The sequence below is a fragment of the Halichoerus grypus genome, chromosome 13, assembly GCF_964656455.1.
Source record: "Halichoerus grypus chromosome 13, mHalGry1.hap1.1, whole genome shotgun sequence".
Classification (NCBI taxonomy): domain Eukaryota; kingdom Metazoa; phylum Chordata; class Mammalia; order Carnivora; family Phocidae; genus Halichoerus; species Halichoerus grypus.
Window position 1 is genome coordinate 5,390,498 of NC_135724.1, and position 72,089 is coordinate 5,462,586.

The following is a 72,089-nucleotide window of genomic DNA, read 5'->3' on the forward strand; positions in this document are numbered from 1 at the left end:
CATATCCTCACTGTTAAAAAAGTATCTGAATTATTTCTACCGTAAGACTGCGTCTAACTGGATGCAAGAGCACCTTAGGGCAGTGTTTTGTACATATGCTCATGCTGTTTATGCTATCTCTAGCAATAATGATTGTTGGGATTTAGAAAAGGGAAGTCCTCGATAGTCTTCATGTACATGGAGTCATGCTTGTGTGTGCGTGTGTGTGTGTGTGTGTTTGTGTGTGTGTGTGTGTTGGTGGTGGGAGCAGGGGTTACTTCACCATGATTTTTAAATACCTACTTTCCCACACTCATGCCCATATTATGGGGAGATTAGTACTTAGCACAGTGCCTGACATATAATAAACAGTGGGTAAATATTAGCTATAATACAATTTTCTTTAAGTAGACAAATTTTAGTGTTTTGGAAAAAGACTGATATCCACAAACGTGTCTTGCTTTTGGTTTTTGTTTTTGTCTTTGTTTTGTTTTGTGATTTATCCCTTAATTGTGGTGGACTAAATACAAAGTGCATTATTTAGATAATTAGAATCTTTGTTATAGGTGAGGCTGCATTTAAAATCAGTTTTTTAAAGATTTATACTTCCTAGATGATTTCAAACTTGACACACTACAGATAATTCCTACCTAATAAGGTAGAAAAAAAACACTTTTGGTTTTTTTTTTTAAAAGATTATTTCTTATGGATCATTTATAAAAGGATGTGTTATTTCAAACTTGTATTACTTCTTTGAAATGATTTGTGGATATTTTCATATGAAGGAATAAAATACTTAATAAATTCTATGAAGTCCTGATACATATTTTTAAAATATTAGCCAATAATATTTTTTGTAGAACAATTTCTCTTTGAATTTTGTATATCATGAGTTTTCATTTTTCTTGGATAAATGCCAAGGAGTATAGTTCCTGGGTTGTATGATAGTTGCATGTTTTTTATTTGTTTGTTTGTTATTAGAAACTACCAAGGCTGGGGGCACCTGGGTGGCTCAGTCATTAAGCATTTGCCTTTGGCTCAGGTCATGATCCTAGGGTCCTGGGATTGAGCCCTGCATCAGGGTCCCTGCTTAGCGGGGATTCTGCTTCTCCCTCTCCCACTCCCCCTGGCTGTATTCCCTTTCTTGCTGTGTCTCTCTCTGTCAAATAAATAAATAAAACCTTAAGAAAAAAAGAAAGAAAAAAGAAAGAAAGAAAGAAAGAGAAAGAAAAAGAAAGAAAGAAAGAAGAAAGAAAGAAAGGAAGAAAGGAAGAAAAGAAACTGCTGAGGAGTTTTCCATTGTGGCTATACCATTTTACACTCGAGAAAGCAATGTAGGAGTGAGCTAGATGCCCCACATCAGTATTTGGTATTACCAATATTTTTCATGTTAGCCATTCTGGTAGATGTGTAGTGATATCTCATTGTGGTCTTAATTTGTGTTTTCTTACCAGGTAATGATTTTTAGTATTTTTCACGTGTAACTCTGCCATCTGTATCTTCTATGAAATGCCTATTTATGACTTTGGCCCATATTCTAATTGGATTTTTTTTTTTTTACTGTTGATTTGGAAGTGTTTTTCCTCCTATATTCCAGATACTAGCACTTTGTCACATATGTGGTTTGCAAATCATTTCTCCTAGTCTGTAGGTTGTCATTTTATCCTCTTAACATGAGCTCCCACAGAATAGTAGTGATTAACTTTGCTAAAATCCAGCTTATCAATTATTCATTTTATGAATTGTGTTTTTGCTTTTCCTCCATCTTTCAGAGTCTTCTTATGTTTGTTTTATAGTTGACGTTCAGGCTTTTTAGTTGACGTAGTGGGAGGAATAGGGAGAGGCATGTCTACTCCATGTTCCCATTTTAACATTTTGTTATTATATCATATTATTATAACAAAGTGAAAGCCCATTTTCATACTATTTCAAAAGAATTTATTTAGGGAATGTTTTATTGATTTTAGATAATCTTCATTTATTTTCATGTGACAAAGTCTTTTGATTCTTCTGCATGCTTGATATTCATCATTTTATGTGTGTTCTCTCTACTTCCATGTGTTAGGTTATTTCCCAAATTGGTGTTTTGATTTTAGCAATGGTATAATCAACTTAGAGACATGGTAGGAGAGATCTTTCTGTTCTTCTCACAGGAGATCTTTCTCTGGCATGATAGAAAGATCAGGAGGTAAGAAGGCCTTTGTTTGGAAGTGATTCCGCTGCTTACTCTGGTCTTCTGAATGTTGCATTAACAGTTTGAGCCTCTGGTTCTGCATCTACTAAATGGAATAATAATGCTTAGTATAGGGAGAAGGGACATTTCTACCCATTTTACTAATAGATCCTTTATTACTTTATCCTGGTTTCCTTCTCATAGAGAATAAGATAAAATCTAACTTGATTATTTACTGCTCAAGACAGTGTTTTGGTGGCAATTACAGTCATTCTGTCTTAAAAAGCCCAAACTCATCTTCCTTACTCTTTCTCTATTTTGAGAGTAGTCAGACCCAGGCAGAGTCTAGAACCTTGGGGAAGAACAAATATGTGAACCATACTTCTGATAGGTTCTCTGTAGCTGGGTGGATCTGTGGACTTTAGGTCCTTTTTGGAGTTTGTTCATCTCTCTTCTTCTCTCTGTCTCTGTCTCTCTATCTCTGTATCTTTCTCTCTCAGTGTAAGGGGTAAGGCTTCCTGCTTACTGCGGGAGAGAAGGATGTTTAGAAGAATGGTCTACTTACACAGTGATCGCTCACTGTAATGAAAAGATCTAAGTCAACATTGCTGATGTTCAGAGGTATTTGTTATTTCCTGGAGCATCGTGTAAATTCTGATACCATCAGAAATGGGGTTATTTCCTATTTAATTCTGATAAATCACCAATTTTCTCTCTGCTTCATGCAGACATCTAGAGCAGAGATTAGAAAATGAACAAAATTAGATTTGGTTGCAATTTAGAAATTTTATCATCCATGGAAAGTCATGTCTTAATTATCTCATTTGTGATGTTTTGTGTCATTTTGTTTCTGATTATGGCTAGTGAATGGTGAAGCATTTAGGTTGTTTTATTTCATTCTAGTATTGCTTCTATATTTTGGCAGTCTGAATTCCTTTGAACTTAATTTTTAACTGTTAAAATGATGCCAAGATAGTTCCAAAAACTTTCTTTTAATAGCCATCTTGTATATATTAAAATATTTCTCCGTCACAAGGCAAGTCAGTTACTTGATTCTGCAAATGCCAGATATGAATTTCAAGTGAAATCTCATGCCTAATTCATATAGGATTTAAAACGTTTTAAAATGGTGAAGAGTTGAATGTTTATTCTAATCACTTTCATTTTTATTAGCCATTCTGTAGCTTGTAATTCCATACTGCATACTCTGTGACTAGTCAGAGGGGCAGCACGTAAAGTAACCCAAGGGTTAAGTGTAACCCACTCTAGATATTCTTACTGACATTGTGCCTCCGATTTTGAATGCAAACATTAAAAACACAGGTGTTGGGCTGTCAACAGTTACGCATTTTTGATTGATTACTGCATTACAATGCTATTGTATAAGAAATATCTCCAGACAGGCAATTGCCTTGTGAGATGGATCTAGACTCACAGGTGAACACAACTTTTTAAAAGGTGGCATGGCTGTCACTCTTTACATTCCACAACCGTCATTCCAACAATTTCTTCAAGGATTATTGCCTACTCCATAGTCTGTGGCTTGTGCCCTGAAAAGTATATCGATGTCCAATTACAACTCCCTCCCATGTTAAAATACAGTAGCTGCATCCTTGAAAATTGCACATTGATTACCTAATTTTCCTTCTCCCCCTGAAGCATTCTGTCCTTGTGCTTCATCTGTAGTGCTGTTTTCCTTGCTCAGAAGCATGGGCTTCATTCTGTGCATTTCCTAAAACCAATGGATGGATGGGTGATGTGTTGAGGTGTCTAAGTGTTAGGTCTCATTCACCCAGGAGCTGTGCAGGCCTCTTCCTTCCAGTTCAATAATATTCTCACCATATACAACTTGACTCTGACAAGGAATAAGCACTCAGGCCTCACCTAATTCTTGATGACTCTTCAGCTATTTTCTGAGTTCTCCACTCTTGTTAACATCTCCTTTCAATGTTATCCTTCCCTACACCCCTTCTTTAATGACGACCTCTCCCCAGGTGTTTAGAAAATCCACATTATAAGATTAATGTCTTACCTTTTCTCAAGTTCTGCATTGCCAGAGAAAATCACCCCAGTGTCTCTCTGACACATAATTCTTAGCAGGATAAAAATCCAAATCATTTTTTTTCTTTTTTAAAATTTAAATTCAATTAATTGACGTCTAGTGTATTATTAGTTTCAGAGGTAGAGTTCAGTGATTCATCAGTTGCATATAAAACCCGATGCTCATTACATCATATGCCCTCCTTAATGTCCATCACCCAGTTACCTCATCCCCCCACCCACCTCCCCTCCAGCAACCCTCAGTGTGTTTCCTATGATTAAGAGTCTCTTATGCTAAGCAAAATAAGTCAATTGGAGAAAGGCAATTATCGTATGCTCTCACTCATATGTGGAATTTAAGAAACAAAACAGAGGATCATAGGGGACGAGAGGAAAAAATAAAACGATAAAAATCCAAATCGGTTTTATTCAGATTTCCTATCTCTTACAGGCTTTGTATGGGGTCTCTGTTCCTTTTAACCTCACATCTTTGGGGTTTTGCAAACTTTCACATTCTCTCTAGTGCTCTCTGTTTAATGCTTCAAAACACTGATGATTTTTAATGACTTTGTTTCATATATTTATATTACCTTTAACCCCCTAAAATTCCAAACTTACCTAGGCCCTTGAAACCCAAACCAGGATTCTTTTTTCTTTCTTTCTTTTTTTTTTTTTTTTTTCCAAATTAGGATTATTTCAGCCATAGATACATGATACTATGATGGGTTAGTTTTTATTGTGGCTTTAAAAAGTCTGAAATCTCAACCCTTATAACAAGAGCTTATTTCTTGCTGAAACTGCAAATCCATAGTAGGTGGGCTGTGGTTCTCCTTTATCTTCTTCATCATGGGCCATCATTATCTTTGTTTTTTCTCATTAATACACTTTTCTAAAATCTTCCATATAAAAAAGGACTCTTTCTTTCTTTCTTTCTTCTTTCTTTCTTTCTTTCTTTCTTTCTTTCTTTCTTTCTTTCTTTCTCTCTTTCTTTCTCATCTCTGTCGTCTATCTATTCTCTCCTCTCTCTCTGCCCCTCCTCCCTTACTTTCTGTTTTCCTCCCTCCCCTCTCTCTCCTCCCTCTTTAGACTTCCCTGTCCTAAGGATTGGCTTTACAGTGTTGTAAAAAAATGGCCACTGGCAATTCCCCCCTTACCTCCTTCCCACTTAGCAAGGCAGGATCAATAAAGCATCTTTTTCTAAATAGCAGTGGCAAAATCCTCCGGTAAAATTCTCTTCAACTGATGATGTGCCACATACCAACTGCTGATTCAATCTCTGAAGTGACTGGGCTCACAGGTGCGACCATGGGAGTGAGAACGGCCCTATCTAAACAATGATTCAGAATGGGAGATAAGTGGTTTCCAAAGTGGTTGCTAAGGAAGCACACTTATGTTGCTGCCATAGATACAGTAAGGCTGGTGAGAGGTGGGGTCACTTCTGCTCTGAGTCGTTTCACTCCGGGTCCTAAAGTGTGGCCCACCAACGTGCCTTTCATATGCTCAGTGGGGAAAATGCCTGACAGAATGACTCTTTTTACTTTTGTCACTCTTTTGGAATGTTTTTATTTTAAAATATCTTTGTTTCTCTCTTTGCAGCAGAACTAAGATTCAGCTATACTTTTTACTTAAAATTCTCTGAATCCAAATGTCAGGATTTGGAGAGTAGTTTTCTATTAAGCATACGACTGATTTATAACGTTGACCCCTGTTTTCTAGCACATTTCCCTGAAGTGGTGGTGTACCTGCGCAACCTTTTCTTACCCGGAGTCAACATCCACTGAAACCACTGATGAGCTCAAACAACCAAACGTGCGGGGCGCCTGGTGGCTCAGTTGGTTAAGCATCTGCCTTTGGCTCAGATCATGATCTCCAGGTCTTGGGATTAAGCCCTGCATCGGGCTCTCTGCTCCGCGGGAAGCCTGCTTCTCCCTCTCCCTCTCTGCGCTCTCTTTCTCTCTCTCTCAAATAAATAAATAAAATCTTTAAAAATAAAATAAAATAAAATCCAAATGCCGTATTTTTCTACCCCTTCTAAATGTAGAGCATAGCTTGGAACAAATTGTAATGTATTAATAATTATTGCGTTTCATTAATCATTGATTTACTTTTGTTAATTAATTTATAGATGTATTAAAAACTCAAACATAATATGAAAACAATTGCGATGGGGGATATAAAGAAATACCTAGTCATCTTTGTCTCTTAGGCACATGTGATTTAACTGAGGGGATAGTCAAATAACATTGTCAACAAACAATGCTTCACATCCAACTGGGCATGTGATCAGGGAGATGTAGACCATGGAATTTACAGGAATTTAGATCATCATGAAAGAGTGTTTTCTGGGGTGTCCACATGAAGTAGAATCTTACTGGAACATAATGTAGAAGTTAGTGGGAAGCAGGAGGAAAATTTCTACAATTTTGCTTGCACTTTGAAGATAGTGGGAAGCAGCAGAAAAATGTTTATAATTTTGCTCATTTTTATCAAAATGGAAAATTTCTTGCCACAGAGAAATTTACCTTGATGATAATGAGAAATAGTCTGCTTGACTTTACGTTTTGCTTAGCTGATCTGATCATGTTGTTTTTGCAAATCATACAAAGCAGATCTGATGACCCAGGTTTAAGAGCAAAAACACAGGAGCAGTTAAATAAACTATTACCTATATTTTGGACCAATACAGAATTAAATAAACATAATATTTTAAAATGTATTCAACTCTATGATCTATAGTCAGTTTTGGTTATAACTGCTAGTAAAGACGTTGGTGGTGTTAATAGCTAATAGCTAATAATGGCTAATACTGAATGTTTACTATGAGAGACGTTATTTTCAGCCATTTGTTTATACTAATTCATTGAATTATTTCATCAATAAGAAAGTTATTAAGTAAAGATGTAAAAATTGATAATAATGTTTTCATGAGATTATTGATTCTAATATGCTATTGCTAGAATTTTTCTTTTTTTAGAATTTTTCTTTTATTGTATAATTTTAATAATTAAAATACTTTTTCATATCTATTTTATGAAACAAGTCCATATTTTAGCTATCATACAGAAGCTGCTCAATCTTTAAAACCCCCCCCCAAAAAAGGACAAAAATAGATTGCTCTTTAAACCTTGATTTTGAAAAATTATCTTTCATTTCCTAACTGACTTTGGACAAATAGTAAATTGCTAAATTTTTGGTTTTATTTTCATTCTGTTTCATGCTTTTAATTATTTTGCAAAAGTAGTAGTATCATATTTCAAAGAGAATTTCTTATAGTTTTTCTATAGTCAAGTGGGATTTTGCAAACTAATGTATCACTTAAAAACTTACAGGAGAATTAGAAATTGCTTGTTTTTATAACCTATTTAAAGATCTTGCCATAAAATCTATACAGTCGTTTCACTGATCAATTTACTGTTAGAAATGCTCTGTAGATCCTTAAAAAATTGAGTAACTTATAATCACTTAATGCTTTTAATTTCATAATTTTTGAATTAAACAACTTGGTTTGTATCAATTTCATATAAAAGAAACAAATCAATAAAAACCATATCAAATTACTTATTATATAAGGGATGGGTATTCTTGTTCTGTATGGAGGACCTTAGTATCTTTTTTTTAAATTTATTTAAATTCAATTAGCCAACATATAGTACATCATTAGTTTCTTAGTACCTTAACTGTTCTGTTAATTAATCAAAGTTTTCTCTTTGAAAACAGCATAAAGAAAGTATATAGGATATGTGCTCATAAGACAAATGTAATTTGTAGAAATGTGTATAAATTACTCATTTTCTTAAAAGATAAGTGATCGTTATTACCCTACTTGTTTCATCACTTATTAGGTATGATTTTGTATAGGTTTTATAACCTCTCACTAATATTTATCACCTATGAAATGGGATTAATAAAGACACCTATCATATTTTTTGCATGAGATTAAATGAAATTATATATCAGTACCCCAAGGAAAATGCATGGTGCATGCACATACTCTATATGTTTAGATGTTATTTTTACAATTTTTAGTAGTACATATAGCAATTACATTGTGTATTTTCACATACTTGTTTGGTAGGGATTATAATTGGACTATGAGTAATTGTATAAGGTCTTATATTTTCACGTAATGGAATCCAGTAAAAAATTTTTTTTATATGTATTTGATCTATAAACTAATGACCCATCCGAATCTTGACTTCCAGGGTTTTCTTTGGAAATTTACTATAGAGATATTGGATAAGCCTCATACCATTCAGGTTGTTAGAACCAGTGAGATCATATCTAAAACCAAAATAGTATCTTATTATCCACTTAAATGATTTGTTTTGTATAAATTTGTTACATAATTTATAATGGTTTTTTTCCTACAAATGCTTTTTGAAGATGTTTCTAACACACTACCTCATAAATTTTATGCAACTTTGTCCATTAATGCCAAGAAATAAAATCTTTAACTACATTACCTCTGGACACAGTGTTACAGAATAGTCCTTGAAGAAGGCAAATTCAAGGAGCATGACTACCAATTAAGATAAAATATGAAAAGAGGGGAAACCCTGTCATGAATGTCACAACACAGTTATTCTCATAATACCCTGGAGTATTCCCACTGCCATCTGCACCACAGACAGAACTGGAGAAATAGATCTGTGTGATCCTCAGTGTTCCTTGGAACAAGTATAAATAAATAAATGAATATTTAACTTCCCGACTTTCCAGCAACACCAAACCCTCTCTGTTTCCCTTCGGCTTGACTAAACTTTAGACCAGTTTCTCCCTGACTCCAGGCCCTGACCCCCCTTTTCTGGGAGCATTTACTTTAGAGAACTTGTAAATTCTTCCTCTGTGCCATTGCAATGAAAATCTTTTAAAAAACCTTTTGCCAGGTGTGCCTCTGCCAGGTGTCGTTTAAGCCTCTGACTCCTGGTTCTGGCTCAGGTCGTGATCTCAGGGTCTTGAGATCAAGCCCCATGTTGGGCTCTCGCCTCAGCTGGGAGTCTGCTTCCCCTCTCTCTCCCTCTGCCCCTCCCCCTGCTCATGCACTCTCTGTCTCTAAAATAAATAAATCAATCTTTTTTAAAAAAATCTTTTGCCAGCCTTAAGACCCAAAGAATGTCTTTCTCAGTGACCAGGGGGATGCCCTTTGAAATGTCATCATCCAGAAGGAAGATGGCACACTCATTTTATTCTGTGTGGTAAGGTAGGTGCCAGTTTGATGAACACCCCACGCTCCAACTTGTAAAACCACCTTCTGTGATGGAGTATGAGAAAGTTTATTTTTCCTTCGAGTAGAAAACTCAGATGGCCTAAGATCCCCCCATCCTAGCTCCTAGAAACTACCTAGCCTTTTTTTTTTTTTTTTTTTTTCAGGGACTTTGAGCCAGACTGAGCTCTAGTCTCCCCTATTGCAATGGCCTTGAGTAAAGTCTTCCTTGCCTCTTTAAATTTGCTTGGTACAACTTTTGCTTTGACCACATTCCCTGTCTCTTTTCCTCTTTTTTCCTGTCTCTGTTGCCATCCACACAAGCCATTTATTACATGTCCAAATAGAATCTGCCTAGATTTTTTATGAGTGTTTTCACAGTCTTTTCAGAAATGAGAAAATAAGTCTAACTTTCTTTAGAAGCATGTTAATTTTAAAGATGTATCGACTTTCTTTGAGACTTGTCACTACATACGTCAATAGGGTTTTCATGTGGGCTTTCTCCATATGGGCAGTTGTTTTGATATGAACTCAACATTTTCATAACCAGAAATTTTTGTTTATCTTAAATGTTTAAGTCATATCTTGGAAATAATCTGTAGCTTACAGAAAGTATAATAATAGTACCAAGAACATCTGAACATTCTTTTTGCCCAAATTCATTAATTGTTAGCATTTTGTCCTAGTGTTTTATCATTTGCTCTCTTTACACATATTTTTTTTCTCTGAGTTTGTCATTTGTCTTTTGACTCTTTATGACATTTTTCCCTCAGCAATTGCTTTTAATGTAAGATGTATCAATTTTTGTTATGGTTTTATATCATGTTTAGAATGTCTTTTTCCATTTTGACCTTTCTACAAAGAATTTATCTTTTTCTGTTAGTTCTTGTGTCATGTTTCACATTTATATTATCAATGAATTTTAAGTTCATTTGTGTGTATTGGGTGAGGAGTGAATTTTATTATATCTTTTCCCAAATGGCTATCTGGTTCATCCAGGATCATTGGTAAGAAGCTCATATTTACCTCAGTATTTTGAGATATCACCTACATAATATACTTTATTTCTGTGTCTATTTGCATCATTTTTAATCTACTCCGTTGCCTTGGTGTCTGTGCACTTGTGCCAAGCTCTTTTTGAAAAGGACTTTGAAGCATATTTTAATACCTGCTGGGTTAATCAGTTTTCAAGCTCTTCCTTTTCAGGGCTTTCCTTGATATCCTTATGTATTTATTTTTCCATATGAACTTTAGTATCAATTTGTGTTGCTCAATCAAATTACTGGTATTTTTTCTGGAATCTCATTGAACGTATAAATCACCTTTTGAGATCTGACTTCTTATTGATCTTGAGACATATCTTTCATTTTGGAAGGGTAAAATTTATACTCACTTAAAAATAGAGTAAAATAATTTTGATTATAGGATCAGGATGACAAACAGAAACTAAGATGTAATCAACTTGTAGATTAGATCTCTAAGAACACATAATAGTCGTTAATTATGAAAAATTAGTAATTATGGTTCATTCACTAGTTTTTCTTAATAGTGAATGAGAGTAGTTAACTTCTACTGCCATATAACCTGATTATGAGGAAAAACTCTAACTACATGAGCTGGTATTGATTTCAGCATGTCCTCGTCTTGGTAAAGGAAGCTTGGGTTGTACGTTTGTTCTCATGTACATGCATCCCTACTATGCGTGTGCATGTGTGTGCACCTAGTTGGTGCCAGATGCCACAGTAAACACTATGCGTGGACCACAAATGATGCATAAAAGTAGAAAAGGAAACTCAGGAAGTCTCCTTTCTAGAAAGTGAGGTCTATATTGATCAAATAAGGATAAAACTGTGACTTTCAAGAGGACGTGACCTTTGAACTAAGAGGTGGCGGAGGAGTAGGAGATAAAATGGGGGCCAGAAACAAGGGAGAGAGCGCTGGTCAGCGTGAAGGCAAATGGAACTAGGAAGACAAAGGAGGCCAGAAGGCCCAGAGAGTGTGGCCTGAGATGCGTGATAAGGTGACAGCAGCCAGACCGGGCAGATCTGCGTGTGCCTCGTTGCAGTCTTTCTTCAAGAAAAGGAAGTTGTTATATGCGATGAGTTCAGGTGAAGAGAGTCAGCTACAACCACATATTTAAATATTGAAATAATCATTTTGGCTCCTTTGTAAAGAACCAAGGAAAAGGTTGGGTGAGGAGAGGATAGTTTGGTCATTACTGCCTTTGTCCGGAGAGAGGGGACAGCTTGCCATAGAGTCTTGATGAAGGAAATGTTGTGAAGGACACCTGAGGATCTTTTTTATTCATTTATTTATTTTTGATGAAATGGGCACTGCTTTGGTGCATTAGAAATGATGAGGGATGGCCCTATATTCGGTCTTATGGAATGAAAGGTGTTTGGCACCCATGACCAGTAAAGAGGATGGGAGGAGAACCGGCTTTGGCTGGAGGGCGTGAAGATCACTGTTGGGGGCATTCCAGGGGGAGTGACTTTAAGCAGGAGCTTAGACATGTGAGTTTGGAACTCGAAGGCCATTCCTAGGTTGTTTGTAAAGTAGATATATCTCATATGCATGAGTTTATAGGTCTGTTTATTTTAAATGCCAGTGGAGTTTGTAGAAGGAGAGCCATTCTATCCACGTGTACTTGGTCATGATCTTCCTCTCTCTAGAGGTCTGTGTTCTTGGGTTGCTTGTGCAAATATGGGAACAATGCACACGGAGATGCATAGGAGAATGTTTTTCGGTTAGACTTATCCCATGGCATAGAGATTGGAGAAGTATAGAGCAGAATTAGAAGCATAAATGTCTGTTTAGGAACAAAAGCAAAAACTACCTTTTTCTTAAATATTTATTTATTTATTTTAGAGAAAGAGAGAGAGAGCACGGGGGGAAGGGCAGAGGGTGAGGGAGAGAGAAACTTTAGCAGACTGTGTGCTCAGCATGGACCATGTGGAGGGGCTTGATCTCATGACCCTGAGATCATGACCTGAGCCGAAACTAAGAGTCATGCGCTTAACTATGTCACCCAGGCACCCCAAAACCCACTTTGTTTTGAAAAAGAACAGGCAACTGGCTGGTTAGGGTGTCTAGGTGCCCCTTCAGGCTTGGAAAGAGCTGATGCTAGACTTTTGATGAGTCAGTTAAACTGAGCCACCAGTAGGCTATTGAATATAGTTTGTGAGATAAGGATTAGTAGAGATAATGTCTGAGATCTCTTTGCATTTTAATATTCTAGAAATACACTATTTCTGGTGTTCTTCTAATGTGTCCCCCGTGCACACACACTTTGTATCTTAATTTTCAACTTAAATTATAGCATAGTCTGGCATTGCAACTGGTAGAGCAATCTTTCTTGTAAGATTTTCTGTTATTCATTTGCATAAAATGGAAATTATTGAGATTGCTTCAGAGTGCCAGTTTTTCCCCTCATGGGTCCATGAGGAAGTAAAATGTTCTCAAAGGTAATATTTCCCAAGAGGATAGTGCCTCATTACCATTCTTCAAAAGCTGTTAGGATCTCCTGAACCATAAAATGTGATTAAAAAAAAAAAAAAAATGATAAGGCACTCTTTTTTTTGTAGGTGATAATTTTTTTTTTAAGATCTTATTTATTTATTTGAGAGAGAGAGTGAGAGCAAGCAAGCATGAGTGGGGTGCAGGGCAGAGGGAGAAGCAGACTCCACGCTGAGCAGGGAGCCCAACACGGGACTTGATCCCAGGACCCTGGGATCATGACCTGAGCTAAAGGCAGCTGCTTAACTGACTGAGCCACCCAGGTGCCCCAGTGATAATTTGTTTTAAGTCACATAAAATTATTACTTTTATATTGGTTCACCTAAGCTAAATTAATAAAACATTTAATAAATTAAAATTTTATGTATTACATTTCTATAAGATTAGAAGCAAAAGTGATATACCTTTGATACAAAGGTATTGTAAAGCCCCACCTCACACAAATATATTTATGAAAAAACTGTGATCTCTAAGAAATTTTTCTCAATACTTTTTCCCTAAGTATTACAGACATTATTCTTGAATTAAACATCATCAAATCTCATCAATGTTTTGTTACTCTCCCCAAATAAATTTACAAATAGCGGTTGCTTTAAAGTAACAGAAAATTTATAAGAGGAAATAAAACACTTTAGTATTTAGTTTATATACTATTTTTGGTATCTACCATACATTTTCCAGAACTATCATTATTTTTATTCACCTATCACATTCCCTAGATGGTCACTTGGTCACTAAATTGCATTGTGCTCAGCCTTGTATACCACAGTGCTTAATATGTAGTAGGTGCACAGTGGATACTTGGAGGTATGAGTAAAGGATTCTGGGGCCAGGCATATTTTCCTGCCCTTCTGCCAAACAGTACCAGCCTGGGTGAAACACTAGCCACCTGCTCTGGGAAATGCTAGAAGATAAGATGTGAAGGAAACAACACGGCTTGCTCTCCAGGGCCCTTCAAGAAGTTTGCCTTCCTGGGCCCACCAATCCAAATCTATTATATCCCAAACTCTGTCACATCCCAAACTGCTTTAAAATCATCCAAGATGAGGCCTAAAACCCTGTGAATACCCTCCCTGAATTCTCCTGTTCTGAGATCATACAAAGACTTCAGCAAAGCGGTGTTCTTCCTTACTACAATGTATCTAACAACATTATCTGGATCAACACGTTTCTCTGGTGATCTTTTGGGAAATTGATGGTTGATTATTACAGAGATCAGAGACAGACACTATGATCAGAGACAGACACCCTTAGTGTGCAGTTCAGACCCTTTCCTCAGACTTCACTCCATTCCCTGAGGTGCGTGGAACTGCCATGGCGTCCCTGTGACCACGTGGTCAGGTGTGCCTTGCATTTTCTCTGACCTCAAATTTCCTTTCTTCAGGCTCTCAAATGAAGATTTCTTTTAATTATCTGAAGTGGTGTGAAAACTCTTTTCTTTGGGGAAAACTTGTTTTGTAACCTACCTCTCTACAGACATCTGTCCAAGTTTTATTTGTGGGTTTTGTTCCTTCTTATGCATCACTGTCTTTGGTGCTTCCTTCGATGAGCTTCTAAGAGAAAGTTCAGCAGAAAGAGTAGATCCTTGTCTCCAGCACGTCCAAAGAGCTGGTGACTTCAGGTCCCATTCAGTTGGCCTCTTTTGAGGACAAACTTAGCTTGAGTTACCTTTTCAATATAACAAAATAGCCTTCTCCAGCCTGAGGTGTCCCCGCAAACAGCTTCATTTAATTTTATCTACCATCTTGATACAAGAATGTGTCTTCAGCAGACAGGGCTAGTCTTTTTTCATGTCCTGGAGATATATCCTTTGCACAAGGGTTTTTGTTATGAGTGATGGCTGTTTCCATGGGTGTTCACTCTTGGGCCCCGTAGTCCAAACACCAGTCTCTTCATGTTTTAACCCATGTGTGTATGACCCAACAGGGATCATGCCAGCCAGGACAATAAGAAATCGCACTGGCCACTTGGGGGAACCTTAACATAAACAGCACAGTTCATTTGAGAAGCACATAAAAGAGAAGTCACATACTCAACATAAGAGATCTCTCCCTTCAATTCTTACCCCCTTTTCCTTTATTTATTTATTTATTTTTTTAATCTTAGGGAACAGGATAGAGATGCATTGTAATTTGGGGTAATGGCTTTGGCCTCTAAAACTTAGAGCTTTAATTCAAGAGCCCTTGAAAATATTTTGATATGTGGACACATACGTTTATTCATTTTTAAACAGTTTATATGGATCTGCAAAAATAAGAAAATATTTGGGCAGATAAAAGTGACTTGATTTTGGTACAGAAACTTGATTTTTCATTCTCTCATTTTATCCCCATATAAAAATAATGTCAGTCTAATATAAAAGAACTTGGTTTAATTTCTCATGAGTTAAGCTTTTATAATTCAGACTTTATTTCTATGGGTCTAGTAAGTTATCATTATTTTCACAAATTGTTCAGGATTACAAGACTTAAAAAATGTGCTTCTCTGAATCAAACTGTAGAACTAAGTATCTCAAAGGAGTTGATCTTATAAATGTTTATAACCCTTCCTGTATAAAGGACAGATGCATTAGATTAAATTATAATTTCTAGATCTCTATTCAACTTCAAGACTGTAAAATAACATTAAATTATACTAATTAATAAAACAAAGCTTTGTATACCTAGACAAACTCTAACAAGGGAAAATACATAAACACTGGTGATTGAACAATTTTTAACCCTTTGCTGCTTATTTTTAGACATAGAATGTTTACAAGTTAACATGATGTAAAATGTCTTTAAATAATAACACTACCCCCCCACATGTCCAGTTGTTCATTTGTAACCTTAAATTTGTTAGTGATATAAAATGTGTGCTTATGGAAAGACAGTTAGATAATTCCTGTTTCCTATCTTCTAGTTTTCTTTTGTGTTGTTTACTTTGGTTAAAGTTGGTAAAAATATAAATAGTTAAAACAATATTAGATAAGATGTTTAAAGAATTATGAATATGTATACAAAATAATATGGTTGGTTTCTTAAGGAAATTGTTACAGTTTATTAAAGTAGTAAATTCAATGAGACTCATTTATATTTATTTAATATGCTAAGAAAGTTAGTGTTTTAAGCTGAAGTTCAAAGTTAAATTCTCATCTATCTGATTTATATTATACTTGTGTATGTCTAAGCACATACATATAAAGTATATTAAAATCAAATTAAAAGAACTGAGTGTTCACCTCAAGAAATATTTACTGTTTCTGGAAGATAAGATGGTGAATCAATTAAAACAACTGTCAAGTAAGCTAAGAATGTGGGACCAAAATTCCACTCAAGATGCTGTTCTGTGTCCTGGTTTCATGCACTGAACTCTGCCTGATTCCACACAACGCCCCACCCAGCAAGCTCCACCTCAACACCACCCAGCCTAGCCTCCCAACCACACAAATACTTTCTCCAAATTTTCTTGCATTGAGAAACTGCTAAGATTATTCAGGTGGCACTCTCCCATATTATAGTAAGTCTAATAAACAGTTTTATTTGCTGAACAATTTCATCTGGTATTCTTTTGTGAATTCAAAAGGTAGTAGTATTGATAATAATCAAAGCAAAGACAATTTAAACGATACCTACAAATGGATGATAACTTTATGGGAAATAGTAACAAGAATTCTCCAAAAGATGATAGTATTTTGAAATTTGAGCTTCACTAAATTTTAACCTCAATAATATCTTTAAGATATGTCTAATATGCCATACATTAAAATAGTTTAGAGAACTATCTCTCATTGAGACAATACTTCAATAATATGAGAAAAAATAAAGGGTGGAGTTCTGCTTGAAGATATACTTCTAAAAATATAATGTGACTTCTTTGTTACTGATGGACAGATTAGCTGTGAATGTAAAATTTTTTTACTTTTTCTTCTTAAAAAGATTGAACCGAAAGCGAGGTCATTCAGCAGCGCATCTGCCATATGCCGGGGGGGGGGGGGGTGACAGAATGAGAACAGTTATAGCCCAAATTAAAATGTCTCATGGTAGTCTCCCAAGTGATTCTGAAATGGAAAAAAATAAAAGCCAAGGTCAGAAAAATGTCACCATTGGAACAAGTTGTCAAGTAACCTCCAAGGAAACATGTCTAGATGACTTCTACATACATAAAATAAGTTACTTAAGTGAGAGTATATAAGTATATTAGTTAAATGAGAGTATATAATGTTAAATAAGTTACTTACCTGCATTAAGCCTATCAGGATTGAAGAAAGACATCTTTCTCCATCTCCTCTGGGAAGAAAGGGTTTATAATTTTTTCCTACTCCTCCAGACTTCTGGGACGTGGATCAAGAAATTGCCTATGGTATTATGATTTCCAGCGGGTTCATAATTTGGCATAGGGCTTTAGGGGTAAAGGGCCTCTGGTATGGTGTTAACTTGCTAGATCTCTTCAGTGGTAACCCTGAGACCACTTAATCCTGGAAGTTCTTATCCAGACAGCCTCCCCTCATTGACAGACCTGTCAGCCACCTGCTGGCTTGTAGGTCAGTTTCGTACCTCTGTCCACATTTTGGTGTTAAGAAGCAAGTTAACATGAACTGTTGATTTCCAAAATTTGCAAGACTTATGGTCACAAAATTTTAATATTTGTCTTAAAAACGGAATTCAATAATCTTAGAGTTGATTGTTTAAATGTTTACAAAAAAATGAAGATAGAAATACAGTTTTTTTTTAAGATTTTATTTATTCATTTGAGAGAGAGAGAGACAGAGAGAGCACGAACAAAGGGGAAGAGGGGGAGGGAGAGGCAGAAGGAGATTCCCCGCTGAGCCAGAAGTCCAGTGTGGGACTTGATCCCGGGACCTGGAGATCATGACCTGAGCCAAAGGTAGATGCTCAACCACCTGAGCCACCCAGGCGCCCCGAAATACAGTTTTTATAGCAACTGAGGGAGTGAGTGATAAATCATTTACTGATAGGGAAGCACATATGGTGCATACTACACTTCCTGCCCAACTTGCTCAGACAGAAATTGAATAAGAGGTAAAGCAGCATAGGTAGAAACAGAGACCCAAAAAGATCTTGGAACTTATGACACCACAGCTACAGGGCCACTAAACTCTAGCCCTACAGACAGTTAAAACCTCATGTCTGGGGGCGCCCGGGGGGGCTCAGTCGTTAAGCGTCTGCCTTCGGCTCAGGTCATGATCTCAGGGTCCTGGGATCGAGCCCCGCATCGGGCTCCCTGCTCAGCGGGAAGCCTGCTTCTCCCTCTGACCCTGCTTGTGTTCCCGCTCTCACTGTCTCTCTCTGTCAAATAAATAAAATCTTTAAAAAAAAACAAAACCACAAAACCCTCATGTCTGGGCTACTCGGGCTTTAGTGCCTCCATAAAAGTGCCTTAATTAAGTTGCCGTGGAAGGCTGTGCCTTTGTCTTTTCTCAAAGGTTATTATACAAAACAGCCACATGAAGAAAATTTCCCCATCTTCAGCAAAATTGCAGATTCAGACATTACCCATTATACTAATGTCTCTTCTAAGATTTTGCACAATAAATTTTGTAACATTTAATGCCATGTATATCTACTTAACTTGTATACACACGGGCACAAACAGTCTGGTTTTCATGGTTGTTTTTTTAATGAAAACCACACAAAGACATATTTTGGTTTTACCTTATCTTCTTGGAAAAGCCAAATTCAACCGAATTGCTTTTCCTCTTTGGCTCCTAATACCATTTTCCCTAATACTATTTTATTGTTTTTACTTTTATTTGCTCAGCTTGATGTATGTGGACTGTGAACAAATGTAAATATTTTGGAAGTTTCCCAGTAATCAATAAATTTTCAGAGGCTCATTTTGAATCTCTAACAGTGACACATACACATTACAGATTTACTTGTGGATGAAGAAGCTGAGCATCGAAGACATTAATTAACTTGCCCACACTCAAAGGGCTGGGAGAGTTTTGATGTCTCTGAGCAGATCTAGCATTCTTTGTCTTATGCCACACTTACCCTTAGAGAAAGAAGCAAATCAAGCACCCTGATCTTTTTTTTTTTTTAAGATTTTATTTATTTGTTTGTCAGAGAGAGAGAGAGTCTGTGTGGGCACAAGCAGGGGGAGTGGCAGGCAGAGGGGGAAGCAGGCTCCCCGCTGAGCAAGGAGCCCAATGTGGGGCTCAATCCCAGGACTCAATCCCAGGACTCTGGGATCATGACCTGAGCCAAAGGCAGAGGCTTAACCGACCGAGCCACTCAGCCGTCCCTAAGCACTCTGCTTTCAATATCTCCCTACTGCCTCTGTCATTGCCTAAACTTGTTTGCTATATCAGTTGGGTTTGGGAGGCTTTCTCTACCTTAAATGTGTATTCCTTAGACCACCTTTGTAGGCTAAAGACATGTGCTAGAAGCTCTAGCTTTCAGAGAGGCACTCAGGGAGGAAAGACATATTGAAAGCTGTAGAAGACCAAAAGGTACATCTACTCCAAAGAGAGTTTTTTTTGTGTTTGTCACTCAGTGGTCTGCAAAATACACACATACACACACACACACACACACACACACACACACACATATTCTGGAAATTATTTTTGATATCTATGTTATTAATATCATCTCGATTTCTTTTTAAAACACTTTTTAGGAGAATAAAATAGAAAGCGTTCAGGAGCATTGATCTAGAAGCATCGACCGCAAATGAAAAAGAAACTCACTGTTGCAGACTACTGTTAATGATGATGAAGGGTCTGCGGTCACTGCAGGTGAGTGGTATCATTGATGGTGAGCCTCAATATGCACTTATTAGAGAGATTTATAGAGATCTCCCTCTGTGCAATCTATTCTACACAAAACAGGAGAGATTTAAAATTTGCACTGTCCCAGAGGGGAAGAGTAAAGAAAAACTAGGAAGAGACACCTGCCTTTTGGCCTCAGGTATTCATGAAATTTTGTGTTACTTGCAACATTAGAAAAGGAAACAGGGTATTTCAGGGTTCATGATCAAGGATTGCAGAGCTAACTGTCTGGGAAATGGAAGACAACTGGCATGTATTATATCATCACCAAAAAAAAGTGAAGTGTCCATTAATGATGGCAGTCACCAAAGCAATGACACTTAAAAATGTGTAAAATTTAAGAAGGTAAAAGAAATAAGGACAATGAAGATAAGATGTAATATTAAAAAGTAGCAAATGAAATGATGTTCAGACCATCCCCAAAGAAATGAAAACATGTCAGCAGATTTGAATTTCAGTGAGGTAAGGGCTATCTGCCACTACAAGGAAAGAGTGTATTTTGTGCCTGATGCACAGAGTACGCCACTGCATTTGGAATTGTGCACAGAGGAGAGATGAGGCTGTAAAATTCAAATGAATCAACTTTGGGGAGAAATAAACAAGGCTATTGAAAGGATCCCAAATTCGATTCATATATTTTTAATTTAGAAGAAAAAATCTGAGTATATCCTTATAAAAGAGTACACTTACATAGATGAAACTATGCATTTAGAAGAATCTATTGTTCCTTGCACTTTCATATTACTAAAACACAGTATTTGGAGAAACAGGTGAATTAAAAATGGAAGCCACATTGCATTTCAAGTGGGAAAATAGAATTGGAAAATACAAATTTTCTTTTTTTTTTTTTTTAAAGATTTTATTTATTTGACAGAGAGAGACACAGTGAGAGAGGGAACACAAGCAGGGGGAGTGGGAGAGGGAGAAGCAGGCTTCCCACTGAGCAGGGAGCCTGATGCGGGGCTTGATCCCAGGACCCTGGAACCATGACCTGAGCCGAAGGCAGACGCTTAACGACTGAGCCACTCAGGTGCCCCGAAAATACAAATTTTCAATAGGAATTTACATATGAACACATGTATTAGTTTTCTATTGCTGCTTAACAAATATCCACAAACTTAGTTGCTTAAAACAACATTCAATTATTATCTTGGTTTATGGCTTGGCAAGGTCTACTTCTCAGGATCTCCCAAAGACATGCTGTTTTCCCCTCTCTGACACTCTCTGCCCTTTCCCCTGCCCTAATTTCAGGCTTAGCACTTTTCATCATTATATACTGCATTAATAGACTTCCTCCCTAGTTAACTATACATTCTAAGAAACAGGGATTTTTATCTATTTTGCTCACTACTATATCTCTAACACCTAGTACAGTCCCTGGCATTTAATAGGTACTCAATAAATATTTGTGGAAAGAATTAAAGAAAGAAAGAATGAATGAGTCAATTAATTGTTGGGTTATTTTTGTTTGTTTTAAAGATTTTATTTATTTATTTATTTATTTATTTATTTATTTATTTATATATATAGCAGAGAGAGAGCGAGCACACAAGCAGGGAGAGAGGCAGGCAGAAGGAGCAGCAGACTCCCCTTTAAGCGAGGAGCCCGATGTAGGACTCGATCCCAGGACCTGAGCCAAAGGCAGGTGCTTAACTGACTGAGCCACCCAGGCGTCTCTAAATGTTGGAGGAAGAGTTAAAAATGTATATGCTCTTTATTTAAGCATAGTAGCTCTATGACTTCCCACTATTTAATTCTCCCTTGGTCTTTGCTTTAGTGTATAAAGCAAAAGGGATTTGTTAGGAGGGAATTCTGTTCTTCCTCTCTCCATGCTAAGCCCATCATTGCTAATTCCACGTCTACCCAACCTACTGTCCGTTTGCAAGCTTCTCAGGAGCTTCCCAGGTTTAATCTGAAATTGACCCCCATACTTGGAGGACAGGGAGAGACCAAAGAAAGAGGCAGGCCATCCCAGGTCAGTAGATGACAGGTTTAATGAGCATGGGAACTTACATACAAGATATGTCTCTGGTGGCTGCAAGATGAGGGGACCTCTCATTGCCCATCACATCTTGAAAGTTTATAAGGCCTTAGCTGGATTCAGTCATCTACACTGTCCATATGGTCTCGATACCACATCACTATCTCAAGGCTGTATTTTTAGCGAAGCTTCTGGAAACAGGGAAGACAAGTGGAACCCATATTCCAAGGTCAGGGAAGCAGGTGAAGAGCCTCCGATTGCCTAAGTCAAGCTCATGGGTCAAGCAGTGATCACATGCTCTTGATGACCTTCCCCAATACCTACCCCCCCCTGACACACTGAGGGCCAGTTACTTATCTGACAAGTCAGCATTCAGATCATCAAACAGAGGATATTTACTACTCAGAGGGCCCCAAACCTTAACACCGTAATAGTCCTGCCCACTGATCTTTCCCTTTGTATGTGGAACTAAACAGAGGGCCACTAAAGTCATTCCCTGTGCCCTTCTTGAATACCGTACAGAAACAGCCTCAACATGTAGATGTAGGGGAAGATGGAAGCCCTACTAAGAGCTCCAACCTAAGCCACAAGTTCAGATCAGCTTTTCCAGAGTGTGATCATTAGTAGCTCCTGTCCTTACCTTGGGAGCAGTACTTGAAGATGGTGTTTGTCAGAGTAGGACGAGGGCCATTCTCCCATATAATACACTGGCTAAACCATACCCCAATCACTAACAGGGATCTTTCCAAAACATTTATATTATGAACGTAACATATGACATGCACCCTAATTACATATTTGTATAGCCTAAGAAAGGAGACCAATCAGCCAACAGTGGTTAAGAGATTTGTTTCTCCTTTTAAAATGTAAAAGGCTAAGGAAGTGTTTATAAATCAGGCACCTTAATAAATCAGGGGGCTTCTCCCCACAATGTATGGAAAATATTTGCTTTAAAAAAATCAAGAGAATCAGGAAAAATAACAGGGCTAACAGATATCAAATTGAAGTTTGTCTGGGTTTTCCTGTATTGAATAATATTACAACAGTGTGTAACAGGGCCCTGTTGGTAGATGGTCTGGAAGACAGCACTTCCAAACATAAGCAATGATCCTTCTGTCTCTTTCTCCCCTTTGCTCTCTACTCAGTGGTCTGGTCTGTTTATTTGAGGATGTGTCATATGGGGTGGGGGGTGGGGCTAGAATGGATAAAGTTTTGGGATGGGAGAAAATGCCACGGTGTATGAAAAGTCCCCTCACCTTTGGGGAAAATGTAATATTCCTTTATATATTATGAGTGAGATATCGATTAAATCAACAATACAGCACTTCCCTCTGGAATAAACTCCATACAGATGAAGTTTCTCCATTGTAGATTATCCTCCATCTCCTCAATTTACACAATGGGCCCAGGGGAGGTGACAGATGCGGAGGGGATTTCAGCGGGAGCCAGGGGTTTGGTGGGTATGATGGGGCACGGTATGATGGGGCACTCGTGTAACTGAGGATCTTCTAGCAGCCACGCTCTGAACAGCCCAAGCCGTGTTGGACATGGACCTCAGGCCACTTTCGTTCCCATGTGAATGGACAGTACCTGAGTTTTATTAAAGCACCCAGATATTCCAGGGGTGACATGCGAGAGATGCTTAAACCTTTCAAATAAGCTGTTGGGAACCTTACAGAATGCCCCTCCCCCTGCACTTGTGCCCTTCTCACAAGCTGCCACCTTCCTCAGACAGAACCCCGGGGCAACCACCTGCTGCTTCGCGGCTGCCCTGCCTCGGAGAGACTCACGCTTACAGAGTGTCCCTGAAGCACCATCAGGCAAGGACATGACTGTCAGCGTAAGGAAATGAGCCAAGACACAGACACAGTGTCTCCATTTGGATCATTTTCTGTGCTCAGATCCAATCAATCAGACTTGCAGAAAATAACTTAGGAAAGACTCCTGAATTTTGAATTTTTGTATATCTTGATACACCTAACAATAAAAGAGAAAATAAATATGGTTTTAAAACGCCCCCAAGTTTGACATTTAGACTTTAGATATTTCTCATTGAGCTGGTGACAAAAATAATTTGGATGCTGAATACTAAAATAACTCATTCATCAAGGCGCTATTTTGTCAAGTTTTAAGGGTTTTTATAATGGCCTAGATGCTCTTTGTTTTCAGTTGTGTTATATTCATAACTTATTCTTTCAGGAGATTACCCTCCCATGTGTTTCTAACAATTGTGAGTTTATACAATGAAGGAAGGAAAATGCAAAAACATTCATTTTCTTCTCAAAGGATGCTTGTGGATTTAATCACAAGAAACAGATATTCTCTTTTGAAATCTTTGAAGATACAAACCCAAATCAACCTCATTTGTAATGAGTAAGGGGCAGGCGGGGCTAGGTAGGGAGAGATACCGGGGGCTCTGTGATCAGGCTCACAGAAATCCCCAAAATGTGGAGGTGTGGGGAAACCAGAGATAAGGGAACAAACTGGACCACCCTGCCCTAGGTGTGTGGGATGGGTGTCTTTTTTCATGATAATTACCTGTGACCAAAAAGGAATAACCAGACCCTAAGAAGGAAATAAGCCATTGAAGGTGTTATCACTAGTCCTAGCTCAATGGTGGGATCAATAGAAATGTTAAAAGGATTTCAGTTCCCTGGTTAGCTTTCTATAAAAGACCAACCCTAAAGGCCCTCATTGGCAACCCTGTCGGGACCCCCTCACTCTTGAGAGCTTTTTCTGTATCTTCACTTAATAAACTTCTATTGCTTTACTCACTCTCCTTTGTCCACGAGATTCATTCTTCAACTCCGTGAGACAAGAACCTAGCTCTCCCGCATCAGTAACATTTTGATTAATTAGATGCCTTTTTTTTTTTTCCATGTGGAAGGAGAAAGCATCAGGATGGAGTATTATAGCATAGAGTTTTAACATGCATGTGCGAGCCTTAGTTCTAAAACATCAGAATCACCTTAAGGGCCTAAGAAAAGGTATAGTCCCTTGACCTCCACACTGAAAGCCCTGAGAAAGATAGTCACAGATTATATAGAAATATAGATATTCTAGCAGCCTCTAGGTTTGTGAATCACTAGCATAGAATAAGTGACAATAATCCAATTAAGAAGTCATCTGCCAGTTTATATGCAGCAGAAAATAAAATAATCTCAAATAAGGAGAAAACGAAATGAATCAGGTTTGCACATTGGTTTACTCAAATACATTCATGTTCATGGATAAGAATATTTTAATAATATAACTGTGAAAACATAGAAAACCATAATGGCATTTTATTGAGCACCTGCTGTTGAGAACAAAGGCAAGAGAAATGTAGATAAAATGAAATTTCCTTACAACTTGCAGCCCACTGATAAACACCTGAGATATGCAGAGTGGGAGTTTCCTCAAAGAACTCATAGCTGCCATAATGTGGATGCTTTCTTAGAGACTAAAAGCAACCTAAGTTTGACCAGAGCCAGATCTCCAGGATCCTGTAAATCTTCTTTAACATACGGAAATCGCTTTAGAGATTTCCTTTATCTCTACCCCTACCCCCAACCTAAAGGTATATAATGAACTGCTCCTCACAACCCCAGTGCAGCTTTTTCTGCCCCTGGGTCCTGTTCCTGTCATTTAATAAAAACACTTTTTGCTCCAAAACCATCTCAAGAACTCTTTCTTGGCCCCACATCACCTACTGCAAGTAACTTTGCTCTATAGTTGTGTATTTTTAAATACACATACTTTTTTTTAACCTTTTCGGTGAATCAGTTCAGAGTAAAATGATGTATTCTTCAAAGCCAGTACACGAAGACATAACTTAATTCTGAATAACCTATATTATGCTAATTATAACAAAAATAACTGAGGAGAAGACGTAAGGCTCTTCTCTCTTTTATTCTAGGCTTTATGTAAAATAGGAAGAAGGGAATGAGGTAGACTTACTTTATATGTTTGTTTATTATGGGTATTGGAGATACAACAGAGATCAGAGTAGAAATAATCCCCACGTCAGAAAGCTTACATTCTATAAAAACTTGATAATAAACAAGAAAGATCCCCTATAGTGTTAGATGTTACGTGGAAATAAGGGCTGTGCTTAGCCAGTGGCTGAGTGAATATGTGGAGGGTGAGTGGTCAGAGGACATGCTTAGAAGTTGGCATTGTAATCAAATCTGCAGGGTAATTCAAGGTAAAGGTTTTTTATGTACTTCTTTTCTTTTAGAACTTACATATACAAATAAGTTTTGTGTGCTTTAGAGTGGAAAAAGAATCAAAACAAAAACTTCTGAAAATTGCCTACAGACATGTCCCCAAGGATATCTGACAAATACAGCTGGTTTTCAAGTTAAACAATTCAGTGGCTTTAAAGTATTGTGGCCATTGTTCTTACTGGGTGCAGAAATTGAAAAGTATTTGAAAAAAAATTTTTTTATATATATATATATATGTATATAACTACATCATTATGCAGGTGTATGAGAAAAATACATGTACATATGGATATGCATGTGTGTGTGTGTATGTATGTGTCTGTGTGTGTATATATATGTATATATATCCTCAAAATATGTTGATAATTTCTCAAGATGAGTACATTGTATTTTTTCACATATATGGTATATTTATTTAAATAAATATCTACTTTTTTATGTTAAAATAGTTGTATGCAATTTAGAATTTTATTAAGAATATGGAGACCTTCCTTTTGTTTTTCTCAAGTTCAGCTTCAAATAATCTTAATTTAGGACTTGAAGCAAAAAAAAAAAAAGACTTTAAGCAAAAGTAAAGCTTCTTCAAATCAAAGAAAATTATCATATAAGCATGTGGCTTTCATATCTTTATGTCCTTCTATTGGTTTGATCTAATACATTGTTGGGTATGAATGATTCACAATTAAGACCGAAATTTGGCACTGGTCCCTGTAAAATGAAAAATATCACTGTCTTAAATATATATATTGTGTGTGAGGTAGGTGTGCATTTTCAAACTGACAGGTACTTGGGGGAGAAGGAAGGGGCCAACTGGTAATTTACTCTGTAGGGATCATTTATCTCTGTGAGTCATGGAGGGCGTGTGGTCCAGGGTGTGGGAAGGAATTTTCCATGCCAAATGATGGTAATGATAGCTCGTTGTGTGGGACAGCAGGAATGGTTTCTCAGCATCATAGAGCCTAAACCACGTGGCACTTTGGTAAAAGGTTAAAAACATATGAAGTAGGAAGAAGGCAGCAGCCTTCTATTACCTAAAATGCTTCGTGTTAAAATAAGTACATTCCCAATGGATATTTTAAGTGATTCTAACTATTATGCACAACGATGTTTTGTTAAACCAGTTCTACTTGACTTAAAATTTGAAGAGATTGAGCTGCTTCAGTAGTGTTTCTTGCCCTTAACTTTATTGTCCTAGTTTTTAGCATAGAGGAGAAGATATTTCAGAAATAGTCACATCAACTGGGACAGTTGGAAACCTACCCTTGTTTATATCCCATAGTCGTAAACATTTCTATAATGCTTTTCACAAAAACTGAGTGTCATAGTATTTACATGGTTTGCTAACATGGATATGCTTATAGATTAACCCATTTTTTTTTTAGATTAACCCATTTTAAGTGATATTCTTTTTAATTCTTTTAAACTTCATGTAATGATAATCCAAAATTCAAATCCACCTGATTATCACAGAGGGAAAAAGTTATGGCTCCTTAAGATTCATAAGAAAATGCCCACAGATCCTATAGGTACTAGTTTGGAGGGACTGACATTTTTTATGGTACAAAGCATGTGAAATTTAGAGTCTTAACAAAATTGGGTTTTGAGTTCTTGTTCTTAGTGTACCGAGTACATAGCAGGTATAAAAAACATGTGAAAAAAAGTTGCTAGTGAGGTTTATTGTGGTTCTATACAAATGCTGAGGTAACTGGAAAGAAGAATGCTATTTTGAAGAAAAAGAGAAAAGATTACTTCTAGGGGAGAGCATATTCGTTATAGGGTTGGGTAATTTCCCTAAAGAAAATGCCTTACTAAGTCTTTTTATTTGAGAATTTGAGAAGATGAAGCCCTTCTTGGGTATGGTTTAGTTTTTTCTTTTTAACGTTCTATTTACTGCTATACAACATAGGGCCATATGTTGTATATCCATATGCCTGGATTTTAAGGCATTATTCTACAAGGGGAAGATGAGAGACTGAAATCAAAGAAGATGTGGTGGAGAAAGAGCAACCTCATTAAGTTGTGGCAGCAGGATGTTCTGAAGACAATCTAGGCAAAAAGAATTTCACGTAGCAGGGATAACCAAGCAACTGTATGTAGCATTCAACTTACTGCATGACTTTTCTTTTTTAGAGCAGCATTAGGTTTATGGCAAAATTAAGAGGAAAGTACAGAGAATTCCTATAGACACTCTGCCCCCCTCCGCATGCACAGCCTCCCCCACTATCAACACCCCTTCCCCCAGTGGTACGTTTGTTATAATTGATGATCCTACATTGACACATCATTATCACTTAGAATACACAGTTTACATTGTTTCACCCTTGGTGTTGTGCATTCTAGGGGCTTAGGCAGATAAATGACATGTATCCATCATTATAGTATCATACAATCCTGAAGTTTCACTGTCCTAAAATTTCCCTGTCCTCCACACATTCATCCTCCCTCCCTCCAGTTCTTGGAAACCACTGGTCTTTTTACTGTCTCCATAGTTTTGCCTTTTCCAGAATGTCATGTAGTTGGAATCCCATAGTATACAGCCTTTCCAGATTGGCTTCCTTCACTTAGTACTATGTAATGAAGGTTCCTCCATGTCTTTTCATGTCTGCAGGTACCACAGTTCATTTTCAGACTGGCTATGTAGCCTTTTCAGACTGGCTTCTTTCACTTGTGATATGCATTTAAGTTTCCTCCACGTCTTTTCTTGGTTGGATAGCTCATTTCCTTTTAGTACTGAATAATATTCCCTTGTCTGGATGGACCGCAGTTTATCCATTCGCCTACCGAAGGACATCTTGGTTGCTTCCAAGTTTGACAATTATGAATAAAGCTGCTATAAACATTCATGCACAGTTTTTTCGTAGGGACGTGTTTCCCACTCCTTTACATTAAATTCAAAGGAACATAATTTTAGGATCATATGGTAAGAATATGTTTAGTTTTGCAAGGAACTGCTAAACTATCTTCCAAAGTAGCTTCTGAAGTGGTTCTATTTTGCATACCACCACAATGTAGCTTCAATTTTAACTTTCTTTCCTCTACTGGCTTGTACTGTAAAACATCCCTATTAATTTAACCATCAGTAAACATCCACTCTTTATTATGGCTTGTGTTAGTAGTGGTATTGCAGAATGCCAGAAGAGAGGCAGTGATTTGCATGACTCAAAGCAATACAGAAAGAAAATGGTGTCCATAGAATTAAAAAATAAGAAGGAAGCAGTGGTTCACTGGAAGCAAGAAATAAGAACCAGTGGAATCCAAGGAAAACATAAAATCCTTGGGAATCTGTGTGATAATACATGGAAAGATGATCCTTGGATTCCCATATTATATTGGGTAGGAGCTCACACCACCTTAGTTGAATTTTAAAGGACAATTAGGCATGTGGACCTCCCCACATTGATACTCACATATTTTTTTCAATGTGAGATGCATACACAATGAGACTTGAGTGATTAGCAAAGGCTTTTCCATATGACTTATTTTTATGTTTGCTCTAGTGATGAATTTTTCACCTATCTTCAAAAGGTATGTGGGCAAAGCATAGACTTCCTCAGGGGGCGCCTGGGTGGCTCAGTCAGTTAGCATCTGCCTTCAGATTAGGTCATGATCTCAGGATCCTGGGATTGAGCCCCACGTTGGGCTCCCGGCTCAGTGGGGAGACTGCTTCTCCCTTTGCCTCTGCCCCTGCTCACGCTCTGTCCTTCTCTCTCTCCCTCTCAAATAAATAAACAAAGTCTTCAAAAAAAAAAAAAAAACCCAGAAAGACTTCTTCACATCCCTTACATTCCTAAGGTGCCCCTCTCTTGTGTGTCTTACATAGAAAGCAAGTTTTAGAAACTCAGTGAGAGATTTCCCACACTTCCTACAATCCCAGGGCTTCTCTCCACTGTGAGTTGTCATATGTTTTGTGAGAAATGAGGAACAAACAAAGGTTTCCCCACCTTCTTTACATATATATTGAACTTTTCCATGTGACCTCTGTCTTGTGCCCAAAAGGATAAAGGACAACCAAAGGTATTCCTGCAATGCTTACACTTACTGTTACTCTCCATCCAGGGTTCTCCCAGGAGTCCTGGGAGGGACACTTGTAGGCTTGTCCACATTCTTCATACTAATAGGAGTTGTGCCCAAGGGGATCTGCATGACTCTGTGGGATGAAGGATCCCTAAGGGCATTTCATACTATCCTCATAAGGTTTCATCCCAGTGGGACTTCTTTTCAGCATCACGGATTTGAAATCTGGCCAAAGGTTGCCTTACACTGATTAGCCTTTTTACTTTCATTTAGGACTATCCATCAAGTGACTTCTCAAATGCCTCTCCTTGTTCTTGTGAGGAATTTCAATGCCGTAACATTCCAAGTTTCTCTTAAGTGGAGGGCTAGGAAACATTCCTTGTGGTTTTTCCTACTTTCTGTTTATTGGAATTTATTCTCCATGAATATTCTGCTGAGCAACAGACTCAGTGGTTTTAAATTGAATCTCACAATTTATTGGGGCCAGCCTCCTGGGATTTTTGAGTATCACATCTCTGTGGAGGTTACTTAGATCAGAATTCAGCAAGGTTCACTCCTCCTGAGGAATGTTCACAAGCCATTTCCTCAAGGACCTCAAGATCCATAGACAAGGCAGATGTGACCCAACCTGGCCCAGTGCAGGCAGTGCTAAAACTGGGGATGGAAGACCGAGGCTGCCAGAGTGTGGGCTGAGGCAAGATACCTGTCAATACACCCTCCAAAGAGAAGCTCAATCCAAAGAGGTACTGCTGGGGTATCCATCCCTAGTGAAGGAACATTTCCTGGTTCAAACATCTGAGGTCTCTGGGGGCATCAGTGATTGCATCCAAGAGGTAATTCATAGACAAAGAACTAAAATGAATGGAAGCAGGACCATCCTGAGAAAATTTGCAGGTGGATGAAAAGATCTTGGGCTGGGTGCCTGGGTGGCTCAGTAGCTTAAGCGTCTGCCTTCAGCTCAGGTCATGATCCCAGAGTTCCAGGATCGAGTCCCACATCAGGCTCCCTGCTCAGCGGGGAGTCTGCTTCTTCCTCTGCCCTTCACCCTGCTCATGCTCTCTTTCACTTTTGCTCTCTCTCTCAAATAAATAAATAAAATCTTAAAAAAAAGGAAAAGGAAAGATCTTGGGCTATAAAGACAGGCAGGGAATGTGGTATTTGTCTACTTTTGCTTCCTATCTACATTTAAGGGAGCATAGAGGTGGTACAGCAAGACTTAGTCTCTTTAACTTCCTAGCCTTGAAAGAAGTGAAAAGCCTGTCACAGTTTCCCAATCCCCTTTCCATATTGAGAAATCCCCCAGTTTAAAGTAACATCAAGCCAGCCTCCTGCCCCTTGTGGGACCCTGCACGCTAGTTCTCATGCTATCTTAGCCCTCCAGGGCCTTGGAGCATTCTGTTTTTAATGTTTGGTCTGGGTTTTTTTCAGTTTATGATTACTTGGAAATAACTAGTGTGCCCTGACTGATTTAGGGTTGAACAGTGGTGGAACAAATCAATGATGACTTGCTCGTTGGGCAGCAGTTTCGTCAATTCAACATAATAAAAAATAACAGATTATTTAGGCTCAGACTTAGGGCGTATGTCCTTATTTTTTCTTTATTTATTTCATACCAAACTGTCTTTTACTATTGTGAGTATCACTGTCTTTCTAACTACTCTAATTATGTAGCAGAAAACTTAATCTGTTTCCCCAGGGTCAGGGATACTCACTTTTATCATCTCTGTACTCACATTTCTAGTTTAATTTTTTTTATATACTATCTACTTTTTACTTGTAAGATTTGCCTATTTCAATTATTATTATTCTTTATATATCTCAAATATCTATGCATCTCAAAGTATTGGATTTTTTCCAACTGATCCCTGATGTTTCTTAAATTGTTCATTTAACTCTTATTGTTGTTATACGTAAAACCAGGATACTAAGGCAAATGAAAATAGAATCTGAATCACTTTATACACACATTTCTGCATAATAGACCAGAGAATCTGAATGAACCTTCACCAAGCAATTTGAATATATTAGTATCTCACACAATTTAAAGAGCAGTTTTGAAATCTCTTAATATAAATAAATGTTTAAATTCTACCTTATGTCTCCTAGAGCAGAGTAATTGCTGTTGCTGAAAAAGCTGACACTTAGTCGAATCTCATCTCTGCAGGAACAACACATTTTCAGACCATTTGTCACCATTTCCTATAGCTCCATTCCACAGTAGCAGCTGTAAGAAAAACTGTTTCTGATGTTGCTGTGTGCTCTTAAATCTCTGGAAAGAACATTCCTTGGAAAGGCTTTTCTGTGACTGTGTTTCCATATAGCGCACGGTCTAGTAAGAAATAAAAATTAGAAACTATTGAGCTTGAACCACATGGTAACCTTTTGTGGCCTTGAAGGAGCTTCTTGGCGCCTCTGTGAAATTATCATCACTTAATGCACTCAGCCTCTTCCCCCAGGGCCATCTACCTCAACACCATCAATATACCTGAGACTTCTCCCTCATAGAGCACATTTCCCATTGCCTCCCCCCATCTCCACCAAGTAGTATGTCCATAAGAAAACATCAATATTCCTAGCTTCAGACATGACTTGGAAAAATATGACTTTACCTCAAGACAGTTTTTTTTTTTTGGTCTACGATTATAATCCCCATGTTTAGTAAAATGCCTGATTGATAGCAATATACCAATAAAATATTTTTACTTTTATTTTTAACTCCAGTATATTTTATATTTAACTCCAGTATAATTAACGTATAGTGTTATGTTAGTTTCAGGTGTACAATATAGTAACTCAACAATTCTATACAGTACTCTAAAAGTTTTCTTAGTGGATGACATAACTAATATTTTGTGCATATATGTAAGTGTGAACATATCATATGTGCATGTATGCAATACTTACAGCATTGGTCTAAACAGCTCCGGCACTATGAATAAAATCTATACATTGCAGAAACAAATAGAATTTCAAATAAGCATTGATTACAAACCTAATACAAAGTGAAAGAAAAAATATATGAATGAATTCTGTTGTTTGGTATACTGGTTTCAGAGAGTAAAAAGGAGGATCTAAGGAATATTAAAAATATTATTTACTTGAATTATAGTTCTTCAGTTAATTTCTTATATAAAACTCATACTCAGAGGTTTATGGTTATCTACCCCTATACACATATGACCTATCTGTTTATTTTATTTTATTTTTTATGATCTATCTATTCAGGCTAAGATATTAACAGGAAGTCACAATGATTGGAAAAATGAGACAATCTTTTAGGAGACAGCCTAAAGAATAAATACCTTTTTAAAGAATAATGTATCAGCATTGAAACTACGTTCTTGATTATTGTTTTCAAGTGTTGTGTAGATTTTGAGATATATATTAAAGCTACTTATAAAAAGAAAAAAACCTCATTAATGCAACTTTATTCATGCAGGAACAGAGAAAGCAGGTCAAAATAGAGGTCAGAAGAATATACGGGAGAGTGGTTTATATCCTGCCCCCCCTTTATTTGAACTACCTAAAGTAGTTTGTCAAAGATTGGGAGGATGGATATACTTACCCATGATCACCAAACCATCAAATTACCCTATTGTTCTATCAAGAATATTAGAAAAGAACTCTGGAAATAAAATCCAGACTGTATGGAGCGCCTGGCTGACTCGGTCGGTCAGTGTATGACTCTTGGTCTCAGGGTTGTGAGTTTGAGCCCCACGTTGGGTGTAGAGATTACTTAAAAATAAGGACAATTAAAAAAAAAATCTATAGTGTATTGCTGAAAATAAAATAAACTTTCATGTAGATGTTTTTGAGTACTTCAAATTTTATGAAATATAGTTTTGAGATTGAGTTGTGTTGTGAAATCTGAAAGAAATCATTATGGATTTAAGTGAAATAAAGTAATGAATATAGTAAAAATCAGTAGGACCTCTAAAAGAAATAAAGGGAAATCTCATTTTATTCCAATTAAATTTAATTTTTAGACTTTTGTTTTTGTTGTTGCTGTTAAAAATCATGACTGTAGACAAACCAAGAAACAGACTCTTAACTATAGAGAACAAAGAACAAACTGATGGTTACCTGAGGGGAGGTGGGCAGGGACAAGGGGGAATGGGTGAAATAGGTGATGGGGATCAAGGAGGGGGCATTTGCCACAATGAGCAAGGTGATGTATGGAAGTGTTGAATCACTATATTGTACACTTGAAACTAATATAACACTGTATGTTAAGTATACTGGAATAAAAATAAAATAAAATAAATCATGACTGGATTTTCTAGGATGGATATTCTGTGTTTAGATGCATATGTGTTCCCTAAAAATGAGAAAACAAATGCATTTTCTTTATAAAATTGCAAAATTACAGTGATATTTGTATGATTAATGTCAAATGTAATTTTATACATAAAATGACTTCAGAAAAGGTTTTTAAGACTTTAGATAATGATTTATAGTTCAACATATTAAGTGTCATGTGTAAGAATTTTCTAATTATTTGGTCTTACTTCAAACATTTAAAATTTAAAATCATCTAAACACAGAAAAAATAATATCTTTGGGATAGTAACATAGACATGTTTAAAATAATAACACCAATAAGGGAGAGTAATTGAAAATAAAATGTTCTAAAGTCCTAGAATTACTAAAAATGATTAAGTAAAAATTTACATTAGACCTGATTAATTCAGGGAACCATTTTGTAGTAAATCAAGAATACAACAATGCTGATTGGAAATAAGATACAAAATATAGTTTAAATTTAATGAACGACAGAATAAGGTATGCATATGTGCATACATTTATATATATAACATGCAACAGAGAACATTAATAAATTAATAAAGTGATAAAATTGATGTATACATATCAAAAATGCAAAGAAAAAGTATTTAGAGTGTTCCTGTACAACACCAGAGATAGGTAAAGCAAGAAAATTTGGAAAGCAATACAATTGTAATAGACATTAAGTAACATTTTAGTCTCTGATAACTGTATTGCAATAAATCTTATATTTTGCCATACCAAGCAATGTGACAAGTTCATAAAATCCTGAGGCAAATTGAAAATAAGAAGGATCCCAATTGAAGGGAAAAATGAAATGATAATTAGGAAAATTGATCTAACAAAAAGTAAGAAGTGGAGATGAAGGAACATAAAATGTTTGATCAAACATTGTTTGATCAGCATTGAAGTGTTTTTGATTCTTGGTTAATTCTTTTTTATCCCTTCACATGCATTCAAACAGTAGCCCTGAATTTCTGGACTTCACCCATCTGGGAAAGAATGATAAGGATAAAATTAAAAAGTCAATTCAGTAATATAAGGATTCAATATAGGTTATCTAACTCATGGAACAAACTAGATTTTGATTAAAAATGATTATGGTGTTTGAACTTTGAAGGGTTTAGTGCATAACATTTTTGCCACAAGTAATAGATACAGGAAATAGACGATAGATTAAGAACGAGGTTTTTATTTTATTTTTTTCTCTTTCAAAGTCATTCCTGTTCCTCCAAGGGACAGGAATGTGCCCAGTTGGGACCCACATGCTGGCCCTGGTCCTCCCCAGGCTGCCCCTGAGTGGTACCTGGGAGTGTGGATATCAGGTGACCCTGGTCTTCTTACTTTGCAGGTGCACAGCTGAGCAGGAAATGTGCTCCAGAAGCTGCACTTAATGGATATGCACTTAACGGATATGCATCCTAACCTAGGCCTTATTTAGATTTTGGACTTCTAGCTCATGAGATTTACAGGAAATGTTGGACTTGAGGTTGATGGGATGATTAGAGTCGGTTTAGCTGGAAAGACTGGACTTCAAGCTGGTGCATAATGCACTAAGTCTCTGGGGAGCTTGGGAAGGGGCAGATGTCTGAGGCGGATGTGATTTATCAGGAGTCATAGGGCCGACAGGGGATGGTGCTCACACGGTCTGCAGGGTTTGAGCTCTAAGCCAGGAAACTTGTAGTAATCTGGTGTGCAGTAACAGAAAACGAATACAGTTGTATTCAGAAATCTATTCTAAAAATGACAGAATTGATGCAAACTAGCTACATTTGAAATATATGATAATCACCACAGAAGTGTCAGTGTTGTTAAAGTAGTTTTTATGCATCTCTAATTACATCTTTCTTATATCCTCACATTAGTTGAATCCTACTTTACCATTTACTCAAATTTCTGATCACATTTTCACTATCATCTTTAGCTAGTAGCTTTTTACTTCCCACTTAATTTCAAATTCATTGTATAAGAGTTTTCTTTTAAAGTCTCTTTTCTGAAATAAGTCTGTATCTTTAGCCATAGGTCTCTGTCCTATAAAATATATCACCTTCTAATTGTTTCCAGAAGCTTCCAAGATGATTTATCGAATACCTCTTCTTCCCTCTCTAAGCAATCTCTGCTTCTTCACAAATCCTTCCTTTAGGACAATTCATTTTCTCAGGCATCCCATCTTAAAACCAGATTTTTACTTACTCCTCTACCTGCCCGTAGGCAACGGCTCTTTGTTGTTGTTAGCTTTGTAATCCCTTGTAGTCTGCTCAATTTTTGGTTCTTCCCCCCAGCGAAACTCAGAGACACACTCTTTGCTGAATCTTACAAACAATTTAAAGGAATTTACAATGAGTGAATGAGTCCCCCACAACGTAAAAATGCATTATTAATAATGGATTTACGTTTATCTCTTCAGGTTTGAATTAAGGGCTTGTACATGAAATTTTCTCTCAAAATGCACCTTTTATATTAGCATCTTTGTATTCTTCCCTTTGCTTCTATTCATTAATGTGGTGGTAAATATTTAATAATTGATTCTCTGGAGAACAAAAAAGAAGAAGAAGAAGAAGAAGAAGAAGAAGAAGAAGGAAGAGGAGAAGGAGAAGGAGGGGAAGGGGGAGGGGGAGGAAGGAAGAAAAAGAAAGAAAGGAAGAAAATCTCTGACACCTGGTGTTGGCTGATTTCTGTTACAGAAATATTCCCACCATGGGTAAATTCAGTCTCCTGACGATGTCATTGACATGGGGTGGGGAGGCCACATACTCTTCAGCGGCAGCCTGGCTGACATGCCTGACCACCTGCGCTTCCTCCCTTTTCTCATCCTTAAGATTTCAGTTCTCTTACTAAAGCGGTGTACTCTGGTGACCTGACTTTATATCACGTCTTTCTAATATGACTTTCCATCCTCTGTCAAGATTTTATTTCACCATATGTGTTAGTTTCTATTTATTTCTGTCCCTGCTAGAATGTATACTACAAATGAGGAGGAGCCTGGTCTATTTTGTTCATCTCTGAATTCCAAGAGCATCTCAGCATATAGAGTACACTCAATAAACATGTGTTAAATTAAAGAATAAGACTCTGGACAAGGCAATGATGAGAGGCTTTTTCTCTGACCACCACTTATGTTAATAATTTAATAGGTTATAATGTTAATGAGCAAAATGAGCAGAAATTAAATTGGCTAACATGATAATATTTGGGGATCTACAACATCTTTATCAAGATTAACTTCTTTAAGATAAATGAGAAACCCTACACTGCTCTCTCTTACAGACAGATGCAAATTGACAGCATAAGATGATATTCTGCTAAGCCAAGATTTGTCTTTTGCACTTTATTGCAGAATCTTGAAATGGAGGGGGGATAGACCAAAACTTGGGGATGGGAGAGCAAGTATAGGGTCCTGTAACTCACTACAGTCTCATTTATCACAATACCTTTTAAAATTTTGTGTCTCCAGTATAGGGCACAGAGGAATCCAGATTATGATAGACATTGTGTCAATGTTTGTTGAAATGAAACTAATATGAATTAATTTAAATGTGCAGGGTAATGTAATGAAAGTAAATGATTTTCTAGATCCTCTTGAGTTATATTTGATAATATGGATATACCATTTTGCTTTACAACTTGGTCTTCATAAATCATGAGATACAAGCATACTGCAATACCTCTAAATTTTCAGGGTCAAATAAATTATTTGGGGGCTGCTGTTTAGTTAATTTAAGAAAACTAGCCTACAGATTTTTGAAGGATGGTGTTGAGTATGTGCTGTCTCATGTGCTTATATTCTTTGCTGTATTCTGATTACTTCACAGACAAAATAACCAACTATAATAGGTATCTTTTCTCTTTGCTTCCAATAGAAAAACATGTCCTTATGTGCCTTTGTGTTAATGCCAAGATGTTTGATTGTACTTTATGTATAAAGTAGAAAGTTAAAGGTCTTCAAGGTATTAAAACTGAATTCTAAAGAGGAATAGAAAAAAATGAAATGATAAGATTCCGGGTCTTGAAAATGATGTAGAAATTCATGTTGAAAAAAACATTTATTTTAAAAAATATGTGTTAATAAAAAAATCCATGCTTCTGTGTTCTGGTTGACTGTTAATACCATTTGGCTGTGATGAAGTTGTGTTTTGAGTAGCATGATACTACACAGATACAATGTAGTTGTGGATGGGAAAATCATGTTGATTGCTTAAATCAAGACATTTTCAGGGAGCTTTTTTTAAAAAAAAATTTATTTGTTTATTTATTTATTTATTTATTTGAAAGAGAGAGAGCATGAGTGGGGGGAGAGGTAGAGGGAGAGGGAGAGAGAGTATCCGCAAGCAGACTCCCCACTGAGCGCAGAGCCCGATGTGGGGCTCTATCTCATGACCCTGAGACCATCACCTGAGCTGAAATCAAGGGTTGAATGCTTAACTGACTGAGTCACCCAGGCACCCCCAGGGAGTTATTTTTTCAAAGGGCACCATAGGGGACACCTGGATGGCTCAGTCAGTTAAGCATCCAATTCTTGGTTTCGGCTCAGGTCATGATCTCATGGGTTGTAGGATTGAGCCCCACATGGGCCACTGCACTGAGCAGGGAGTCTGCTTGAAGATGCTCTCCCTCTGCCCCTCCCCCCACTCATGCTGGCGTGCTCTTTCTGAAATAAATAAATCTTTAAAAAATAAATGAATAGAATAAAAGGACAACATAGGGAAGAATTGTTAGACACTTACATGCTTTATCTTCTTTATATGCATTTATCCCATTGAGCTCTGTCACAATTTGCTTCCAAATCATCCCTTCTCTCCTTGTTCCAGATTTCTAGTGTAGCATCATTGCAAATCTCTGCAAATTTTGCCTAATATCAGAGTGTCAGTTCATCTGATTATTCCATTTAAACACAGTATTTTCCCTTGATATTGAGCTAGTTATTTTAACAGTGGCATGCCTTCCCTGACACAGTTCCCAGTTGGAGCTATATTTGCCTTGATCTCTTGTCTACGCATGGCACAGTTTTAAACTTTCCCCTGCTGTTCCCATAATTTGTACAAATCCATGTATTTATTCATCCTGCTAATCTAATGTTTATCCACATCATTGTTGAGCCCAGGTTTTATTCATAATTTTCATTTTTCCAAGTATCCTAGACCCAGTATTTTGGCTGGACTGTAGTGCCCCAGAAAACAAGGGCTGAGTCCATTTAATGGAATTTGCATTTCTGCATGCACAAGAAAAAATACATTTTTGTGCATGGCGGTAACTACCTTACTTCATGTTTTGGCCAATTCTACATGTTCATTCCTCAATTACATTATAGCCTCTCACTCTCTTTCTCTTTGACCTGTGCTTTTGAAAAGATTCTATTTAGCCTCTGCATTTGTGAGCAGCTGAAAACAGAATGGAATTCAATTCACTATATGGAGTGCTTTGAATTGTCTATCTTTGGCTGGGTTTTTAAAATGTAATAGAGGGTGTCATGGAGGGAACTTATTTTGGAAATCCAGAACTCATTTGCATCCATATTGTATTTTGTGTCAAGGATTTAGGAAGGTCAAACACTCTCACTGAGTTCATATAATAGATAGAGGTCACTCTTCTCTGCAGACAAAAATCCTTGATGATATTTATTCATGAACCGGGACAATCTCAACAGTAAAATAATTCATTGCCCAAAATATCTTTGCTGAAAAATTCAAATAGCCAGATGGTGGTTGTGTAGCCTTATATCCTTTCAAAATATGCTGTAGTCAACATATTATAAGTCAGTGGAGAGAAAGAGGGGTTGATATTCAGTGTAAATGTAATGTGATCATAACCATATATCTCCTGTATGCAGAGTTACAAGAGGATAAGATGACAGGAAAAAAAAAAATCCTACTTTCCTTAGTACAGATCATGATATTTTGTCCTAAAAACAAATATTCTTGATTTTTGACTCTTAATAATTTCATAGTCCAAGAAAGTTCAGAACATCTGGTCTCATTAAAAAGATAATTGTTAGAGCACACATAAAAATATGATGAAGGCCCTTCTACATCATAAAATTCAATAATTTAATTCATAATTGTTATTTATATTAAGGCTAATCTATTGAGTCTTTTGCCTTATTTTGCTAATAAGGATTAAATGCTACTCACCAATTGAAGAATTCCAGATGGCTGCTAACTACTTCTGATGCAATGTTTGTATCTACCCCACAAGCTTCTCTTGATGCCATTTCTGCTGCTGATACGGTACAGAGTTGGGGCTTAGGAATATTCAAACCTTGACATTGGGACACATAATTATAATGATTATAGTTACCTGATAAATACAATTATCTATAATAGGCTGCATTCCTTCTTTAAAATTTTTTGATACAGGGAACAGAGAGCTTTTAACTGTTCAAGAAACGTGGTAAATGGGGATCATTATTTCAGCCAGATGTCTGCTTAGACAAGACTTTACCTAAGGGAGCAATCATATAAAAGATCAATGTAACGATTTAAAACAAATATATTTTGTTCTACAAAAATGGATATAAATTTGAAGTAAACTGTCAACGTCTTATCAATTCAGGATAAGAGTATTTGTGCTTCCATTAGGCCGCAGAATCTTTACATATGCTTTCCTCTCTCTGGAATGTACTTCTGCCTTATCCCAACCCCTGTCATCCATTTCAACATCTGTTAACCTCACCTCATCCTTCATTCATCAACTCAAATGTCAGTTTCTCTGGGAAGCTTTCATTACTCTGCCTACGACAGTTTATGTCCCCTGCTTTTATTTGAATCTTTCCGTTTGAGCTCTCACTACAAAGCAATTTGTAATTATATATAATTACCTGATTGATGTCAGACTCTTATTTTAAATCATGCTTTCTATAAGGGTAGGTACTGTGTCTGTTTTGGATAACTAAAATATATCTATAGTCTGGCATAAAAATTTTTGTCAATAGAATAAGATAGAAGAAGACATGTCACTTGAGTGGCCATCTTCATTATTAAATGTAAATATATTCCCTGGAGAAAGGAGTTTAAAGGAACCTCTCTGTGTAGCTTTACAAATATTACCCTTTGAAACCTTCAAGTTACAAAGACTGCGCCCAGGGAAAGACTGCCGAACTTGCATTGGAACACAGAACCTTCCTAGGAAGAAGTGTTTGAGATCCATCTTTGATATCTTGTAAAGTCCAATCGTAAGGGATGCCATTAAGTAGACACCATGAGTAAAGGAAGAGTCTGGATCAGCTTAAAACCCAGACCCAGAACAGTGGTCCTCAGCTCTATCAGAATCAACAACCCCTTGATATAATAAGTATGCATATCCTGATATGGAATTCATAGCGAATACAGCTCATCTACACGCACTTATTCAAGAACATTTGTTTTGAGGTTCTAAATAAAAATAATAATAAATTATAATAAAAGATTATATAGTTACACATTAAAAGTGTGACCTACAACTGGAGACAAAACCCGGGCGCCTGGGTGGCTCAGTCGTTAAGCGTCTGCCTTCAGCTCAGGTCATGATCCCAGGGTCCTGGGATTGAGCCCCGCATCAGACTCCCTGCTCCGCAGGAAGCCTGCTTCTCCCGCTCCCACTCCCCCTGCTTGTGTTCCCTCTCTCGCTGTCTCTCTGTCAAATAAAATCTTTAAAAAACAACAACAACAACAACAACAAAAAACAAGTGGAGACAAAACCATGCTATGCACTTTGAAGGCAGCGTCACTGATTTAGTGGGAGAATGGCAGAGCTTCTGAGGTTCTGGTAACGTCCTTGATGTGACCAGTTAAAAAACCCGTCAAACTATAGAGAAGATAGTTTGTTAAACCACCAAGAAGTCAAATAGATCATCACGGTCAAAATAAAGATTATTAGAGATAAAATTATCATTGATAAATTAAAGCCACTTTCATGACATAATTCTCACTTTCTCATCCCTTCTTCCTTTCCTTCATCTATTAGTCTTCAAATTGCCATGTATTTTGCCACAGAAAAAAATGTCACTTTCTATAGTTCTCCTGATGTATAAAACTTGGCATTCCCAACCTAGTACCTGGATAGAAAACAGTATACTAAGACCCCGTTTCAGACTTAATAAAAATATGAAGCTCAGAAAATCAGTTTGAATATTAAAATATAATAAAGTCAATTTAAAAGTCAATTTAAATGACATAACTAAAGACTTACTAAAGCCAATAAATAAAATGCTATATATCATACCTAAATTTCACTCACATCATCATAATTGTACAATTGTACAAAAAGAAATAATTTGTGAATAAATTATAAAATTAAGAATAAGGATGTTTTGTTAATTGTCATATACAAAATTTTTCTTTTAAATGGGTCCATTGGGACACATTTTATCTCCACCTAGGACTACAGGCTGTGTCTAAATACATAACAGGGAATTATTTAGCTAATTGAATGGGAACCATAAAAACAAAAGTAGTTTAGGAACCTAAAAGAGGGTAGTCCTGAATGTGGGTACAATGGGTTACTTATGTCTGTATTTAGGATTACATGATTCAAAGCACACATGCTAAAAGATCCTCCACCAATTTAGCATACATTTTGGGAAAAGAATTATCTCCAGACCTTGTCTGCAGAAAAAACATGGATGTTATTTCAGCAAATTTCAGTAAGAATTTAGTGAATACCTACTAGGTGTGAGATACTGTGCAAGATACAAAGTTAAATGAAATATGGTGGAAAAGTTGGAAGTCCATTCATGGAGAAAGAGTTACATTAACACATACTTTAAATACTGTAATGTTCTAAACCCAGGGGAAAAATACTCACAGGTGCTATGAAATCTCAAAGCCGAATGATCTTTATAAGACCTTTCAATAGAATATCAGAATTATTCACAAATCTGCTCTGGCCTCACTCTCTCTAGGTAACTGCATCTACTTCCATAGCTTTATTCATATTGATTCGTATATCTGTATCTCCTTCTTAAATCTCCCCCTTCAGCCTGAGAGTCTTTATCTATCTGCCCACACAATGTTTCCAGGTGGACTTCACAAGTAGCTCAAAGTTTCCCTCTTCCCCGACTCCTTTTCAAAGCTTACTCATCAGCCGGAATGATCTTTAAAAAACACAAATCTTATTATGATGCCTCCTTTGTAACATATTAATGTTTCTCATGGTCCTAAAATAAATTCCAACATCTTTAACACATTTTTCAAGTGCCCTGTAAGTTGGTTCCATCTGTCTCTCCTTGTCAAGAACCCTTGTCTTTTATACTGAAGAGGAAGCATGGCTACGTTTTGCTCCAATGGGAGGCACTACCTCTCTCTTCCCAGGCCCCTTGGCATACAAGCATCCTCGAAGAGGTGGTCTGGAAAAATGGCATCCCGGAAGCACAGACATGAGAATTCGCTGAAGAGGTGAATCTCAGTGCTCCTCATATCAAGAAGCTCCCTCTCAGACACCCACTCATAGAAACAAAATATTCTGAACTTTCTCATTTTTACCGTGCTTCTTTCTGGCTCTAAGATTACAATTCCACTACTCCCTCCAACTGGAACATCTCCTGCCTGGTTAATCTCTGTGCATTCTTGAATCTCAGCTTAAATATCACCTCCTCATGGAGAGTTTGCCTAACCCACCTCATCTCCTAGCTTCCCCTTTCCTTGTGCTCAGCATCCTTATAGCACGTGTTGCATCCATACATACATTTCTTGCTCTACGGTAAGTTCCATGGGAGCCGGGTCAATGGCTCTTTTATTTTTTAATTGCAGCAAAATTTCTGAAACATAGTAACTACTTAATATTTTTCATTATGTAAATGAGTGAAGGGCGCCTGGGTGGTGCAGTCGGTTGAGCATCTGATTCTTGGTTTCAGCTCAAGTTGTGATTTCTGGGTCATGGAATCAAGCCCCAGGTCAGGCTCTGTGCCCCCTGCAGAGTTGGCTTGGGATTCTCACTGCCTCTCCTTCTGTCCCTCTCCCCAGCCAACCTTCTCTAAAATAAATAAATTGATCTTAAAAAAAAAGAATGAAAGAGGCCTACCTTGAGATTCATTATAATGGGAAGCAAATAACAGTCAGATGAAAAATGGGTGGGGCTGATGGTGAGAGTATCCCAGACAGAGGAGTCCATATCAGCAAAGGACCATAAATACTTTTCTGCAGGTTCTATCTAAAAGAAGATTTGCTTTTTGTCTATATCTTTCTTCTTTTTTTTTATAGCTTTTATCACATTTTAACTATGCTTGCTTACCAGCTTATTATGAGTCTTTCTCACCAGGTTCTCCTGTCAATCTGTCTTTTATTATCGAGGGGTGAGTATTGAGGCGGATCTCAGCCAAGAATCTAAAAGGGTGGAGATTAAATTATTTTTCCTCTCCTACACGGATATAATCTTGGGTGCATATTTCTTTGTTTTTGTTCAAAATATAAAGTCTAGGTGCTATTTTTACTGCTGCAGCGTGGTTTAAATAGTTTAAGACAAAGCAAAGGGATAAAAGTACTGCATTATTATTCATCCCCTTAGTCTCCATACAAATCAACAGTTTTAGGCAAAGCTATTTAATTGAGTCATTTATTCAACAAGCTACTTTTGAACGTCATTATGAGTCAGGCAAGTCAGATTTGTAAATTGAGATATGAAACGAGAGAGTCCCAGTGTAAAGGAGGGACGTAAAAACAGCTACAAGAGGGTTAGAAAGACGCTGTGATGGAACAGGGGTCTTGGTAAAGGTACCCACAAAATGTGCATGGAGGGGCCAGAGGTTTGTCTTTGGGAAGAGGTGGTTATAGTTACAGAGAAAAATTCTAACTAGAACTGATGGCCCGATCCTTAAAACAAACTGAAAATAAATCCTTCTTTTTTCAAAAAAGATTTTATTTTTTTGAGAGAGAGAGAGAGCATGCAAGCAGGGGGAGGGGCAGAGGAAGAGGCTCACAAGCAGACCTCCCATTGCCTGAGGCAGGGCTTGATCTCACGACCCTAAGATCAGGACCTGAGCTGAAATCAAGAGTCAGATGTTGAACTGACTGAGCCACCCAGGTGCCCCTGAAAATAAATCTTTCCAGAAAGGGGGAATGATGTCCCAGGCAGAGGAGCAAATACACAGAGTGTAGCAAACAGAGAGACAGTCACGTCCTGAGGACTGAAGGCTGAGCAGCCTGGTGTCCCGGATTCTCTGGTAGGACAGAAGCAGAAGGTGACATGGGCCATGTGAGCAGGAGTGGCTCACTAAAGGCCTTGTACTCCACGCATTAAGGTCAGGCCCACGGTACTTTCGAATGATCTTAAACAAGTGAGTAATTGTCTGTTCCACTCGTTAGAGAGAAAATTCGAAAACCCATGTAGGAATGGGATGGGCCATGAGGCAGGAAACACAATTATAGGAAATTGCTGCATCATTTCAAGATCAAACACTGCTTTCCAATTTAATGCTTTCCCCTTTTCATATCTCTCCGTGCCCCTCTCCCTCAGATCCTGAGGATTCTGAGGAAAGAAATGTCTCTTCCCAGGAGAGATTTGTATAAGGAACATTGACGATTTTTAGCGTAGGCAACGTTAGCCAAATACACCGGCCGGTTCTGAGACAGTAATACACACCTGAGCTTACACTGAATAAAATCAGTAGGACATTTGTTTAAATACATTCTGAATCAAAATCAGCCTTGAGTGCCCTATTGAACCTTTACTTTGCACATAAATATATGCCTTCATCACAGGAGATTGTCATACAAACTAAGGAGAGGGTCAGAGTCTACCAGTTTCTCACTTTTAACTAACTTTAAGTCATGGTAAAAAATTACTGTGCTACCTGAGGGATATTTACTTGATCACTGGCACAAGATGTAGCATAGACACGTATAAAAGAACTCAAACTATCTCTTAAAACATTCTATGAAATAATAATCATTGCAGAGCACCCACATACTCCCTTAAATTATTTAATTGCTGCTCTCTGTAAAGAACAATTAGTTTGTCAAAAATCGTTTCTATCTGCACCTCCACCGTGGCTAATACAAGTAAGAAAAGTACCAATAAATGGTCTCTATCTTTAGCAACTTGTTATGTATTTCACAAGACAGAATTAATGCCCCCCCAAAATACTTCTTAAAAGAGTACAATGTAGAGTAGAGTCAAATGCCAAAATCTTTGTGAATCACATCCATACACAGAAGTTTTGAGGAAGGAGAGATTCTTGTAAACTAAAATCATCAAGGAGGAATTCCTTAGGAAGGGTTGGGAAATTTTTGGGCCTTGAAATGGGAGAAATTTCTGGAAAATGTTAATAATTGCCATTTGGTGAACAGTTAACAAGTGCCAGACACTGTTGTAAGTAAACTACATCCATTCGATAATTGGTTTCTTACAAACGTTATGTGAAGCAAATGAAAGAAATGAAGAACAGAGAGGCCACGTTTCCCACGGCTGGGAAGATCCTTCTGTGTTTGTGTCCAGGGCTCTTACCTCAGGCTGCTGGAGTCTCAAAAAAGAAAAGCATGTGCGTGTGGACATGAATACGTGTGCAATAGCCCACTGCCAATAAACCACTGGCTTATACTTTGAACTATTTCTTAGAAATAGTTACTATTGGACTGACCCACCTGCCTTGTCTCAATATACAACTTCAAACAACAGTTTGGTGATGGTAAATTTCAGTCCTGAAATGGAATAATCATTGTTCCGAAACCACCTGACAGTTTAGAAAGTAAAATGAAGCTGGTTAACCAACTATAAAGCACAAATCAAATGTAAATGTTTGAAAACTCTGGATTTACAAGAAACAACTTTCCTAAAATTATACAGTTACTCTAGTTTTACTAGAATAACCTTTATAAAGCAAGTTACTCTTAATTTCAATATCTACTGTGACAGAAAACATCATAAGCAGAATTATCCACATATCACATACCTTATGCATAAAACATCACTAAATATAAATCATCTTTGTGACATAAGTTTTTCGTACCTTTTGTTTTGGCAAGTTGTTACTATAAGATGTTATTTTGCTACATGAGGTACCAAGAATATTTGCTTAACAAAAATTATCTCTATTCAATTAAACACAAGCACCGTGTAAGGGAGTGAGTTTGAACAGCAATGCTTCTGTTCATAATTATAATCACATTAGCTTGTTCTGAGGCAGGAGAACTCTTGATGTTGGTAATATTCTCAAATTATGCTTTGAGTCTGTTTATCACCATAGGATAAATCGGGGAAAGATATTTGCGTTGTCCAAAATTAGAGAGGAACAAATATCTAGTATAAGAGAATCACAAAGTGTTAGGATAAAAAGACAGGAACTTCTGTGGAAAATTGTCAAAAGATGGGAACAGGCACTCTGCACAAGGGAAACCCCAGCAGAATGGCAAGCATATGCAAAAATGCTCAAGCTCATTAGTATTTAGAAAAATGCAAATTAAAAGAACAATGTAATATCAGTTCACACTTATTACACTGTCAAATACATTATGAACTAGGAGATGCGGGGAGCGCAGAGACCCATTTGCACTGTTGTTGAGAAAGTTCCAGCTGCAGCTTCTGAAGAGAAGTCTGGCCCCACACAGTTAAATGAAGTATTCATGAACCCAGGATCAAGGATCCTGCTCCTGGGTGCATACCCCCGGTGGACTCTAACACAGGGCGGGGCAGGGGGGGAGCAATAGGAGATAACTTGCTCCAGCATTGTTTGCGGGGGTGGGGACTGGAGCCCATCTGGCAGTCTGGCTGAGGAGTGGATGGGCAAGGCAGAAGGTGCGTTTTGTGGAGTGCTAAGCAACGCAAGGAAGAGCTGCTCTCACCCGGCAATAGCGACATGGATGGATTTTTTTTTTTTTTTTCAGCTTTACATACACGAATTTATTTCATCTTACGAAGTAGGTACTATTATTATTCCCAATTTACAGATGAGGGAATGGAGACTGTGGGATCATACAACTGGTGAGGAGTAGAAACAGGATCTGAACCCAGGTAGTTCAGCACTAAAGCACACAGTCTTAACCTTTGCCCTCCACTACATCATTTTTTTTTCAATATTTAAATTCAATTAATTAGCATATAGTGTATTATTAGTTTCAGAGGTAGAGTTCAGGGATTCATCATTTGTATATAACACCCAGTGCTTTATTCCATCACGTGCCCTCCTTAATACCCATTACCCAGTTACCCCATCCCCCCACTCACCACCCCTCCAGCAACCCTCAGTTTGTTTCCTAGAGTTAAGAATCTCTTATGGTTTGTCTCCCTCTCTGATTTCGTCTTGTTTTATTTTTCCCTCCTTTCCCCTATGATCCTCTGTTTTGTTTCTTAAATTCCACATGAGTGAAATCATATGATAATTATCTTTCTCAGACTGACTTATTTCACTTAGCATGATATCCTCTAGTTTTTAAAGTGCTGAGTGAGGGGCGCCTGGGTGGCTCAGTCGTTAAGTGTCTGCCTTCCGCTCAGGTCATGATACCAGGGTCCTGGGATCGAGGCCCGCATCGGGCTGCCTGCTCAGCGGGAAGCCTGTTTCTCCCTCTCCCACTCCCCCGGCTTGTGTTCCCTCTCTTGCTGTGTCTCTCTCTGTCAGATAAAAAAGTAAAAAATCTTTTTAAAAAAAAGTGCTGAGTGAAAACTAGAGGCAAAATTTTGTATGTATAATGCACAGAAGAAAGTTAAAATAGTCTTCAAACATATACATTTATATGAAAACACATATACTACTAAATTCATCATAATAGCAGCTCTGGAGAGTAAGGCAAGTCATTATTGGTCATTATTGGAGATTAGAAAGAGTGTTTTTTTTTTTTTTTTTAAAGGTGCTTAATTGGTTCGGTTAATACTATCTTCTGTAAGAGACAAATCCAGAAAATCTCAGTGGTTTAACACAGAAAAGGTTTATTTTTGATTCACATTGCAAGGCAATGAACATTTTTATGGGCAGGCAGCCCACATAGTGAGCGAGGGATTCCATCTACCTACAATAATGACTCATGACATCACTTGCCAGTCATTTTCATCCCAGCCAGTGAGGAAGAAGAGTGAGCGGGCTCAATGGGCTGCACATGGAAGGCTTGCCCCTTGCCATAGCTCCCATTTCTTGGCTGTGCTCTGTGCAGGAGAGGTTGGGAGTGTTGAGTCAAGTTGTGAGCTCCGCAAGAAGAGAAATGAGCTCCATGAATGGTCACCCAGTTTTACCTGGCAGGCTTTGTGCACCTGTAGAATGCAGTGTTCCCTGTTGTTGAGATGTTTGATACACCCCACTGTCTGCATGGGGTGCACCTGTCCCCAACTAAACACTCAAACACACTAAGTTTTATGTCAAGCAAACCCAGGGATGAGGAAGTAATACAAGAGGAATGAGTACAATAATAGTAGTCCAGACAATGCTGTGAAAGTCTTATGATTATTTGGAATAAATGTAATCATTCGAGAAATATGGTTTAAAAATAGAGAAATATTTGCATAGTCAGGAATTATTCTAAGTATATACATCAAATTTCTATCTCAAAACTTAAATTATGTGCTAGAAATGTTGAATAATTACTAAACAGATATAATTGCATATTGGAATGTAATATTTATCATGACCTTTTTCTTAGAATTACAATTTGAAAAAAATAAAAGTGGAAAAATAAATACACTAGAGAAAACCTCTGTGATGTGAGGGAGATGCTATGTTTGCTAATCATGTGACACTAAGATCAGAGCACTTGAATCTCAGTTTTATAAAAGTAAGAGAAAAGTTTATTTTTCCAAAACCTTCCATAATATACTTATGAGAGATTAAGAGTTTATAAAAATAGGTGTTCAGCTTTAAAGACCATGATCAGGAAGGGTTACAAAATTTAAAGTTGACTGACTGAAGGACAAAAAGGAATGACTAGTCTTAATTTTCCTGCAAAATGTGCTGTATTTTTGGCACACAAAAATATTTGAAAAAGAAATCATGTTTTCATAATTCCCCAAGACTTATCAAAATGCATGTGTGATTACAAATGCATTTTATTTTTCCCCTTCACTTCAGATTAGTGTTGGTTTCAAGCATTAGGCAGAAGGATCTTTCAGCTTGAGTGCTTGAGTGAGACGCTACCTACCTGTTTCTCCTTTCTGCTGATTATGATTCACAACAGAAGATATGGGATTGATTCTGAATGAAAACGACAAGGGCAAATATAAGGGTTTTCCATGTCTTTCCTAAAGAATGATTGATTAAATTCCAAAGAATAACATCATATACAATTGGGTAAGCATCCCATAATATTCAAATCTTGACTTTAAAAAATGATTTCTTCTAATGTTGATGTAACTTTATAGTTAGTTATAACCTAGTTAATCTGCACGTCATCGACTTCTTCCATGCATTCATAGTTGAAGCTGAAAGTTGGAACAGATCTCTAATTAATTCAGATTTAAAAAAAATCAGCTGAAATATCCCCAAATATCCCAAAATGGAGAAATGAGGCTCAGTTTGCTGTTGTATCTTTTCTCTGTATGGACGGTCACAACCTGTTTCCACACCACCGCTTAACAGATTTCAGTCAAATATATCCATGTGCCTAGTGCAAAATAATCAGACACGTTTTGTTCTGGGGATTGTGTTTGGTGTTCACTGCATCTTAATTGTCAATGTAATTTTATAATTTTATATGTATTTAGGTTATGTGCATCCCGTTTATTTTCTTCTGACCGTGCCTATGGTAAATGGGGAGATTTTATCATATTGTTATTTTATTTTTTTGCATTTTTACCCTTGTCTCTAATTCTGCCTTCTCTTTCATGATAGAGATTGCCCTGGGATAAGTTTTAATTAGCTTTCTAACCTGGCTCCAGATTGCATGTGCAGAGGGTAAGGGGGGGACACCACAGCTCGTGAATCTGCCGCTTGCTTCCGGCCTGGTGACTTCACCACTCGCTGCTCATTGCACCTGCTCGACGGTTTCCTTCAAGGCACACACGTCCAGAATAGAAACTTACAATAATGAGTCATACAAATATTTTGCCAGCTGAAGGCTCATTCAGATATGTACGATCATAACAACTTTTACATCACCCTTGTGTACAAAGATTTCTTGCACAATCCGAAAAATTGTTAAAATTAATAGATTTAATTATGTGAAAGAAGCTCTGAGTAAATTAGGATGACCAGCCATATTTCAAGGAAAAGCACAAATGGATTGGCTAGTTTACAGAAGGAAGGATAATTTTGCTGAGATTCTTGAGTTTGTAAGACAGTGCTGGTGACGCATGGCATACTTCCCCCTGGTGTGGTATGTGAGACGGGAGGGATACACAGCAGCATTTATATTTTAATATAACTTAATTTAAATACATTGTAAATTTTAAAATTAATGTATATGGATTTTTTATGCTTCACCAACCAATAATTTTGGAAATATTTTTAAGCCAGGGCTCAAATAAGCAACCTTATTGGTATTTAGTTTCAGATAACATGAATAGTAGGTGTTGTGCCAAAGAAACATTTTTAAAACTTCAGAAACCAAAAGCATTTTGACTCCATCTGTTTAAAAACACAGATAGTGGGCGCCTGGGTGGCTCAGTTGGTTAAGCGACTGCCTTCGGCTCAGGTCATGATCCTGGAGTCCCTGGATCGAGTCCCACATCGGGCTTCCTGCTCGGCAGGGAGTCTGCTTCTCCCCCTGACCCTCCCCCCTCTCATGTGCTCTCTCTCATTCTCTCTCTCTCAAATAAATAAATAAAATCTTTAAAAAAAAATAAAAAAACACAGATAGTACAGAATATGTCAATTGCTAGTGTAGATCGATATATTGATCACTTCATGACCAGCAATGCCCTCAGCTTGGAGTATCTGCTGGGGGACCCTTGGGTTAGCTAAAGTCATGGTTGTTATGATAAAAGGACTTGTTCCAACCTTATGAAGATATTCTTTGATGGGCACATAAGAAAGCACAAAGCAACTGCCATGTGTATTATCATTAAGGCAATATTGCTATACTCGGTGAGCTTAAAATAGGAAAACAATATTAAAGGCAGACCATTAAATATCGAATTTCATTTTCCCTGATTTCAAAGAGCTTGAAATGACTACAAAGTGACTAGGTACTGGTCTCGCATTCAGAAGTGTGCTTATTTGGGTATTAAAGGGACTGCACGAGCCTCTGGGCTGACTGTCCTATCGCTGACATCCAGTTCATGACTGACCCCGGCTCTGCCAATGTCCATCGTTCACAGTTGCATTTGCTCGTTTCAGCAGCTTAGATCTATCCTTGAAAAGCAAGCTTCCATCATCATTCCCTTTGCAAGACCGTGTAGATAATGATCGAGAACCTGGAGTTATGAGAATAGATTAATAATGGCGAGTTGTGGTATTCTGGACAACTGGTTTCAGCATACTGAAAATAGTTTTAATATTAATAAGAAGTACTTGAAAGACTTGATAAAAGTATTCATAAGTATTTTCCTGAGCAGGATGACTATTGCAATAACACAATAAATTACTTTTTCATCATTTTTTCAGACATTACCAAATCCTTTTACATACTCAAAAGAATGTACTCAACAGAATTTAGACATCACTTCATATGACTTCTACAAAGAGGAAAAAATGGAATAAAATACACTTACATCACTTTGTTTAGGAATTAAGTCTCACCATCTAAATTTTTTAGAGAGGTGGTTAAATGCATGTTTCTCTTTCTGCAACATGAATATGTAAATTAAGTCCTAGTGCTGATTAACATGGAAACAAAAGGAATCATTCTTTATATAGAGATTTGTTGCATAAAGAAGAAAGTAATATCAGACAAATTTTCCTTTATATTTTCTTTTCCTACTGCCTCCTCTTTCTCCCATATCTCTATTTGCCTGTGGCGTGCACAGGGAGCTGGGGACATTGCAAATACCTTGCAGGGTCAACATGGTGAGGAAACCCATATGCTGAGAACAACAAAATAAAATGACAGAAGGAGCCTAAGTCAGTAATGACGTGGAGGAGGTGACAGTTTATCATCCGTGAAAAATCACCTTCTAAGTTCTTTATTTTGGAAAACCAGTGGTTTTTGTTTGCTTGTTTGTTTTGGAAAACCGATGTTTAGAAAAGCTCAGTGGGTCAAGCTTCTGTTACAGGCAGTTAAATGCACACATAAATGTTCCAGGGTAAGTTATGCCGAACCTCAAGACTGTTATGTTCAAAGCTGGGACATTAGACTAGATTAGTAACATCCTGAGACTATTCCAATAATAATGACTCTTGCCACCCAGTGGGAATTTAACACACAGGCTAGATAGGAAAAATACCAAGGGTCCATTACTAGGAATGAAAAACTGGGAGGTTGGGAAAAGATCATGATAGGTCATAATTACATAGGTTTGATTATTTCTATATTTTTATGAAATAGAATAATATGTATGTATGTATGATATGATATGGATATCATGGATGGAAATAGAATGTATGTATGATATGGATATCATAATAGAACAGTAAAAGGCTGATGAAGTAGAAGTATCTAATAAGCCAAAGAGGCCCCTGACAGCTAACACATGTATTTTGATCGCTTTAATTTTAAATAGAAATCCAGGCTGAACTTTTAGTAAATTTCCCTTTTCTGTGAATTTGTACACTTTGTACACTTTTGAAAGCTGTGTCCATAATTTAAATATGTAAACAAGAGATAAGCAGGAAGTTTAGAAATCAACCAAGTACAACTGTCAAATACTTTTTAAATGTAATAACTGAAATAAAAGTCCACAGAAATACCTAACAACTATTTACACTAAGCTGAGGAACCAGTCTGTGAACCAGAAAATAGAAATGACATTATCTTCCCCCCAAATTCTATGTTGTTCTCACTATAGGCCTAGGGTTTGAGACTGGAACTGGCTCATGTTTTTATAATAAAGAGACTCGCTTTATCTCTTCTGATGCTTTTTTTTAAGGGTTTATTTTTCTGATTCTGATATTTTAAAATAGATTTTTAAATGTCAAAATATATTTCCATTCTCTGACTTTATGTTTTAAAGTAGAAAATTACAATATTCCACCAGCTTACTTCCAACATGTATTTTTTAATGCATTTTTTTATACTGTGTTTTAGAATACCTGTGACCAACTTGCATAGTTGCATAGTGTCTGGATTAAGAGAGAATGATAAATGGAAATATCTATATACTTCAAAGAGGGTGGGGGAAAGGAAGGAGAGAGAACCCATATGTAATAAATTTAATTTAAAGTTGCACAGTGGTGGAGAGCAAGGCTTGAAGCCTGGCTGCTAAGGTCTGAATTCCAGCTCCACAGCTTACTGTGTGCTGTTGGCCAAATTACCCCTATTTTATTCTGTTTTATCAGTTGTGAAATGAAAAAAAAAAAAAAAAAGATATTTATCCCAGACTCTCTGTGAGGATTAAATAAATTAAATGCATAATGTGGAGAACACTCCTGATCTTTCTAAGCTCTCCATTGCTAGGCATTATTGCTGCTGGTGATGTTATATAAGAAGACCACTGTTTGCTATTAGGTCAAACAATAAATCACATTTCCCACTACAGTTATTTCAAGACATGAAGTTGCTAAGTTAGTCCACGAAAGCTCACATTCTGATTGCCAGCCAGATTCTATCTTGGCAACCACAATCAGCTGGATTTTGATAGTGTTTAGCTTAAATTTGAAGTGTTCTTGATGACACACCTTGATAGCACATAGTGATTAAATGCCCAAATAGAATGAAAAAACTTTCCTGAACTTCCTACTCCTCCACCTTCAAAAGGCTTACATTTATTGACATTCTAGACGTGATTTCATGCTTTACCTTATTAGGTATGCCATTTAAATTTATGCCAATTTTCTTTTGAAATATTATAAGTTCAAGCTTCTCAGAACAATCGTCTATAGAGAGAAGAAATTTTAGGTAAGGCTTGGATGTGACTTAATGCAACTATATCACTAATTACTTTATTAAGAAATATATTAAAAAAAGAAAGCAAGAAGTATGTTAGGAGAAATATAAGGTGGTCTGCAAATGTTCTTAGTTGTAGCTTCAGTGGATCAAAATCTGATATTGATTAAACTTTATATAATATATAGAATTTCTGTCATTCATGCTACTACTATAATCTATTAATAAATTCTTTTAAGTTCTGTGGCAAGAATTTCTGAACAGATAATAAAAATCAATCTGATTAAATTAAAGCTACCACATATGCTCTCTTTTTAACTTGGAGTTATACTCCCTTCCCCACAAAACACCACCACCAACAACACGATTTTATAGAACAAGAAAGGCAAACCTCCTGTATGTGGGTAAGTAGCCTACAGACACCTGCCATTATTTCTCGTTTCTTGTCAAATAGAATGACTTGAAATTAACTTTAAAAAATCAAAGTCATATTTCTTTTCTGGTAACCAAAGGTTAACAGTCTATGGTTAACAACTGAATAATGCAAGTCAACTTACTCAAAGATAAAGGACTGCTTACAAAAATGAAAAAGAAGGGTAAAACATTTCATTAGGCATATTAAGAAATTACACTATCTAAATATATTTCTTCTATTTGTATTTAAGCATTTTAAAAAGTCACTGTGAGAGTTACTTGTTAGAGTTACTTTGACATTTTTTGGTCCTAATCGCCCCATTATTTTATGCTGGAGGAAACTCAAAATGATATTACCTTCTCACATTTTAAAAGGGATGTTAACAATTTCCATACTCACTATCAAAACGTTGGACTTTTAAAGAACCCTATGATGTACCTACACAGGAGGAACTTGGTAAGAATAAATTGAAACTCCTTTGGTTCCAGTTCTCATAGTACTCCATGTACTACATTGTGATTCTCCATAATTGTACTCTGGTTTTCCGTTAGAATATGTGCAACAAAAAGGCAAGATTCATTTTTTTCTCTGTGATTATCAGCATCTGGCTGAGTGTCAGCACATAGTAGGCATTCAATATCTAATGAATTGATTAATGAATGAATAGATTAACTAAAATGCCTTTTGTTTGGAGCAAGAACGTATGTAAATGATTACTCAGTCAGAGACACATTTTTAAAGATATCAGAACTATTGGAGAGTAAACAAAAACTAAGATGGAGACCAGCAAGCTGATAAAAAGAGATTGTCCGTGTAATTCTCCGTGTAATTATTGTTCATTAGGAGAAATGAATACAAATCACCAGCTCGCAGAGATGCCCATTTTATTGAAGAAACCTTATCAAACTTTGTAAAGTTGCTCCACATTTTCGAATGTGAATCTTTATGTGAATCAATCTTTTTAATTGTTATTGGAAATAATGCTTTAGTTTTAATGACCACTTTGCCACATGCACCTAAGCGGTTTTGAGACTTTACTTGTTAGGCAGATATATTTTATTCAGGGGGGCTTGGTTAACCTGCATTATTAGCACACATGTGAAATTAGAAGTACTTAGCGACCCCACTGTCTTCAGCTTTTTCTCACCGAGGCACACCCCCGGTGGGTGCAGATTAGCGTGAAGCAGGCTCTGTGGCGCGTCCCTTTCTGCAGATTTTGCTAATGCAGTAAACAGATTTCTTTCAGGAGAGGGAAATGGAAGGTATAAAAGTAGGTGGGTAGCTTGTTCAGTGATTGAACCTAAAAATCAGGTGTGAATTTGTGAAAAGTATACTTTCTAAGAACAGCAGATAGTGAGGCATTGCATGACGGGACAGGTCCAGGAAATCATAAAGGCTCTCAAGTGATCTCAAAATAATGAAGTTCAGCACTTACTGAAATTGCATTCTGTGGTTTGAGTGCAAGTGTTGGTTTAAAAAGAATAGGAAATTCTGTGCAAACTTTACAGACAGAAACTATTTATAAATCTCTAGTAGCTTTAAGGGCTTAATAAAGGACCAATATGCCCAGCAGATTTCATTTCTAGAATCTGATCATATAACAATTTTCTATCCTTATTCTCTTCTTCTTTAGTTTTTGCCTTTATTTTAATTATTCTACTCAATTGTCCCACTCATATCTGTTTACTTAACCCTGGTATACATACAATGTAGTCTAAAGATAGAAAGAAATCTACCTAAAATAAGTGGAATAAATCCTGACGTATACTCTTTCTGACTCTCACCTTTGCCTTTTTATGATTTTTCTATAAGAAGATGCTGGGGTACGATATTGGTGACTTTCCTATACTTATATAACTTCTAGCTAACCTTGTGGGTAGGGGAATGTTTTTATTTTGATATGATTAAATATATAAATTATCCATTCACATTTAGCCTGAAAAGATTTCCTTGGTTGTTTCGTCACTGGTTGTTTTTAGTTTTCAAGTTCTATTCTACCCCCTTAGTTAGGGCTGCTCTGAGCAAGTCAATCTACCCCTAATTTAATCTTTCTGATTATATTGCATCTTTGTTGGTAGATGTACTTAAAGATCCAATACAAATTGATTATCTGCCTTTTATATTTAAATCACTGATAGGTTTTGTGGAGATTCTAAATTTAAGAAGATAGGCAGTAACACCTACTGAATTATCATGTACACAAACAGACGAGTCAGACACCGTAGGAAAGTGAGTAGTTCATCATCACTTGATTCGTGACGCACAAAGTCGAGTGTTATAAAAGAAGGAAGGTTGAACTCAGGTCCTGGATTAATTTAAATTCCAGGCTCAGTTGCATGAACTTTATTCTGTAGGCAACGAAGAGTTTTTGCAAGGGTTGAGCAGGGACTGTTTTTATCATCAGAAAACTACTATCAATAGGCAAATATGGCAGCTGTGTGTAGGAGCAAATAATGCAAGTGGTCACTATTTTTACCCTCCATCCACAAAGAAGAAAACATGCACCTTCTTTGGAGTTAAGCAAAAATAATCTGCTCCCTATAATCGTCATGGAAAAATTCATCTTTAATGAAGATTTCATAGAGGAGATAGTAGTAGTAGAAGGCATGGTGAATATTTATTGAGGATTTTACTACTCCTGGGACACTGCTTGTAGGGAATTTACATTCATCAATATTTAATGCTCACCACACCATAATAAGGTACACACATTTTACAGATGAGGAAACTGATTTCCAGAAAATTTAAGTAACATTCCTAAGGCAACAAATATAATGTTTAAAAGACATATAAATAAACAAATGAATTAATTACATTAACAATTCTCTTCTCTTAAAAACTAATCATCACCTTCTCATGGAAGTTCCTTCTCTGCGTGTTTCATCCAATTTGTCTGTTTGTTGTATTAGAGGTTTCTACTGACATACGAATAAACTGGTATGGATTTTAAGCCCTGAAGTATATATGTTGCTAGAGTTATTTTATCTATCATCTATCTATCTATCTATCTATCTATCTATCTATCTATCTATCTATCTACCTATCTATCATCTTTTTTGAGAGAGGGAGAGGTGGGGGTACAGAGGGAGAGGGAGAGAGAGAATCTTAAGCAGTCTCCACTCCCAACGAGGAGCCAATGTGGGGTTCAATCTCACAACCCTGAGATCATGATCTGAGCTAAAATCAAGAGTCTGCTGCTTAACTGACTAAACCACCCAGGCATCCCTAGAGTTATTTTAAATTATGATATAAGTTTTAGTCTATCTTGTACAGAATTCATAAGGTATTTGACAATGTTTCTCAGCTCAGAATGGGACCGAGTTTATAATCCACATTAGGTCTTGTCAGATCCTTAAGGGAATTTAATTTTAAGGGAGAATCTAGAATTAGAGGATTTTGGCTTTGCAAACCACTCAGTATTTGAAATTTTACTTTCTATTCTAAGGATCCTCTGAAATGAACAATTTTGTTTGTATTGAAAGTGACCCAAAGTGACAGACTGTCAAAATATATGCAAGGAGCAAGGGTTCAGCAGAGAAGGTGTGAACTTTGGTTCAGACAGAAAAGCTCAGTGTGGCAAGTCAGTGGAGTTTTCCTTCTCCACCTTGTGTCTTAGGTCCTTAGTCTAATGTCTGTGTTTGTCAGAAAACAAGGAAGGTTAAGAAGGAGAGCTCTCCCAGACTCTTTTGAACAAAATACAACAATATTAAAAAAGCTTGCATGAAATTTGATGATTGGCCTGAAGTACAATTTGGGAAAAGGATGCCCAGTCAGAGGAGAAATCTTCTGAGCTTCCTGGGGCAAAATCAAGGCACAGAATGATCAATTCCTATGTCCCATCCTCTTCTAAATGAAAATCCTTTCATAGGTTTCCAAATCATAATAAGCATCAGTCGATGCAAATAGGGGAGCCTGGGTGGCTCACTCGGTTCAGCAACCAACTCTTGATTTCAGCTCAGGTCCTGATCTCAGGGTCATGTGATCGAACCCTGCCTCAGGCTCTGTGCCGGGCATGGAGACTGCTTAAGATTCTCTCTCTCTCCCTCTCCGTCTGCTCCTCCCCGGCTATAAATAAATAAATAAATAAATAATAGATGCAAAGAGATTTCCACCGAGGATAAAGCTTTCAAATCTGATCTGATAATGAAAGGATTCCCCAAAGAGCTTTTATTTTCCTGGAGACAAACTAAATTTAGTAGTTCACAGATCAATGAAGAGAGATTGATGCTCAGATCTGATGACCAGCTCATCTCGCCTTCAGAGAGCTCCCTCACAGAAGCTATAGGGACCTGGGTGGAGTGCACACTTTACCAGTTTCCAATCTTGGATCCTGGTAGCCAGGGATCTTTAGTAGACTCTGGTGACATCACTAGATTGTTGAATTCACCAAGACATGACTTGGAAAACTGTTAATACATCAAAGCTGAATGTCTTAGAACATGTTGCTATTAGTGAGAATACCACCTTGACAGGTTTAGCAGTGCAGCAGGTGGGAAGAAAGAGTGGCTTAAGGCATTTCTATCCAGGCGGGGAACTAATTAGAATTTATAATATACAATTGAGGATTTGTGGAAACTGCCAAGGGAGGGTCTTGAAAATGGTCTTGGAAAGAGAACTGTTTGGCCAAGTCAGCGGACTACATCGTCTTTGACAAATGGATAGGTAGGAATTTCCTGAGGCAAACAATAAAGTTATGCATGGGTTTCCGGTCTTATCTTTCCCAGGTAATGCTTTCTTGTCACAAGCAACCGGGTCATGCCAACACTGGTAGTAGGCTCTTATCGAAGTTCGTGGATAGGCACATCCTCAGTTGTCAACAGGAACAGAATATCCTTCCCTAGTCCTAGCATTTCCAGTTCTAATAATCAGCGTCTTCCAACCCCGTTCTCCTTGTGTTTCTACCTTCTGTGTTCTGTCTGACCACCTACATCCTGGCCCTCGCTGGTTTGCACATTATTTTACCACTGCACCCAGCAGGACCCTGTTAAATCTATAGTCTTTTAAGTTCCTCACTCACCTGCCCGAATTCTCTTATTTGCTAAAACTGTTAGCTGCCTGGGAACATCCCTCTAAATTCCATCTCTTCTTTGTCAAGCTGTTCTCTGCTCATCAGATATATCCCAAGTTTGTTAACTGATTGGCAAACTCAGAACAAAGGAAAATTTAAATCGCAATATTAATTTCAAACTATAGAATTTAAGAAATAATAATTTAAACATATTATTATATTGATAAAAGTTAAAGTATTTAGACATGTTAAAATACAAATGTTCATAGGCCAAATTCCATGGCATTAAATTGTAATATTAGAAATGTAATTCTAGTATGGACATTTTACATAGAATGTCTCAATGAGTATCACATAAAATAAAAGAAATGCAAGCCTGGCAAAAAAAGGCTTAAATTATTAAAATGCTATAGACTACATTAACCAATCAACAAGAGCTAAAGAAAACAAAATATACAACTTCAAGTTCCCCTGAAACATTTGAAAATTGATGGTGTATTTACCTGTAGATTTACTTCTAAATTTTTACTAAACTTATTCTATAATTTGTGTTTTCTGACTACATGTGAAATAAGTAAAAATTCATGTCAAAAGTATAAAAATATAAAATGTTTTAAATGACTATTATTTAAATTATGGTTTAGACTAATGATGTACTATATGTTGGCTAATTGAACATAGTAATTAAAAAATAAATTATGATTTAGAGACAAAAGTAAAGAGCATTTAAAAATTGTTCAGAAAAAGAAGAAAACAATTGTAGTAGTTAATCTTTTGGAACTACAAATTCTTTGGGACTTCTCAGGTGAATTTGGGTGAGCTTGTGACTGATTCAACCCATGGGTCAGGGTAGAAATGATGTCACAAAACTTCTGAGACTAATTTATCAAGGACAATGCAGTTTTCACCTTGTTTTTCCAGGTGCTCACTTGGAGGAATCTTGCTGCCATGTACAAAGTTAAATGCTCTGAGTTAGATCTGCTGGAGGAGATTCACATGGTTATGTCTAAGAAGCAGATCCCAAGACATGAGTAGATGGATCGCACAGGTTTGGACACGCAGTATTTTCAGACAGCAGTGCATAACAGAGAGGAAAAAGAAGGGGTTATGTACATAGAATCGCAGATCATGTAGCAGTTCTGAGAAGTGTTGATCACACTTGTGGGAATGACCTGAACCAAGGTTGCACATTTGAAGAGCCCCCAGTGCCCAGGGATGAGCTTGCACTAGTAACTTCTCCATGCTTCCATATAGTCTAGGAGCAGCTTTCATGGAAATTCAGGGGTGGGTCCAAAGGGGCAGCATTTGTCCGTCAACCATGCTCCTGGCAGCTGGTTCTTTTGAAGGACTTCTGAGTGGTAGTTTCCATCATGGCCACAGACACTGTCGGAGACCATACATTAATGGAGAACCCTTGCATTGGAGGGATAAAGTCGTAGGAAGCAGAGGTACATTGGGGTCCCTCAGAAGTGGAAGGATGGGGAACAGTCAGAGGGATAGTGAGCTTGTTGTTATACAGCATCCAAGTCCAAATTTCTATCTCAAGTTATTTTTTTATCCCTGACTGAATGCACTGCCACACTGAGAATATCACCCAAGGGGTGATATAACCAAGTACTGGTGCAACTGCTATAATACGGAATGGAGAACAGAAGCAGACCACAAGCTGGACTGGGGGAACTGTGTTGTTTGTATTGGTAGCTTCCTCTCATTTTGAACTTGTCTTTAGGTAGCAATAGATGGTATTTGCCTCCAAATAGTAACTCCCCAAATCTTAAAACATAAAATGATTACTTAAATATCTTAGTAACACCCTTACCAGTAATCCCAGAATGTACTGCACATGATCAGTAAAACCTAACTGTTAATTGATTAATGAAATATAATGCAGAGATTAAATGAAGCAATTTGGGAAATGTTATAATATTAATAGGTGATGAAGTTCTGTTGTGCTTACATTTGTTTGATACCTAACTTGGTAAGTCCTTGGGGACAGAAAGTAAGACCTGAAGGGAACAAGATTTCAAAACAGAGATAACATTAAGGATCCAGACATATGGAAGCAGAAAGGCATATGGAAATGTTCTGCAGGAATTCATAGCCATTTGAGGAAATTTTGGAATGTTCAAAGATACCTAATTAGGTTTCATACCAATTGAATCCAGTTCTGTGAATGCAGAGTTAATATCTGCATTACATGGGCAATTTTCCTCTACCAATCTCATTTGGCAAGAAGGAATGTCAATGTTTTCATTATGGACTCTGCAGGGGCCACAAATTGAGCTAGTAGTTTTAAACAATTAATATAATGTAAACACTATAAAAGCACATTGAAATCAGCTTGTGAGAACATGCATTAAAATGTTAATAGTGTTTGCTTCTGGGTAGAATTCATGTTCTCGAATAATCTACAGCTTTGTAAATTTAAAAGGTCATTACACCAATTCTGTTGTTTCAGAGCTCATTGCCTCTCCTACTGAGATGGACTTTACTGATAGTTTTCTTTGATGCTGGATGTCAAAGTAAATAATTTTAATTTTAGTATCATCAGAGAGTTACTATATCTACTATGAGTAAGCCAAATCTCTTTCAATCGGTAGTTCAGGCTACAAATTTAAATTGATTTTCCAAAACTAGTCAAGCCAAAGAACATGAATCTCTTCTAAAAGAAGTGAGACAACTGAAGAATAAACACAATTCACATGTTGAAATGTTTCCAAAGTGTCCAGAAAAATAGAAACTGTTTTGGGGCCAGCATACATATGAAGAGATCTTTCCTATCTTAAGTTATTGTCATGAGAGAGTTAATGAACTTCCAAAAGAGTAAACGATTTACTTTTTTTTTTTTGCTAGGTTTAGGCCTGTTAAGCACGATATAAATTAAAACTGCTGTTTCTTGTTTTCTATAGTCAAGCAAATGTATTACACACCACTGCTAATAGGAAAGACACTTATGCTCTTGCCCAAATAGCAGTCCCACTCTTAAGGAACAATGATAAATGTTCTTTCTCTAGAATGAGAAGAGGAAATTGCTTGACTACAAACCATTCAATCTAATATTATTAATTATGTAGAGAATTTCGTGATTTAATGAAATTTAGAGAGCCTTGAAAGCAGCAGTATGATTTAGCAATATACTGACAATAAGCTAAGGAATGTATCATGTATATTGTATCCATATTTCTAGATACCAACCTCTGATACATTAGAAGCATTAAGAATGAAAATATGTATCAGTCAATTCAAACATTAAAAATGTCTTTTTTTAAGAACAGGAAACATTCTGTCAAAAAAGAGAAATTTTTGTAAAAGAATTGATTATACAGCAAGACCAAAATATCTAAAAGTGCTTTGTGTATGAGATATCAGTTGAACTAGTTCAAGGAGAAAAACTAATTAGAGAATGGTTAGAAGTCAATAGTTGTTTCTTGGGGGTAGATCTTTCACGTTTTTGAATTCCCATAGCACTTGGTGCTTTTTTTGTAGCACATACTGATCTACCCCTTCGACTAGAGACTAGAGTTATTTATTCTTCTGTCTTGTCTCTTAGAAGAACACTTGTAATTAATAGCATACAATATCCATTTCAAAGAGACATAAGTTAAAATTCTTAGCTGATTTACTTAGAATCTTAGGCCTCCAGTTTTTTCATTGAACAAATGGGGAAAATAAAATCTTACAGAGTTTTTCTTTCTATAAGGATAATGTAGGTAAAGTGTAAGGAATATAAGGAATATAGAAAGAGCCCAATAAACACTATTGTACAGAGCATAAGCTACTGCTTTCTTTTTTTTTTTTTTTAAGGTTTTATTTATTTGAGAGAGAGAGAGGGCGGGGCAGAGGGAGAGGGAGAAGCAGACTCCCCGCTGAGCAGGGAGCCCTACTCCGGGCTGGATCCCAGAACCCAGGGATCATGACCTGAGCCGAAGGCAGAGGCTTCACCAACTGAGCCACCCAGGCACCCCTACCTCTTTCTTTATATCTACCAATTATCAGTAGAGTCTAGAAGAATGCCTACTCTGTGGAAGGTTTATTAATCCTTGGCCAGAAGAATCTATATATAAATTAATAATGATATAATTTAGAGAGTTAATGTATACCATTTCCATACAATGGATTAAAACATCAGTATATGAAATAAATGGAAAGATATGCTGTAGGCTTTATCTTTAAGAAATGATGATAAAATCATGCATTATTTGGTTTAGGATTAGCTGCAAATAAAAGAAAACAAAAATAAAACAGAAATACTTTATATAAGAATAGAAGCTTATTTCTCTCTTACAAAGAATTTCAGAGTTAGGTGATCCAATGCTGGGATGGCACCACCTGGTGTCAATGACTCAACCTCTCCACTTTATTCATCTCTGTGCAATCCTCCTTTTGCAATGTCACCTCATGGCCCAGGATGGCTGCTCTAGATCCAGCCATTACATCTGCATGTTATCCAACAGAAAGTAAAGAAAGAGTAAAGAAACAGAAATGCACATGCCTTTACATGTGGAATGACTTTATGACTTACAGGATATTATTCTTGAAACTACAGGATATTATTCTTGAAAGCCCCTTGGCCAGAATTTAGAGGCATGTCCACACTTAACTAAAAGGAAAACTGGTAAATATTATCTTCCTCTTGGGCACCACATACCCAGCTCAAAATCAGAATTCTATTATGAAATGGAATGGGAAAATGAGTATTAGGGAACTGTAAGCAGTCATTGAAATATATATATATATATATTTGTATTCACAATCCACATAAAGAAATCTTTTTTAAAAATAAGAGGAATCCCAGGGTGCCTGGGTGGCTCAGTCAGTTAAGCATCCAAGTCTTGATTTTGGCTCAGGTCATGATCTCAAGGTTGTGAGATTCAGCCCCACACTGGACTCCATGCTGTGCATGGAGGCTGCTTGATTCTCTCTCCCTCTGTACGTACCCTGCCCCCTTAAATGAATGAATGATTGAATGAATAAATAAATAAAAGGAATCCTAGTGCCAAACATTGGCAGTGCCTATTCTTATGGGAAGAGGCGATGGTGCTCAATTACCTTTGTATTTTCAGGTGACCTTGATAATGCAACATTAATTTCGTGATGGATGCAGGAGTCTATATTGATTAGGGATAGTTCCACTCTAAGTAACAGAAATGGAGCCCTCTCCTAGGCACTATATGACTCTGTGTTAATTTACTTGTAGGATTTATCACTGCCTGACATGATTTTTATCTTTAATTTGCCTATTCTTTTACTTTATAGCCCCTTCTCCAAGATGTTAGTTCCATGAGGGCAGAGAAATCATCAGTCACTTTCAATCTATGTGTATCACACCTGCAAGACTGCCTGAAAAATAATAGTACCTACAGATTCGTTGAATGAATTGCATTTCGATTATTTTTGCAAGGCTTTCTTCCCAACTAGACTCTGAGTGTTCTAATTTCAGAAGTTCTGCTGGCTTACCAGTTCTTCTACTCCATTCCTAACAAAGGGCCAGGTACTCAGAAACAAGGGGGTTGTGGGATGAGAAGGCAGGTAGACCAATAGTGAGTGTGAGGAGGATTTGATAAAAAAGAATTATTTTAGGAATTTAATAGTGGGTATGTCTTTAGATCCCTTAAACAGAGTCCTTCAAAAATCCTATATGGCCAAATTCATACTAAAATTCTTGTCTAGAAGACATATATGAAATAAGCTAAAATATGTAAATACAATATTTTTTCTAAAACATAGTAATTGTAATATAAGTGTTAATGCTTAGTACTACTACTTCAAATGGCTGTCCAATTATTTCATATTAATTGTGTTTTCTCACACAACTTGCATCTAATGGTTGTGAAGCTACCTGATGGGGACTTAAAAGAGAAGTCAAAATCAGGGACAAGTCACATAACAGTGACCCATTGTTCAGAGATTGCTCAATTAAGCTAAAGAAGTGAACGCCACACAATGCACAATTTCTATTCCTTGAGCAAGAGTGAATTAAAACTTACGACTTATCCCGAGTGCAAATAATCAGTTTGTTTATTACAAACTTACCAGTTTATTATCACGCTTATCAGATATTCTACTTAATTCCCCTCTTTTTCATAACTACAGTTTAAGATATCACACACACTCACAAAAAGATTGTATTATAAACTTTCCCTTAGGGTAATACATACTGATAAAGTCAACATTATCAGCTTTTTATGCTTCTACTCTACACTATTAATCGTGATTAATAAAGAAGAATAGTGATAAATTTTATTTTGGCACTTTCTTCTTTAATACTGGTTTACCTCTACTGTGAAGCTGTTAGCTTTTCAGAACTGTAACTCTAGTTCTTTTGAATGGTCTGGACTCTCTGAGCCTCTGTTTTCCTGGCTGTGGCTGTGTGAGACCCAGCTGTAGACAGAACCTGGACAGATGACTGGGATGCAGTGCTGCCTTTCCCATTCGTTAGTCACTTCACCATGAGTTGATTTCTCAGAGTCTTACTGCCCTTCTCTGCAGAAACATGTTTAATGAGGGTAGTTAACTAATAAGCCTGTTATTATAAGGATTAAAGGCATATGAAGGGCTGATAAAAGTATGAGATACCAAGTAAGTGCTCAATAAACATTACTTTTAATATCACGTCATCATATACTTCGGTTATCCCACAAGAAAATCTTTGGGTGAATAGAGTGCATACGTGGTTTAAAAGTGCTAAAAATATCAATGTGAAGGCATCCAGGTCATCACATTTAAGTAAATGTGTATATATAGTATTTGCATTATGTGCAGGGACTGTATTTCTTTAGGTGGGTACGTTCATCTTAAGGATCCGACGGTACTAAAAAGCAGTGATTACCAGTAAAAATATAAATGTATCTTTTACTTTTGAAACAAAGCCAATGCAGTTCTTCTAAGAATATGCTTTTATGATTAGGCAGTGAAAAGGTAATAAAATATTCCCGGGAAAGAGGGAGAAACAAAAGCCACTTAATAAAATAGATTCCCAACAGCCGGGGTTCCTTCTGTTTTACTCTCACCCCACCCTCGCCCCACCCTTACATAAACTTCATTTTCTTCTGCTTTTTCAGTGCTGCATAGACTTATATTTTCACAGAAGAGCTGAGTTTTTTTAAACACCATACCGCAATTCTCGAGTATCTGTGCTTTTCTACTATACTCACAAACAACTATGTCTTTCTATGAAAAGAAACAAACATGGCTGCATTTGCAAAAAGCTCTTCATTTTTCAATTTAAACAATTTAAAGTCTCTCCTATTTTCCCAACATGGCTAAAGCTGCCACTAAAATAAAATATTCCCTCCAAACTTGAAGATATGACCTAAGTCAAATCAATAATAACGACATTATTTCTTTAAAATTGTTATTCAAATACTTATCTTTCATTTTAGTAAATGATTGAGATATCTTTTTTCACAATAGGATAGCTTATCTGGTAAAGGCATAGAATTCAACTTACTTACAGAAATATTCTTAAAAAAAATTACCTCAAAGATAATTTGAAAGTGAATTAAAGTCATTTTGCAAAACATGCTTAGAATATTTTCTTACCAAAGACATGGTCCTCTCTGTCTCATACCCTCTTGTTTACTTTTCCAAGCACTACATTGTGTACATTATTTAACTTTTAAGCTCATTTTCAAATATCTAGGGCCATAAAAATTTAACTTAGCCAAGCTGGTTGATTTTCACAAAATATTATCTTTATGTATTAGCAAGCACTCTGAGATTCTCTAAATAAGCAAGACAACAACATGTCATCTAAGATGTCGACATTTAAAGGTTGAGCAGCCTATGTGGATGTAAAATTTCTTCCATGTAGAACACCAAAATTTGTGCTAGTTTCTGCCTGTCCTTTAATTGTACATTCCACAAAGCAGTTCCTTACGTCTCTATCTTTATCTTAATAAGACTCCCATATCAACATTTTCCAATGTGTCTGGTACTTTCCTGCTATGCCCGTGTTAGCAGGATTAAGTGAATGATGTATGATAATAGGAATATGTCTATTTAAACCCAGGCTTTGGTTGGATTACAAGTCTGCCGTCCATTCCCTAAATTTTACACACACTCCAGCCTCCCCCAAGCCCAGCCAACCAGAGATGTACTTCATAATTATAGTTTTGTCTCTTTGAGTGTATCATACTAATAGAATTATACATAGATACACATTTGAAGGTGGCTTCTTTCCCACAGAATATTATCTTAGTGATCCCGCCAAGTTCTGTATCCCAACAGTCTTTTCCATTTTTGAATAGTCATCCACCGTATAGCTGTACCATAGTTTATGTATCAGTTCACTCACTGAAATACATCCAAGTTGGGGCACCTGGGTGGTGCAGTCCGTTGATCTCAGCTTAGGTCTTGATGTTAGGGTCGTGAGGTCAAGCCCCACGTTGGGCTCCATGCTGGGCATGAAGCCTAGTTCAAAAAAAAAAAAAAAATCCCAAGTTGTTTCCAGTTTGACAATTATGAACAGAACTCTATAAAAGATAAGTATTGGTGTGAACATAATTTTTATTTCTTTGGACCAAAAACTCAGGAGTGGGAATTTTGGTTAATATATTTAGTACATTTTTAACTTCATAAGAACTGACAAATTATTTTCCAGGTTGTAAGCATTTGCACTTCCATCAACAATGTGTGAGAGTTATAGTAGATCTGTGTTCTCGTGAGGGCTTGTATCATCTGTGTGTTCTTGTTCAGACATTCTAATAGGTGTGTGGTTGTATATCAACCCGGTTGTAATCTGCATATCCATAATGGCTAATGATGTTAAACATCCTTTCAGGTGTTCTTTTGCCTTTCATATATACCCTTTGGTGAATTGTTTGTTTACTTTTTTTGTTGTTAATAGATTTGTTTTTTTCCTATTGAGTTTTGAAAATTATTTCTATATTTTGGGTACAAGTCCATTGTCAGATATGTGATTTCCAAATATTTACTCTCAGTCTGTAGTGAGTCTTTTAATTCTTTTAGTGTTTTTCACAGAAAAATTCTGTCAGTGGTTTTCACAGAAAACAAACAAAAAAAACCCACAAAGTGTTTATATTTTAAATCTAATTTATCATTTTTCTTTTATGGATTATGCTTTCAGTGTCTGGTCTCAGTACTTTTTTGCCAAACCCAGAATACAAAGATCTTTCCCTATGCTTTCTTCTAAAAAATTACAATTTCACATTTTACATTCAGATATATTCTCTGTTTAGAGTTAATTTTTGTGTAATGATGTGAGGTTTAGGTCAAGTTCCTTTCTAAAAATTTTTTTGCATATGGATGTCCAAATGTTTCAATACAATTTGTTGAATTATATTCTTTCTCCACTTAAAAATATTGTATATATTTACCTTTGTCAAAAACTAATCTGTCTATTTTTTTTAAGATTTTATTTATTTGAGAGAGAGAAAGAGAGAGTGAGCAAGCCATGAGTGGGGGGAGGGATAAAAGGGAGAGAATCTCAAGCAGACTCCCTGCTGAGCATGGACCCGCAAGTGGCAGGGGAATGGGGTTTGCTCTCACAACCCATGAGATCAGGACCTGAACTGAAATCAGGAGTCAGTCGCTTAACCCACTGAGCCACCCAGGTGCCCCAAGATCTGTCTTATTTTTGTGAATCTATTTCTGGACTCCATATTCTACTCTATTGATCCATTTGTTGTTTCCTTTATCAATACCATGTTGTCTTGGCTACTGTAGCTTTTTAAAACACAGCTTATGGAAATATAATTGAAATTTAAAAAACTGAACATATTCAATACACATCTAATTTGATGAGTTTGGAGATAATGCATATATCCATGAAACCATCACTCAATCAAGGTAATTAGCATATCTATCCCCTCCGAAAGTTTCTTCCTATCTGTGTGTGTGTGTGTGTAGGCAGAATGGGTGCTGGCACAAAGAGAGTCCAAGGCCTTCCACATGAAGCTTCAACATTGACCAGGACAGAGTCGTTCAAGATAAGAAATTCTATGGCCTGGAGCGACTGACTTGATAATGTTTCTAAGCCTCAGTCATACCATCTTCTGTAAAATCTTCCATACATTATAGTGTTATCATGAAAAAAAAGAAAATAAATATACAGGACTTAGCACAGTTCTTGCTATGTATTTATCACTGTGATATCATTTGATGACTCAATGGTATTATTACTATTACTCTTCCTATTTCTATTAGTACTTATCACATTAGCCACACTGGAATGGGTGTCTAAGTTTCAGGAACATGGGACTGTAGTGTTAAAATTTTTAAAAAGAAAATAGATTATTAAAAGTGTAAGCACAGTAGTCTATTTATGCAGATAACTAACTCATAAAATTATTTTTCTAATGCAAACAGGTGAAAAGATAACTGGTCTTCTGCACTGAGAAGTGATGGGCGCCATTTTACCTGTGAGAGAGGATGACAGTGGTGCTTCTTGTATCTGCCAAGAAGCGGCAGCAGCCTCCCCTCTTGTTTCCTTCCTGACAGTCCTGATTTAGTGTTGGTTTCAGAAGGCCGGCTGTAGAGAGGCTAGGACCCTGCTTCAGCCCAGTGGAGTAAACCTTGATTAGTCTAAGCTAACTACAGCAATTGAAATCATGTTGCCAGTGATAATTTGAATGACCTTGTGACAGAATTTGGATGAATGATACATGAAAAAAACATGTCTGACCATTGAATTTTAGGGTTGATTCTGTAGCATTTTACTTAAAAAAAAATAGTGGATCGAGAGTAGTGATATGCTCTTTTCTGGCTTTGGGGAGTTGTTAGAGAATATATTGTTTGGACGTGTTGCAGCCACGTTCTGACTGGGAAAACAAGACCTGTAGCCACAGCTACAATGTACTGAGACTGGCAGAATAAAGACTGTTTTAGCTGATGTCATTAGCAGCTCAGTTACTAGCCCTGCAACAGCTCTACGACCGGTATTTTTATGTGAGGTGACTCTTCATTACTTAAGTATCCTTATAGAAAAATAAGCCTATGTGGGGAAAATCAAGGTGGAATGAGAATCTCTTGGTTAAAGGAATGAAAAATTTAGAGGCCATTAGAAAGAAAGCTCTGCTCCTGAAGATAATAAAGTGTAGCCATCTGCCTTTATCACTGGTATTCTGTATAGCTGGTTTGTACACTTGTCTCTCAAGGATTTTACATTATTTTTAAAGTTACGTTTGCCTAGAATAAATATAAAACATGTCTGATACCGATAGATGAGTAGGTGGTTGAGAAGAAACTGTAGTCACATAAGGAGTCAAGAGTAACCGTATTTCTAAAATTTATGGAATCCTTCCCTGCTACCAATTATTTTTAATTCTATATTTCCTAGAGATTTTCATTCAATGAGTCTCAACCATTTTGGATTGTTGCCTTAGGATGGGGAAAATGTCTAATCAGGATCATGTTCCTCCCTAACATTTTATAGTTCTCCTTTTTAAATCTTTTTGTTACCTGAGGTTTTTTAAGACATATCTTATTAAATTTTTTCGTGGTGATATAGATGAAGATTATTTATGTGACATTTATTCTTGTTAGGCAGTTCAAACCTTGTTCCTGCAAGACACAGAACTGGTAAGTTGTTCAGAAAACTGTGTCTTTCCTGGAAAAGCGACTTGGTGCATATCACAGGCAAACTGACAGAATGGCTGCATATTCATTTTGGAGTCACGCTGACCAGCGTTCAAATTCCAGCCCAACGGCCTGTTTTTGTTATGAC